Source organism: Grammomys surdaster, unplaced genomic scaffold, assembly GCF_004785775.1.
Source record: "Grammomys surdaster isolate TR1022 unplaced genomic scaffold, NIH_TR_1.0 125919, whole genome shotgun sequence".
Lineage (NCBI taxonomy): Eukaryota > Metazoa > Chordata > Mammalia > Rodentia > Muridae > Grammomys > Grammomys surdaster.
The window spans coordinates 251,203-323,291 of record NW_021620743.1 but is presented as its reverse complement, the minus strand read 5'-3'; the positions used below and the strand labels follow the sequence as shown (position 1 = coordinate 323,291).

General features: G+C 34.6%; 6 protein-coding genes across 6 annotated transcripts; all 6 read left to right on the top strand.

Moving 5' to 3' along the window:
* The first annotated feature begins 3,114 nt into the window (after positions 1–3,114).
* On the top strand, positions 3,115–4,810 carry LOC114608508 (olfactory receptor 4A5-like). Its single transcript, XM_028752470.1, has 2 exons — positions 3,115–3,997; positions 4,797–4,810. The coding sequence occupies exons 1-2, from the start codon at positions 3,115–3,117 to the stop codon at positions 4,808–4,810; spliced, it is 897 nt and encodes a 298-aa protein (XP_028608303.1).
* Positions 4,811–20,378: 15,568 nt separating this feature from the next.
* LOC114608510 (olfactory receptor 4A5-like) lies at positions 20,379–21,335 on the top strand. Its single transcript, XM_028752472.1, has one exon. It carries the CDS (start codon positions 20,379–20,381, stop codon positions 21,333–21,335), a length of 957 nt encoding a protein of 318 aa, XP_028608305.1.
* Positions 21,336–32,312: 10,977 nt separating this feature from the next.
* Positions 32,313–33,378, top strand: LOC114608488 (olfactory receptor 4A5-like). Its single transcript, XM_028752451.1, has one exon. The coding sequence runs from the start codon at positions 32,362–32,364 to the stop codon at positions 33,304–33,306; it is 945 nt and encodes a 314-aa protein (XP_028608284.1). The 5' UTR covers positions 32,313–32,361; the 3' UTR covers positions 33,307–33,378.
* Positions 33,379–40,824: 7,446 nt separating this feature from the next.
* Positions 40,825–41,865, top strand: LOC114608489 (olfactory receptor 4A5-like). Its single transcript, XM_028752452.1, has one exon. It carries the CDS (start codon positions 40,869–40,871, stop codon positions 41,811–41,813), a length of 945 nt encoding a protein of 314 aa, XP_028608285.1. The 5' UTR covers positions 40,825–40,868; the 3' UTR covers positions 41,814–41,865.
* A 12,714-nt stretch (positions 41,866–54,579) lies between these two features.
* LOC114608500 (putative olfactory receptor 4A4) lies at positions 54,580–55,646 on the top strand. The gene has a single exon (XM_028752462.1). It carries the CDS (start codon positions 54,605–54,607, stop codon positions 55,547–55,549), a length of 945 nt encoding a protein of 314 aa, XP_028608295.1. The 5' UTR covers positions 54,580–54,604; the 3' UTR covers positions 55,550–55,646.
* An 11,123-nt stretch (positions 55,647–66,769) lies between these two features.
* On the top strand, positions 66,770–67,817 carry LOC114608503 (olfactory receptor 4A16-like). Its single transcript, XM_028752464.1, has one exon. It carries the CDS (start codon positions 66,813–66,815, stop codon positions 67,734–67,736), a length of 924 nt encoding a protein of 307 aa, XP_028608297.1. The 5' UTR covers positions 66,770–66,812; the 3' UTR covers positions 67,737–67,817.
* The last annotated feature ends 4,272 nt before the right edge of the window (positions 67,818–72,089 follow it).

The window sequence follows — 72,089 nt, the reverse complement described above, 5'->3', positions numbered from 1 at the left end:
TCTTTGTAATAGAAATAATTATTTAATATTACACAGAAATTAAAGTATTGGATGAAGAGAATGAAGATCATTTGATTTCATGTCAACAGAGACAATCATTAATCAAACCCTTTATTTCTCAAAAAGTTATAACACTGATTATCAGATGCTCTCAGCCTTTGCATCTCAAGGCTTTTTGGAGTGACTGACACTGCACTTTGCTGTGTTATTCTTAGATACAGGAATCAAAGCTGCTGCCTGCTTCAGGGTGGTTCAAACCTTAGCTGCCTCATGTAAATGCATTAATGATGTGCAACTCACAGTTCCTATACATTACACTTTGCAAGTGTTTTTTTTCTCATTATAGGTTTAATTTTGGGAATCAGCTACACATGGTTGGCAAGGTCTGAGTCTTATCTCTAGGGACTACAAAGGTGAAGAAGCTGTTCAAGACACATTCCTTGATTTGAATTTGTTCCAAATATTCTAATTAGCTTATCTACTAAAATATATGTGCCCATGCAGCTGATTTAAATGGAAGAGGAATTTTCATAATTAAGTGACCTAGAAATCTTTAAAACTCAGACTGCCAAGCCGGAATATGGTTTCATTTGATAATTATTTCTTGATATATATTTCTTAGAGTGTTTATCATTGATTATGAAAGTTCATAGAAGGTTTTTATTTTCCTAGACTTTCTTTATACAAGGAGATGTATACAGAAAGGAGTAGGCTTTGTTGAGACTCTACTTCAATATCTTTAAAGATGGAAATTTCTTTTAGTCATGAGAATTCTTTATCCTCAAGATGTCAATACATTCAAGAATATATTGTTATGTACTATTATATTTGTGAGGCATGAAAGGGTATCATATCTTCTTAAAAGCAAGGCCTCCTATGAGTGCTTCATTTCAACTTTCTGAAATGAAAAAATTCACATAATAATTTAGATGACCACATTTTTAAACCAAAAGTAATGTAGTTGAACAAGTTATTTACTTGCATAAACACAGATTCTTTGTTTCTGTCAGAAGATATTTCTCAGAAGATAAGAATATTCAACTGTCTTATATAGTAAGTGTTGATGCTGTATTCAAATGTTTCTTGATATTTAGATATTCACTTGGATATACTTAAACCTCCCAAAAAGAGCAAGACAAAGGGAAACCTTATGAAAATGTGCTAAGGACAGTCACTTGGTAGTCTTTCAGTCTTTACTGAACAGTCATTATGTGTTATTGCATGCAAGCAAATGAAGACTTTGTAATAAATACAGTAATAGAACCTTAATTTTCTTGAGCAAATATTAGATCTAATATATATGTTTTTGACTCCAGCAATAAAGCACATTAATTAAACATTCCTTTGTAAATATTTTAAGGGTCATGCATTCCCATAGGAAATATATAAATTGATTATGTTAAACAAAATCACACAAAGTCACACACACAAGATCAGAAAAGACATAGAATTTTGTTAATGATAAACTGATTTGATCTAATTCCTATTTTACCAAATAAAAAGTGAAATGAAATATATCATCAATTGTTTTATTTTACTTTATTTGGCATATAATATGGGATATACTAACAAAGATGTATGATTATTTTTAGATACATTTACATTAGTAAATTTAGAATCATATATTATTTCAATTGCTTGGAATGTAAGAAAACAAACATCCATTAAGTTTTGTCAATTGTATGTGTTCTTTTATGGCTAGCTTTAAAACTATGATAGTATGCCTGCAAGTAGAAATTGATAGGGAAGTACCTCATTTACAGTCACATAGATTTACTATGTTGGTATCGTAAAGTATTTTAATTAAATATTTTTAAATTGGTATTTCAAATTTTACTGTGCTACTTATAAGATACTTTTCTAGTAAGTGTCTAATGCCTTTGAGCCTATTCCCTCCAATCATGTAACTGCCTCCCTTTCATGCCTCTGCTTCTCATTTGTTTCTTTTATTCAGAAGTTTTAACTATACATTCATGTCATCTATTTGCACATGATTTGATATTTCTATGAAAATTGGTCAACAAATAAAAGCCTATGCAGCATTAGTGTTTTAGATAAGTACTTAATTTGTTTAATATTATCACTTCCAATTGCACTTTTATTCTTGTGAGGGACATAGCGTCTTGTATCCTTATTCTCCATTAAGACCATGTGGATGATTTGTCCCTTGTTTGTTTTTGAAGTTGAAATATACTCCTCTAAGATAACTTTAGTGAGCACTTACATGTAATGCAATAGAAAATTCCTAACATACTTTTTACCTAAATCCTAAAGTGGATCACCAGGCACTCTGAGACTATTTTTTTTCTACACAGGAGTATGTTTGTAATTCTTGTTAACAGATTCTCATGATTTCTTGTAACTGTTACATTGACAGAAAGAACAGCATTACTAATAGCTAACATTCATTCAGATGTATTGAGAAGAGATTGAAGAAATCTCATGACTACACAATCTACAGAAATGCAGATATTGTAGATCCCTGTAGTAAGATCATAAATGCACATCAAGTCTCTGCAGTGTTAGGCACATTCTTTCTCACTGAGCCCAGACAAGGAAGCATTGTTGGCAAACATATCCCACAGACTGGCAAGAGCTTTTAGGAACAGACACTCCTCTAGTCGTTGGGGGACCAACATGGAGACTTGAACTGGAGATATGGATCAGAGTTTAAGAGCATTTACCGCTCTTCCAAAGGTCCAGAGTTCATTTCTTAGCAAACATATAGTGGCTCACAACAATATATACCGTCTATAATGTTATGTGATGTCCTCTCTGGCAAGTAGGTACATACGCAGATAGAGCATTATATGCAGTGTGCTTTTAATATTCAGTTTTAAATGTATGAATGAGAACAATATTTTTGCACTTCTGTATATAAGTAAGCGGGAGTTTTGAAAGAAATCCTAATATCTACAAAATTATTAGACAGAACTATGGAAATACTTCAAGATAAAATAAACAGATGGTTTCTGAAAATTGCTGGGGCTGAATCGAAGACATTGATGAAGATGTATTTTCTGGCAGAATGGAAGTTTAGGTTTTGGTCACAATTAAGGGCAAGTCACGTTTTCTTGAGCTGTTATCGCTGATAAAAGCCTTATTGAAGAGTAAATGGGACAGAAAAACAATGTTACAGAGTTTATCCTCCTTGGTCTCACTCAAGATCCTGCTGGGCAAAAAGTATTATTTGTCATGTTTTTGTTCATTTACATTGTGACAATGGTGGGCAACCTGCTCATTGTGGGAACAGTGATTGCCAGCCCCTCCTTGGGCTCCCCAATGTACTTCTTCCTTGCCTTTCTCTCACTCATGGATGCTGTTTATTCTACTGCCATCTTGCCCAAGTTGCTTACGGATTTACTTTGTGATAAGAAGACCATCTCCTTCACAGCTTGTCTGGTTCAGCTTTTTGTGGAGCACTTATTTGGTGGTTCCGAGGTCTTCATTTTGGTGGTGATGGCCTATGATCGTTATGTGGCTATCTGTAAGCCACTGCACTATTTGACCATAATGAATCGGCAGGCTTGCATTCTCTTGTTGGTGGTGTCCTGGGCTGGAGGATTTGCACATGCTCTACTTCAAGTTATCTCTGTGTATTTACTTCCTTTTTGTGGACCTAATGTCATTGACCACTTTGGCTGTGACATGTACCCATTGTTAGGACTTGCATGCACTGACACCTATTTCATTGGACTCACTGTAGTTGGCAATAATGGAGCAATGTCTATAGTAGTCTTTATCCTTCTCCTTGTTTCCTATGGAATCATTCTAACCTCTCTTAAGACTCACAGTCAGGAAGGGAGGCACAAGGCTCTGTCCACGTGCAGCTCCCACATCATGGTGGTTGTCCTGTTTTTTGTTCCTTGCATTTTCATGTATGTTAGACCTGTCTCTAACTTTCCAATTGATAAATATATTACTGTCTTTTATACAATTTTTACTCCCATGTTGAACCCATTAATATATACCTTGAGAAACATGGAGATTAAAAATTGTATGGCAAAGCTGTGGAGTAAAATGTTCACTAACGACATAAAAAGAGTTTCTCCTCCCTGAATGTGCTAGTATTGATAACATGACATTCAATACTAAATTTTGGCAGTTTGACTTCAATGTTTTACGTGTGTACCAACAGTTGACTTTGTGAGAGGTTTGTTATTTTGTGAATGCCATGGATACAAGCTGATATTTATGACATTTCTGGTTTTGTCTCTTGCTACTGAAGTTGATCATATCTTCATCATTTTTGATCATGCCACTTTTCATCCTGTGAGATCTTTTTGCTTTTTGTCCAATTTCTGATAAATTGTCCTTCTAGAATATTTTAATTGATGGGTTAGTTTTTATATTTCTTTGAACTAATTATTTTTTATATATCACAAGATATCTTGTTTGTGAGTTTTGTTTCACTATGGACATTTATTTTGATGAGCACATACCTTTAAATTTTATGGATATTAGTTTATAAAAGTTCAAATAATGTTTAGTATTTATCAAGAAATTTATTGATATTTATAATTTACATACTTTGTTTAGAAGTATATATGCATCTGGGTGCCCAGCCTAGTATGAAAAATACCATTCCTGGGAGGTAGTATTTAAGAAATCAAAATTATTAAGTAATAGAGAGAAAGCCACTAAGTAAAGTTCCTGAATGGTGTTTACTTATGTCACTGCCTCTAGACTCTTGCTTCAGGTTTGAACTATGACTTCCCTTCATGATAGACTACAACTATAAGGTGAAATAAATATGTACCTCATCAAGTTGCTTTAGTTTTGGTGTTTTATCACAGCAATAGAAATTTAATTAAGGCAAAATAATTTAAGAAATGTGATATTAGTGTAATAGACCCAGAAATATATCTGGGGGATATTGGGTGTTGGCATTTGAATTTGTGTTTGGAAAAGCTCTGGAGTGCTCAGAGTTCAGTAGGATGATCTATAAGATCTTGAAAAACAAGAATGTTGAGAGCAATGTTGATGATGGAGGCTTGGGTTTTCAAGTTTCAGAAAGAAGCAAAGACTCTATCCAACATTATGTCATAGCTGAATTAAGAATCTGTGGTTCTGGCTAGTTAGAGTTGAAGAATTGGCTCTGATTAATGAAGACACCAGAACCACTCACATGAAATTTTTACCTTGTTGGGACAATTTACACTGGTCAGATATGGTAAAAGAATAAGATGTGATTAAAAAGAGACCAGCATAATAGGCAAAATCTCAGAAATATTTCCTCATGATCAGCATATAGAAACTCTGACCTAGAAGGAACCCTGGCTGTTCTTCATGTTGGCAGCTCTGCTTGAGGATATGTAATGTTTCCCAGGTGGTATAGGTTTTCAAGTCATTGAGATGCTGGGATTTGGTGCTACGAGAGATGAGAAAAGGCCGTGAAAGGACAGCCCCAGTTCCAGTAGAAATCCTAAGAGAGAGTGTATCTTATAGTGGTAAAGTTGTCTTTATATATGTGTAATCTTGCATAGTATTTTTTGATGAACTTGCATAATCCATTTTTAAAGTCATTTTAAATCAGAATGTTTATTTTCTTACTCTTGTATTAACAAAACTATTTTAAACACCATTGAGTTTTATCTGATATTTTGATGTTGGTTCTGAGAACTTTAACCTTCCTTCTTCAGATTGCTTTTAGTGTAATATACAAGTGTTTGTGTATTGTACTTTCATTCAATACTTAGACTCACTGACTTTTCCTCTTGATTGCTATGGTGGCCTATTTATTACTCTGTGGTGTGTTATATACTCTCTTTGAGTTTGTGAATTTAATTTTATCATGGTTATATAAAATACAATAAAATATTTCAATTTTTAAACTATTTGTTTTGTGAACTAATATATGCACTATTTTAAAGAATGTTTCATGAGTTGCTGACAAACATGTTTTTACAGCTTTTTGTTCTAATGGAAACTGATTTCTACTTGTATATTAATATATTAGTTATCATGAATATGAAAGGAGAAAACAGAAAAAAAACAAAGTAAGGGTAGTTATTAATATTATGATAATAAAGAGAAAGAAGACAGTGGGAAACAGAATAGGTAACTGTGGATCGCTAAAATGTTCAAAGGAAGAGAATTATGTCTAAACAGTCGGAAGTGGGAGAGGTACAGATAAGATATTAGGTAACATAGAATACCCATCTTTCAGAAGAGTACAAACCAGGCCCAAATATATATTTGGAGAAATGGGAAAGTAAAAATGAAATATTATGGGGAGATTGGGGCAAAGAAAATGAATAGTACAAACCACAACAAACCAAACTGTATGTAGAGAAATAACGGAAGAGTCCATTTGATTTCTAATCTCAGTTTTCTAATATTACATTTTGGAAACTTTCTTTTCAATTTTAAGATTTTCAAATCAATTTGGCAGTCAGCTGTTCATTCTTGATCAGATCCAACATTTTTGTCTCTAGGGGTGATTTAAGGGAAGAAATCTGTATAAAAAGTTGCATTTTTATTTGTTCCAATTATTCTAACAAAAGTATCTATTAAAAATAACGATGATGTGAAACAAGATAATAGGCTGTGCTGCAAATAGAACCAGAAGAAATACTTTCCTAATTCCTGGACTGAAGAGGTTTGTGAAAGCTTGGGTCTGCCCAAGCTGCAGTTTACTTCAGTTTGTATTTAGTTTTTGAAGTGTCATGCTGTTGTGGAGTTCATTGTTTCAGGAAGTCTGTGGAGAGTCTCCAATGTCCTGTCATCTTCCACACAGAGACTTATGTTTTAAAAGAGGAAGAAACTAACCTTAGGGAGAATCTGCTCAAACGACTCAAAGACTGAAAACCAGGTCCTTCACTCACAGAAAACGTCTATCACAGTGTTTCTGAGAACTGAAATTTCAGTTTTGATGAATTGGGGACCTGGCTTCTTTGTGAGGCACACGGATGCTAATTTACCAACTTGATGAAAGCCTTTTGAGGGCTTCAATGTAATTGGCTAAAAAGATAAACTATCCCATAATTACAATGTTGCTTATTTTGTATTTATTTGTCTTTAAGAAGAAGTGCTGTGCAAGTTTTCTTTTTATTAGATTGTTTTTGCATATTTGTACAAGAATAGTATTTTGATTTTGTATGAACATTTTTTTTTTACAAATTATGAAAATTTCCAACCACCTTTTCAGTAAGTTGTGACATTATGGTTCAATTATCCTTATATCTTAGTTATTTGTATACTTAGACACTTTGAAAGACTCAGGATAGTAGTAATGTTGAAATGTGTTTGTTATAGTAGCTTGCTACTCTTCCTACTTCTGAGCAACAGACATATTTTATCATGTCTTCTGGGAACACGCATGGATATATGATGTACTTTTAGACAACCCAATAAAAAAGGCCTTTAGATAGTTACAAGAAACAAGACCCATGATGCCAATTTGTGACAGACAACAATAAGAATTGTAGCTAAAACTCCTATGAAGACATCACATAATTATACTAATACTCTGAGGATCTAATCTATATGTGACTTGCAGTCTTCCTTACTGAAGACTAGTGTTCATAATATTGGAAAATGCTACAAGCTGCAAATTGAGAGAAACAGCTGATATTCTTTCCTAGATATGATGTCTATGAACCACAACAATGACAACAATGGCAATATATTCCTATATGTGCAGTAGTTGTGCTACTAACTTGGCAGTAACCAAAAGCTATCAATAGGAGGGAATCATTTCTGGTTCTGGAAACCTAGATAATTACCTGAAGATAGTGAAGTCAAGGACCTTAACAAAGAACTCCTTTCCACTTCTTTACTAAACCAGAATAATTCCTAATTGTATTATAAATAATTTTATTTATATTCAAAGATAAGTGTAGCTTTCACCCTTTATCTACTTCTTTGTGTAACAGACAGTGCCCATTACAGAATACTACATATGATCACAGAACCATAACTGATCAAAATAGAACAACTGGCTACAAGACACCTGACCCAGTGAGTAAAGCACTGCTGTACATAAGGCTTGGGGATCATAGCTGAAGAAGGGATGGTATATTATAAAAGCCAGAGGATTAAAATCTCTGCTATGACATTTTGTCCCTTAGAATTGACACAAGTCTTCACTCACATTACCTCAACAATATGGCTACTTAAGCATGACCTGAATTAATGCTCATAGACAGTCTAACATGGATCCTCCCTTAAAGAAAAACTATATACAATTAAGATATGCTGAAAGTGGGAAAATTAGTCTTTCCTAGGGATGAACGCCTACTTTATTATCCAATCCACATTGTTTAGCCCTAAAAATATACATAAATGCAACACCATATATATAATGTAACACTAACAATTTAGGGAAAGTGGCTGAATATTTGTGAGGAAATAGTGTAAAGGGTTTAGGGGAAGGGTTGGAGAGATAGAAGAAAGGCAAAATGAAACTAAAATTTAAAAAACAACCCAAATGATCGTCTAATACGATTAAGTTGAATTAATTCTGCAACAGGGAAGGGACTGTATTTGCAAATCAATATGCAATTCATCACATAAATGGCCTCAAGGCAGAAAGCACATGACTATTTCAGGAGATGCAGAAAAAATGATAAAATCTAACACTGATTTTTCACTAAAAATTCTTGAGATGCTAGGCATATAGAGAATGCATTTCAACATTACAAAGCTGCGTATTTTAAACATACAACTAATCATGCTCAATGCAAAAAAAAAAAAACATTCGTAGTAAGATCGGGAATGAAGCAGGTGTGTAGATTTCTTTTTAATAAAGTATTTTAAACTCCAGCTCAAATAATAAGAGAAAAATAAAAAACAATATCTAACAATTATATCTATATCTATATCTATCTATATCATCTATATCTATATCTGTATCTATCTATATCTCTAGATATCTGTGTAATGGAATAGTATTCAGTTTGAATACAGAAGTCTTTACTAAGTGTATACACACACACAAACACACACATACACACACAACTTTTATATTTTTGAGATTTTCATATAAAGTTCTTTGATCCTATTTACCTTCCTTCCCAAACTCCTCTCATATCCACCCTCAATTCCTTACCCACCTATCTTCAAGGTTTCTCCTTTTCTCCTTAACAGTATGTAGTCCAGTTTTGGTTTCCCAGCTAGTCTTCGGAATGAGGCTAGTTCTCCCGCTTATCCATCCATCACATCATTAGTGAAAACTGATTCTTTTTCTCCTAGAAGTTATTAAATACCAGTAATTTCTCAGCTAATGGTGATATTTTGTTCCTACCCCTTCTCCTTCACATTGAGATTTTATATGGCTCGAACTTGCAGTTCCTGTGCATGTTCCTGTACATACCTGCATGTTCATATGTATGACTACAAATCTGGGTCCAGAAAATACTGGTATCTTGAAGTTATCTACAACCTCTGGCTCTTACAATATTTCTGCCCCATTATCCATGAAGTCTTTGAAACTTGTATGGAGGGGTGTGATATATATATATATATATATATATATATATATATATATATATATATATTAAGCATGACCACTCCCAAGTCTAATTTTTTGCAAGTTGACAGTTTCAGTTATCTGTGTTAACTGTCTTTTCCTGCAAGGAGAATCTTTTCTGTAGAATGTTGAAAGATGCACTTATCTATATTTAACAAAACGTTATTAGGAATTATTGCAATATTAGGCTTACTATCAGAATAATACTATTTAGGTTTTACACTAGGGCTTGTCTTGCCTTTGGCCGTGTTGACATTGCCAAATATGGACCCCATCTTATTGAATATGACTTTGATCCAATCCAAAAGTTGTTAGTTGTAGGCTTAGATTTTTCTAGACCTACTTTATTTAGGGTTTGTGAATGTTTCAACCTCTCTTCTAGCCCACCGACCAGAGGCAGATGAACAAGAAAGTTAATTAGAAAAGGTGATTGATTGTCTACCAATACAGAAATAGTTTCTTGGGGGCAATTCCACTCTTCCTTGTCAGGATACCAGCATTCCAGTTTAATAGCAAATATGAAACATGAATCAGTAGTGGTGGAAATGGACAGAATTAGCTAGAATACCATGAGAAGTTCTGTGATGCATTTCTCTCTACAAAGTGAAGACCAATGAAGACTAACAAAGAATAGTGAACTGTTGCATAGCCAGAGAGACCAGTGAAGCATTGCATGGTGTCACAGGTTTTCTAATACAAGGGTGAACTTTCACTGTCTATAGGGTTATAGTTCTGTTTTGTAAATATCATGCATCCTTTCAGTAAAACATCACATACCCTCTTACTAGACAGCTTCCAGAAAAATATCAAGTGACAGAACTGAAAAGAAATCAGAAACTTCTACTTCAGTTGGTCACTTTCCTAATATTTTGGCCACCATTGCATCAGTGGGTATATCTTGTCAGCCTAGTCATCATTTTAGCTTTTACGGTTCACAGCTGAGTGATATTACTGCTTAATTTTCTTCTTAAGTAGCATGAATGGGACCTTCTATCACTGTAAGAGCCAACTAGGTCAATAACAACTTGGTTTCTAGATGTTGAACGACCCAAATGGATGTTATCTTCAGCAATAAGGTCTTATTGATGAGTTATAGGGTTATGGTAACAAAAATGTCAACTACCTTATAGTCTAATTTTGGAGTGTGTGGGACACCATAGGCAACCACTCTAAAGGAACAAGTCCTTTCCTATTAATGTGGGTGGTACACACTAGCATGTGGTGTCCAGTTGGAGGATTGCCTCTCATTATGAGATAATTCTATTAAACGTCTTTTATATATGTATCTTTTTGGAAGGTTAGTTTATAATACAATAGTTGTTTTACATATGGACTTTTCAAAGAACCTTAAGAAATAACTGTTATTATATCATAATATATTTTTTAAAGATAATGACTAAATGTATATATGGGAAATGATGCAATTATTTAATAAATTTGGAAAAGTATGCATGTAATTGGAGAATAGTATGATAAAAGTAACAATTTCTTGAATATTTTTATTGCATTAGTTTTTTGGTGCATATTGTATAAAATTTTTGATGGCTCAGAAGATTATTTGATAGCTCATAAATATGAGGAAAGAATATGCAACTTCTGCTGATGTAAATTTTGATATTGTATGTAAGTTTTTCAATAGATATTTTGGTATTCATTTTATTACTCTTAGACTTCTCTGAGAGAGATAAAGTAAATACATATGGAAATATGTTTGCTTCATACTGTCGATACTCTTTTATTATTTGCTGAACACATGTAAGTTATCCTGTCTTCTTGACGTCACATGTATGTACAAAGAATTTGCTGTCAACCCAGTAAAAGAATCTTAGATTTTCTGTAACAAGACTAAGATCCAAGTTGTGAATTTGTGAGGCCTATTTGTGAGGAAAAGGATATTAGCTAAATATGATGTACTTCCATGATGCATGGGCCATATATTACAACAAAGACATATTAATGGGGAAAATAAATGTATCAACACATTGAAATCATTTTAAAATTACATATATATATGTATATATATATATATACACACACACACATGTGTGTGTGTGTGTCTTAGTATTACTGATCTAGTTAATCAATTTGAAATTATAAAATATCATTTCAATCATTACAAATGCTCTTGGTATAAAGAAAGAAATATCTATTATGTTTTCTGATGTCAACATATGAGCTCCATATCTGTTAAAATTACAATAGACATGCTAGTATGTACGCACAGAGAAATTTTTAGTGAAGTATTATCCCCTAGATTACTTAGTTTGTTATTGTTTATGTATAAATATATGCAGGATAATATCTGATTTTTTTATGTATTTTTCAATATATGATATCAGATATTTTGAGTGTATGCCCTAGTTCTCAGTTATATGTTTCACTTTTTCACACCTCTTCTTCATTATGTCTCATTTATTTATATGGACAATTTACCTCTACTTTTATGTGTTCTGCACAGATGGTTTCATGTGTCTAATAAAAGTTCACAAGCAAAAACTAAGAGAAAAACTATATCACTTGATGTTCTCAGACTGATTTAATTCATTTTACATTGTATTTACAGTTGTATCATTTTTTCTGCAAATGATTCATTTCCTTCTTTATTATAGCTGAAAATCATTCCATTGATGTACAGTATATTATAAGACTTATATCTTTTTACCCAAGATGTGAGTATTATATTATCAATTTCTAGAGAACTGTTGGCAGTAATTTAATTTGAAACAGTCATATTGTTCTTCAATTCTTATAGGACCAAATCTTTGATAAATTACAGTCTGGCTTATACAAATTATGTATGTTGTAGGTTGATTGTTGGGTATCTCCACTATGCTGGTACTTCAAGCCCCTGAGAGGCCAAGAACTTCCTCTCCCACTGAAGCCAGACAAAGCATCCCAGCTAGTAGAACATATCCCAGGTACAGGCAACAGTTTTTTGGATAGCCTTCTTTCCAGTTGTTCAGATCTACATGAAGACCAAGCTGCACCTCTGCTACATATGAGTGGGGAGGCCTTGGTCCAGTCTGAATATGTTCTTTGGTTGGTGGTTAAGATTCTCAGAGCCCCAAGGGATCAGGTTAGTTGGCTCTGTTGGTCTTCCTATGGAGTCCTATCACTTTCAGGAGCTTCAATCCTTCCTTCTATTCTTCCAGATGAGTCCACTAGCTCCATCCACTGTTTGGCTGTGGGTGTCTATATCAGTCTGAGTTAGATGCTGGGTGGAGCCTCTCATAGGGCAATATTTTCTTGTCTGCTAGCATAACAGAGCATCATTAATGATGCCTAAGGGACACAACCAGAACTCAGCATCCCCCAGGGAGCAAGAGAGGAATCAGGATGTCTCTTGACCTCCTCCTGTTCCTAGAAGAGCTCTGGAACAGCTTATGTTCACTTTCTTTCTCTTTCACCAAGCATCCCAGACAGGGAGACGACTGCTTTTCTCAAATCATTCTCTCTCCCATGTCGAGGGTCTAAACTATCTCTAGTCAAGGTCCAAAGACTAAAAGCATCTATGAGAATTATCTTTGTTCCTCTAGATCTTAGCATAACATACACAGAAAAAGCATTCTACCATTATCTTGTCCCCTTTTACAGAATTTATTCACAGCTGGCCCATATTTTCCTTTGCTCATGCTTTCTTTCCCATTGTGTCATTCACTGTACCCTTTGCACTTGAGCTCCAACATTGAGGCATCATCTGACCAAGCCAGCTCAATCAGTCAACACATTCTCAAGAGAGGGAGCAAGAATTGAGAAGAAAAAGACATGAGACAACACTATAAAATGACTCCAGCCAATACTGAGGCTGAAGTGGCTTTTTTCCAGTCTGCTTTTATACCATTATGAGTATACATGCAAAGAATAAGGTCAGTTTTATATCAAGGAACAAACAATGCAGTAAACAAACAGTAAAGGAACAAACAAGGCAATAAACAAAGTCTCATGGTATTTAGGGACTTATGATCAAGATCTTAAGCCTACTTCTTGTTCTAGCCCAATGTCAAATTCCTGTCAAATTTCTACAAGTCAGTCCAAAAAGCTCTCCACATATGATATGGGCATTTTCTTTTCTGATCTTGGCTCTTTCATCTTCTCTCTGCTTCTTTACTCTGTATCTTTCATTAACTTGGGGAATATTTTTCTATGAGCTTTTTAAAGAACTGGTCTCTGTTATTGACTTGGGATTCTTCTCCCTCATGTCAGTGACCAGAGTAGGCTGTGAAACCTAGGTTTAACTTAGCTGGTTGCAGAGAAATGAAGATAATGTTGTAGGTTTTACTTAAGAAGCTAGACTCTGGATAGTTAATTGGAAAGTCTAGGTATAGAGTGTGGTAGTCAAGATAAGACAAGCAACCTCTGGGTAGATAACTGAAAGGTAAGTCATGTAGGAAACCTATATATTGGTGGCAGAGCAGGGGGAGACGGTGAGACTAGGCCCTGCTCTGCCTATGGGAACTTTGCTGGATATTGTAGGTTGAAGATAATTGGGAATTGGATTATAGGGTATGTTTGCCAGGCTAGACCCTAGAGTAGAATGACTTGTGTTTCATTTGAAGAAACATTAAGTTATTAAATGTAAGAGATAAAAGGACATACATGCTTATAGAGTTATATGTATACATGTATATACCTACAAAGATATTATTTCATAGTCACAATATCCAAAATTTACTCATTTCTAATCACTGAGAAATATTTTATCAATTACCCATTATTTACTTGTTTCCCATCAATACATATGCATGTGCATGCATCAGAGTATGGGAATGTGTGTGTGTGTCTGTTTATATGTCTGTATGAGTATATAAACCTGAATAGTATTAGATCTCTGAAAAGAGAGACTAATTAGAACAAAAAGAGAGATAATTAGAAAAAAAGGACATTAAAACTAGTGATCTTTTAATTGACAAAGTTGTATGTATTTAGGGCATTGAATATAATATTTTGACATTATTTGGGTGAATATGGATGATCCTGGAGGACATTGTGCTAAAATAAATATTTATTAAAGATACTTATCACAGTTTTTGTTTATAACTTAATCCTTTAAATTTGTGTGCATAAAAGTTTTGCTTGCTCATAGGGTATCAAATATTTTCATCATTGTTCAAAATGCTTAAAGATTTTATGGCAATTTAATTTTTGTATGAATTGTTCAGAAATGTATCATTTAATTTTAAAATATGTGTGAATGTTGGTAAATGTTTTAGTTGTTAATGCTTATTCTTTTCTTATATTCAGGGAATAACTTCAGATTTTGTTCTATTGGATTCATCATAGGATTTGAAAGCCACTTTAAATTTTATTCAAAATATTGGAAAGCTTTAAGAGGTCTTTGAATTCCAATAAGGAGGACACAAAGAATGATGCCTTAGTATATTTCAACTCTCCATGTTTGAGTGCTAATTATACCCTCAGATATTTGTGCCCATTGCCTATTTAGTCCATTTACTAACAAGAAAAACATCTAGATTAGATGTGTTCTATACTTAAAAATAATGAATTTGAGATTGCTGGACTTAACTAATTTGTTACAAACTATAAATTTCAAATTTTAGTGGAACCTATAAACTGCTATTGTTGTGACCTTGTATCTAGGCCTCTGAGGCACAGAAGATCCAATTTGTCATTAAGAACAGAAGATCATTATTTACTTGATTGATGACTAAATAACAAGCTCAAAAACAGAGAATGGTATTAATAACTCATGTTTTCTTTTAAATAACTATTTTTGGTAGAGTTTTTCAATTAATATTTTGTAATTTAGAGTTCAAATGAATACAGTGATGATCCTTATAGTTCAATATCACAAAAATTAAGGCCTCCATCAAAAGCTTCCATATATACAGAATAGCAGAACCGCTGTCTCTCCTACAGTTGTATATCCTAACTTTACAGACTGTAGTTCCAAATCTGCTGCTCAAAGCATCTGAGCAGATCCTCTCTAACTAACTGTACAGGATTATGCTTTTCTGGTGTGAAGCTGAAAACTGGAATTCAAGTTGCTTCCTCCTCTTGAGTGTTTTAAATATTGCCTGCATTACTTAAGTATTTCATAGTTTAACATAATCTCATAGTTTCTTGATCAATGTATTTTATTATAGATTTTTCAAATCAACTTGGCTGTCAGCTACTCATTCTTGGCAAGACTTAAGGCTTTTACCTCCAGGGATTCTTGAAAAAAAGTCTGTTCAAAAGAGATGATCTCATTTGAATTTGTTCCAAATAGTTTAACAAGCTTATCTATTTAAATAGTGATGGTACAAGAAGTTCATAGACAGACTTGTGAATGTAAATGAAAGAAACAATTCCTGATCAAATGGCCCAAGAAGTCTCTGGTACTTAACACTTTATGTATCCAGTCCTAATATTTTAACATTATTTATGACAGCCTGTGCAAAGTTTTAGATCCTTGAGTGTTCTACATGCAGAGACATGATTTTAACAAGAAAAGGAAGGATTTTGTGGAGGGAGAGTCTATCTGAGTGACAGAGCCTAAAGGCTTCTGGTTGTAGTCATGACAAACCTTCACCACTAATGGTTCAGTAATTTAAGTCACTGATTTGTCTTGTTGAGAACCTGGCTTATTTATGAGCCACATGGATGTTGCTATAATTTATTAAAGTCAAATCATTTTGACGCCTTTAATACAAGTGTCTTGAAAAACAAAGTTCATATAATTAATTTTAGTGTTGTGAATTTTTATTTAAATTTGACCATATAAAGAGGGTTGTCAATTTCTAATTACTAGGTAGATTTTTATAATACATCTTTGTATTTTTATGAGGAATATTTTTAGAAGGTTACATTATCTACTTACTTTGTACAGTAAGTTTTGAACATAAATTCAAAAAACTTTATATTTAAGTTTTAACTTGGATATTATTACATCACAGTGAAAAAAGGAGGCAATGTGAAATTTCATGGAAATGTGTTTCTGCAATCTTTTGGTGCTATTTCCTCAACTACTATATGGTCATATACTGTCATCTGTGCTGTGAAGGCAAATAGACACAGGAGATAATTTAAGGTATACATCAAAAGAACCTTGAATTTTTCTCAAATATAAATAAGAAGCGTGTTGTGAGTTTATGGAACCACAAACAACAATATTAGGTAAAGATTCTTGTGATAGGCTGAAAACAACTGAAATTTTTAGTCATATACCCTCACAGCAACTATCTCACTTGGAATAGATAAGATGCTGCACAAATAAATTCATCACGAACTACAAGTATATTTGATATTAGTATCACATACTTATTTCTTTGGGGGAAGGATATGTTCCACTTGTCTAGAAAGCAAGTTAAACATTTTATGTGTTATAAATTACAGTAATTTATGATTTTCATCTTATGAGACATTTTGTTTTGTGTGCTTTGTTTATAGAAATGCATAAACATTTTAGATATATTAAAATTGGAGAAATAAAAATTTTGTATCATCACAATGCTTTAGGTGTACAAGGACAAATGGCTATTATATTTCAATTGTTTGATGTATTTTATGTGTATATTTTGAAATTGTTCAAAGAATAGGTTAGTATATCTAAATAGAGAAAACAATAAAGGAATGCATCACCTGCCACAGAGATTTGCTAGCTTGTTACCATGTAGAATTGTACATGATATCTAAAAAAACCCTTTATTTTATTGGATTATATAAGATATTTTCGTGAAAGTATATATTGTAATTGGAGCAAACATCTTCCTGTACATTTGTACTCTTCTTTTCTTCACCCTTTTTGTTCCCTGAAGCCCTCTTTGTTACCATCAATAGGTTTTTCCCACTCTCATGTCTTCTGTGAATTCATGTTTTTATGTGTCTAATGAAAGTATAAAACTCACAAATAGGAGACAGTGTACTGTTTTTCTTTCTGATGTGAGTTAAATTGACTATTTTTATTTTTTACAGTTGTATCTGTGTTTTGGCAAGTGATACAGTGTCACTCCTCTTTATGGTTGATAAAAGTTCATTGCTAAACAAAGTACTTTTTTAAAATATGAGACTACATTTCAAAAATGACATGATCTTATTAACTGGATTAAACTATTATTTTTCTAGAAATGTGATAACAGTATTTCAAAATGAAAGTAGACATATTATTCTTCTGTATTTGTAGAATCAATTCTTTGATAATTTACATTATATATAAGTCTAGTATAAATACCTTTTGTACTCTAGTTTTTTTTTATATTATATAAATAATTACACAAGGCACTACAAGATTTGAGCATTGGAGAAAACCAATGCTGATCAATTCTGAGACCAACTAAACTATGTAGAAAATAAAATGTTGAAAATAGAATTGGACATGTTATGTGATGTCTCTATGTTCTGTAATAGGCATGCCTACAATAGTTGAGAACTTTAAAAATGACAGCAATGATGTTCTGACTCCGTTGGAAGCAGAGATGTGACTGAGACATCTGTAAGACTCATTCTAACTCCTTCCAAAGCAGTTCTGACTCCAAACGTCTTTCTCTGATATCAAATCCATGCAAATGGAATTTTCTTGCCTGATGTTGTCCAAATATATTTCTTCAAAGTGAGTATTGATAACATCTTGTATATAATCAATAAATTATTACATATAATAAAACAAATAATTGAGATTTAATGATTAAGATTTTAAATTTTAAGAGTTAATGTGATTTTATTTGAAAGGCAGGAAGCAATTCATGAGGCTCACATTTACTTTGTTAAAATCCAGATGACGTCTACATTCCTACTAAGTAGAGCGAAATTCTCATGGCTTTTTCTCAGTGAATGTTCACAGTGAAATATCTGACAATACTCATCATAGCCAACACTGAGATGTCTGAAATGCTGAGCTGTGCTTTAGGCACTCTGCCCGGACCCGTGGAGCAGTGAACTAAACTAGGATCCGGGGGACCTGGAAGAGAGAACTGGAAGACAGGGGAACGCAAAGAAACACAGCCTGTCTATAGGTTGATCAAACTATAATTTTTACTTTTTGCACACACAGGTTATATACACAAAAAGACAGGATGTGGGGAAGGTGATGACACAGGCATAGGTGTTCAGGGGGAGTACAGATATCTTCTAGAACAAAGTGTCACCTGGGTGAAGGTTCAGGGGACAGATCACTATGACTCCACCTATGATTCACTTGTCTTTATCTAAGTTGGTACTATCCACCGAAGTTACCTATCTGCAAGGTCTATGACTAGCCTGGCTTGGCAGCCTTCCACCAAAGCTGCTTGTTTACAATAAATTCTAGCCATCTGTTTCAGTGTTTTTCCACAGAGACCCAAGACTTGGTGCTAGCAGGCATGTATGTCAGGCTTACTGCTGATTTTAGATCTTCAGTGTATAAGCCAGGCTGCCCCTGACAGCACTCCTCAGGAATGTAAGAACACTCACAGACCTCTCTAGGAGAGGGATAACATCAAAGTCACTGTGGTACATATGGTGAGTCAGAGGCAGAGGGAGACTCACTAAGATGGTCAAGATCAGGATGATATTAACTGAATGCACCTTATGCTGTAACCAGGTGTGTGGGGTCAGGGTCCACAGCTACCATCCTGGCCATTGTTCTGTCCAAGTATTTCCCAGACTTTTTCTTGATACATCATGTACAATAAAATTAGGGTTATTATTTGATCATAGTAGTCATTAAAATCATTTTACATTATTAGTATTGTCCAAGAAGCAGTTATAAATTTGGAAATATTGTTCAAAAATATGGATAAAAAGAAATTACAGCAGAAGTGAAATGGAAGAGATCAGAAGTCACAATGCTGTAGATTGTTAGAGACTGTTAGACAGGGAAAGAGTCTGAAATATTGTCTAATCCCCTTGTGGTTTAGGATGCATAATTAGTTCTAATTATGTTTAGAAAATGAACACAGCACATGCCTTCACATGCTGGTTTTGCATTTTCTTTGAGTGTTCTGCTTTTGTTGTTCTGGACAGTGAATTCATATGTGATGACTCTGAGCATTCCTATCCTAAATGTTTAAATTAATAAAGACAAAATTACATGTTATTTTAATCTTAAGATTAAAAAGCATGCAGTCTTACCATTAATTCTCACTTTTCTGTTTATTTTCCTCTGTCTCTATGCCTAGCTATGTCAGAAAATTCTGGAAAAATAATATGTTGTCTGATGATGCAGTGCTTGTTAAGAGCCATGTGTTAGTTCAGGTATAGTAAAAATACTTTTGAAAATCCTGCTGTGGAAATAATTATGTTACTAATCAGTATAATCAAGCAAGAAATCAAACTGTAAGTACTAAAATATTAAATCAATGCTGTAATCAATGATGTCTGAATAATATTGGAGCTATTTGATGCAATTCAGAATTTCCTTAATCTTTTTTGATCAAGTGAGACATATATATGATGACTGAAATTACCTTATATGGTAAAGTATCTATGTCAAATAGTCCAATAGAATAGCACTGGCATGGATCCTCCAGATTAGTGCTATTGTGGACACCACCCAAGCTTAAATTTTAAAGTGTTTTTCACAGATGTCACCGTCTAGAAAGGTTGCTCTTTTTTAGTTGATAAACTCAGGGTTTAATGGCACAACTATTTTTCAAGTCTCTTTAGGAGAAACATTTCTATGTTCATTTGGTATATCAAGGCCAAAGATTAATGAGTTTTAAATAACTTTCTGTGAGTGACAGATATATTTCTATATGCATTTCTGTCTAGAGATCTACTGTTATTTTTGATAACCTTAGCACTCAGAGATTTATTATCAGAAAACAAAGGGAGCTTATTACAAGGTAAATCTCAATATATATCCTATTATTGGTTAACTACTGTAAAGATACTGTATGCCCCATGACAGAACAGACTAATGGTCTTGTTAAGAGATACTGGGAGGTCTTATTCTCTTGAGCTCATTGTAATAAGCTTGATAGAAGAATAAATGGGCCAGAGCAACAATGTCACAGAATTTGTCCTGCTGGGCTTCACTCAGGATCCTGCTGGGCAAAAAGCTTTATTTGTTATATTTTTACTAATGTACATTGCAACAATGGTGGGCAATCTGCTCATTGTAGGGACAGTGATTGCCAGCCCCTCCTTGGGCTCCCCAATGTACTTCTTCCTTGCCTCTCTGTCATTCATGGATGCTATTTATTCCACTGCCATCTCACCCAAGTTGATTGTCGACTTACTCCATGAGAAAAAGACTATTTCCTTCAAAGCTTGCATAAGCCAGCTCTTTATAGAGCATTTATTTGGTGGTGTTGACATTGTCATTCTGGTGGCAATGGCCTATGATCGCTATGTGGCCATCTGTAAGCCACTGCATTATTTGATCATCATGAATCGACGGGTATGTATTCTCTTCTTGGTGATGGCCTGGGTGGGAGGATTTGCACATGCTTTGTTTCAAGTTCTTGCTGTATATAATCTTCCTTTCTGTGGTCCCAATATCATTGACCACTATGGCTGTGACATATATCCACTATTGTTACTTGCATGTACTGACACCTACTTTATTGGCCTTTCTATCATTGGCAATAATGGGGCCATGTGTATAGTCATCTTCATTCTCCTACTACTCTCTTATGGAATAATCCTTAGATCTCTCAAGAATCACAGTCAGGAAGGTAGGCGCAAAGCTCTGTCCACCTGCAGCTCCCATATCACTGTGGTTTTTCTCTTTTTTGTTCCCTGTATTTTCATGTATGTTAGACCTGTTTCTAGTCTTCCTATTGATAAGTCCATCACTGTAATTTATACTGTTGTTACTCCCATGTTGAATCCTTTAATATATACTTTGAGGAATTCAGAGATGAAAAATTCTATGGAAAAGCTCCTGCAGAAAATATTAAGTCCAAATAGAATAAGATTTTCTTCTTGCTGCTTATATTATTAATAAAACAAATAAACCTTTGTGGTATGAGTTTCTGCTTGAACATTCATACTACCACCAGATACTGTGAAACTACTGACATTGTGGATGTAATTATTAAATATTGTTATTTTGAAATTTATAATTAGTATAGCTGTGTATAATATCATTCATTCATTAACTACTTGTTTTCACCATTCTTTTTTTTTTTTTTTTTTTTTTTTGGTTTTTCGAGACAGGGTTTCTCTGTATAGCCCGGGATGTCCTGGAACTCACTCTGTAGACCAGGCTGGCCTAGAACTCAGAAATCCGCCTGCCTCTGCCTCCCGAGTGCTGGGATTAAAGGCGTGCGCCACCACTGCCCGGCCGTTTTCACCATTCTTAATGAATTGGATATCATATTTTTAAATTTTCAATAAATAATTTCTTTAAAATTTTCATATATTTTGTTCAATAAATATTTGTAATTTATTAAACTTTAGCTTGAAATAGTTGTCTTTAAATATTTTTTGTTTTTATTAAGATATTCATAATCTATGTTGTACTTATGTTGTTTTAAAATCTGCAAGCAGTATAGAGTGGTAATGACATAATTTTTCTTTTGTTGTCTCTTATATCAGTTATTTCTGTGTTGAGAAACACAATCTATTTGCTATACCTAGTAGACTGGGGTATATTTTTTTCTTATTTTAACATCTATCCGTTTTGGTTGCCCTAAAAATATTTTACTGTTTGATGTCATAGCATGTTCTTTATATTTTATGCTCATGTTATAAATCTCTTTCTAAGCCATTTAATCTGATGAATTAACCTTTTTCCTTATTAATCCTTCATTATTATTTGCCAATAAAGCAGGCTTTGAAAAGTAACAAAATATTATATAATTTTATTTATCCAGCATTTCCAAAATAGGAGTAGTTTTGGCTGATAGATTGCTGAATGTGTAGGCAGTTTAGAGAAGAGCTGGTATCTTGATCCCATTAAATCTTTCTTTTGGGAAGAAGAAAACTGTCTTTCTGCATGTGGTAGAATTCTTCACTACATTTGTTCTCCGTTTGTTTTCATAATTTTGAAGTTTCACATTTTTTCCTGTTAGATTTTTTAAAAAATTTGTGTCATTTTATTTAAATGTGTGCTTTCTATCTTACATTTTTCTAATAACTTTGACAGATATTAATAAAGTTAAACCAAGAATTCTGATACTTTACCAACAATGTTTATGTAACATGATAGAATTTTGGTTAATTCCTTGGATTCCTAGATAAAAAATGATGCTATTTGAAATAATTATGTTTCTTTCCACCAATATTTATCTTATAATGTACCTACTTATTCTTCTGATATATTACTTAAAATAGAAAAGTAAATATTATCATTTGGAAGTTACTAAGTGCCTTCATGAAGAAACTGGAGAAATCTTATACTAGCGACTTTAGAGCACGCCTTAATGCTCTGGAACAAAAGAAGCACACACACCAAAGAGGAGGAGATTGCAGAAAAATAACCAAATTCAGGACTGAAATCAACCAATTGGCCAATTGGGAACAAAGAGAACAATACAAAGAATAAAAAAATCCAAGAGCTGGTTCATTGGTAAAATCAATGAGATAGATAAATCCTTAGCCAATCTAACTAAAGGAAAAACAGATGATATCAAAATTAACAAAACCAGAAATTAAAAGGGAAACATACCAACAGAAACTGAGGACATAAAAAAAAATCACCAGATCAAACTACAAAAGCCTATTATACTCAATAAAACTAGAAACTATAGATGAAATGGATGATTTTCTAGACAGATACAAGGTACAAAAGTTAAATCAGGACCAGAAAAATTGTCTAAATAGTTCCATAACCACTAAGGAAATAGAAGTAGTGATTAAACCTATCCCAACCAAAAAAGTTGAGGGCTAGATGGTTTTAGTGCAGAATTCTGGCAGACCTTCAAAGAAGACCTAATAACAATATTTCTTAAACTATTCCTAAAAATAGAAACAGAAGGAATATTACCTAATTAGTTCTATGGAGCCACAGTTACTGATACCTAAACCATACAAATACCCAACAAAGACAAAGAACATCAGACAAAATTGGCTTATGAATATGTATGCAGATATGCTCAATAAAATTCTCACAAAATGAATCCAAAAACACATCAAAACCATCATTCATTATGATCAACTAGTCTTCATCCCAGGGATGCAGGCTTGGTTCAATATATGGAAATCTTTCAATGTAATCTACTATATAAACAAGTTCAGAGAAAAAAAAATACATGATCATCTCATTAGATACTGAAAAATCTTTTGACAAAATACAACACCCCATCATGTTAATAGTCTTGGAAATATCAGGAATTCAAGGTCCATACCTAAACATAATAAAAAGAAATATACATCAGAGCAACAGCTAACAGCACATTAAATGGAGAGAAACTTAAAGCAATCCCATTAAAATCAGGGACAAGACAAGGCTGCCCACTCTCTCCCTATCTATTCAATATAGCAGTTGAAGTTCTAACTAGAGCAATTAGAAAATAAAAGGAGATCAAAGGGATACAAATTGGAAAGGAAGAAGTCAAGGTATCACTATTTGCAGATGATATGATAGTATACATAAGTGACCTCAAAAATTCTACCAGAGAACTCCTAAACCTGATAAACAACTTCAGCAAAGTGGCTGGATATAAAAATCACTCAAACAGATCAGTAGCCTTCATTTACACAAAGGATAAACAGGCTGAGTAAGAAATTATGGAAACAACACCCTTCACAATAGTCATAAATCATATAAAATATCTTGATGTAACTCTAACCAAGCAAATGAATGACCTGTATAACAAGAACTGAAAGTCTCTGGAGAAAGAGACTGAAAACCTCAGAAAATGTAGAGATTTCCCATGCTCATGGATTGGTAGAATTAATATAGTAAAGATGGCCATCTTACCAAAAGCAATCTACAGATTCAACACAATCCCCTCAAAATTCCAACTCAATTCTTCACAGAGACAGAAAGAGTAATTCCCAACTTTATCTGTAACAATAACAACAACAACAACAACAGCAACAACAACAAAAAAACCAGGATAACAAAAACAATTATCAACAATAAAAGAATTTCTGGGTGAATCTCCATCCCAGACCTCAAGCTGTACTACAGAGTGATAAAAACTGCATGGGATTGGTATAAAGACAGGTCGATCACTGGGTAGAATTCAAGACCCTGACAAAAGTCCAGACCTCTATGGTCATTTGATCTTTGTCAAGGAAGTCAAAACCATACAGTGAGAAAAAGTTATATTTTCAACAAATGGTGCTGGTCTAACTGGTGGTCTGCATGTAGAAGAATTCAAAATGATCCATTCTTATTTCCTTGTACAAAGCTAAAGTCCAAGTGGATCATGGATCTCTACATATAACCAGATATGCTGAATTTAATAAAAGAGAAAGTGGAAAATAGCCTCCAGCACATGGGTATAGGGGAAATTTTCTTAAATAGGATAACAATGGCTCAGGCTCTAAGATCAAGAATTGATAAATGAAACCTCATGAATCTGAAAATCTTATGTAAGGCAAAGAACACTGTCAATGGAAAAAACTACAACCTACAGATTGGGAAAAGATTTTCACCAACCCTATAACTGATAGAGTAATAATATCCAAAATATACAAAGAATATACAAAGTCAAGAAGGTAGACTCCAGAAAAACAAATAACCCAATTAAAAAATGGAGTACAGAGCTAAACAAAGAATTCTCTACTGAGGAATCTCAAATGGCCAAAAAACACCTAAAGATATGTTCTATAACCTTAGTCATCAGGAAAAAGTAAATCAAACAACCCTGAGATTCTACCTTACAACAATCAGGATGGCTAAGATAAAAAATGCATGTGACAACAGATACTGGCAAAGATGTGGGGAGAGAGTAATACTTGTCCATTGCTGGTGTGATTGTAACATGGTACAATCACTTTGGAAATCAATTTTGAGGTTCCTCAAAAAACTAGAAATAGTTCTACCTAAAGACCCAGCATATACTCAAAAAATGCTTCAACACATAACAAGGAAACAGTCTCCATTGTGTTCAAAGCAGCCTCATTTATAATAGTCAGAAGCCGGCAACAACCTAGATGTCCCTCAACAGAAGAACAGATACAGAAAATGTACATTTGCATAATGAAATACTACTCAGCTATTAAAAACAATGACTTTGTGAAATTTGTAGGTAAGTAGATGGAACAAGAAGATATGATCCTGAGTGAGGTAACTCAGACCCCAAAGGACATACATGGTATGTACACATTGCTAAGTGTATATTAGCCTAAACCTCAGAATACCCAAGATACAACTAAGAGACCATAAGAAGGAACAAGAAGGAAAGCCAAATGTGGATGCTACAATCTCACTTATAAGAGGAAACAATATAATCACTGGAGGAAGAAGAGTGGAGGGTCCTGGATGGGAGAATGGAGGGAGAGGAAACGGGGGCAGATTCAGGGGGACAAGATTTGAAATGCAAATATATAAAGTAATCAATAAAAAAAAATTTGAAACCATTATTCAAAGCAAATGGAATGGAGAATGGGAGACAGAGTAGTGGACAGAGTATGGAGATAGATGACAACTTCAATATATATATTACTAATAAATTGCAAGGTGGTAAGTTAAGAAATCTATATCATTACTTTCAAGACCCAGGGGCCATCATTGAAGGCATAAGAGAGCTGGAAAGATAGTAGAAAACAGAGGTAACACGGGAATGAAAGGAAACTGTCTTCTGGTCATAAAAGAAAGCAACCCAGGGAACTGCAAAGTGCCCTGGATTTAGAACTAATAGCTATCATATATGGGGAAGACCTACTAATAGAATGCTTCAAAACTCACTAATTAATTTAACTCTTCTTTTCATACCTTCCATTTACAGTTTAGCTATTTTAATTATGTTACAGCTGTGGGACTGTGTAAAGGTATCCTGGTTCATGGTTGGGCATGGGCCTGGAAACCCGAGACTCTAAGTGAGAAACATCAGGTGTTCGGCCATGTCCCCAGAACCCAGAGTCCTGACTCGCAGTCTCATCTCCATAGACCTACATTGTTCAGTCATGTAGGCCATTACAGCCCCTCCCAAAGTGCACAGGTAGAGGGCATGACCATAGGCCTCAGGCCCTAGGGATTTACATACTAATGAAGGCCAGAGGGCGGAGCAAATTAAGCATTCCTCCCCAGACCCTCCCCCTTTCTTCCTCTCTATTTAACTCAGTACTGCCCTGAGTTTCAGGGGAATACATCCAGATCCATCCACAATCTGCCATGACAATAAACCCTTTTGGAACCAAGGACTTCCTCGTGTCATTGGGATCTGCCGCCACCAAAGCCTCCAGCCTTTAGAACCCTAGACCTTCTCATGTATGTGGGACCTGCAGTGTGGAAAGCCGCCGGGTCTCCACCTCCGCTGCGGCCTATTTTTCCCACAACAGCAGTGTTACATCATACATTTGTAGAAATCATGTAACTATTAGGACAAGTAGCAAATATGCTCCTGTGAAGTTCTCTCAAGTACGTGAGAAAGTGATATAATTAATTTGTGTGGATTTCACTGATTCCTGCCATACATAAGAGAAAAAAGTTAAGATTTCAATTCCTTTGAGGCAGAAAGAGTGTAAAACTTAAGAGATTTGAGAAGATGGTTGTAAGACACTATCTTCTCAACATGACAAAGTCACTGCATTCATGGGTGCAGAGCAGCTGTGTTTGCCTGCACAAGATGAAGTCATCCTTCCACCGTGTATGGGGGAGGACCTCATTGGATTCTATCCCCAGCTGTGGATCTAATGACTGTTGTTAGTTTCTGGGTGAGAGAAAATTTTCTTTAGTGTTTGGCCCCTGGTAGCTGAGTAATGCTTGTGAATGGCTTTTGTAGATAGTCTAGTTGAACTTGGTATATTGCAGAAATGAATGAATGAATGAATGAATGAATGAATGAATAAGTAAATAAGTAAAAATTAAATGAAACATGAACTTCAGAAGGACATGTGGTGGTAAGGTCTTAAGACTAGCTGGAGCCATGGAATAGTGTGACCATGATGAAATTATATCTTGTACATGTATGAATTTGTAAAGAAAATACTAACATAATTTTTAAAAAGCACAGACTAGAAATTCTCTTTATCCTGTAAATATCATATTTGATCACAAGATTAGTCCGTTTGTTGCATTAAATTTAAAATGATAATGTTTAATAAGTCAATCAACTAACACTTGAGAACCATATCTAGGACTTTGTGACACAGAAGAATCAATATGTAGCTAAATGTCTGGAGGATATGTGCTCACTGGACTGATGTCAAGCTTTAATAAGAGAATACTGGAAGAAGCTCTTTAACACTGTGCATTTTAGGACAACAGAAGTTTCTTTGTAATAGCAACCACTGTTTAATATTGGACATAAATTTAGGGGTTGGATGAAGAGAATGAAGATCACTTGGTTTCATGTCAACAGACACAAGCCTTAATCAAAACCTTTGTTTCTCAAAAATTTAAAACACTGATTATCAGCTGCAACAGATCCTGATGCCCCAGCTCTCAGCCTCTGCAGCTCAAGGCTTTTTGGAGTGACTGACACTGCACTTTGCTGTGGTGTTCTAAGCTATCGGGACTGAAGCTGCTGCCTGCTTCAGGATGGTTCAAACTTTATCTGCCTCATGCATCATGATGTGTGGCTCACAGCTCCTATGTATTATACTTTGCAAATGTTCTTTTCCCATTATAGGTTTCCAAATCATCTTGGGAGTCAGCTACTCATTGTTGGCAAGGTCTTGAGCTCTTACCTCTAGGGACTACGGAGGTAAAGAAGCCTGTTCAAGAGACATTGCTTCATTTAAATTTGTTCCAATCATTCTAACTAGTTTATCTATTAAAATAGATGTGCCCACCCAGCTAATATAAATGGAGGAAGTATTTTCTTAATTAAATGACCTAGAGGCCTTTGAAAACTCAGACTAACAAGCTGGAGTATGTTTTCCCTTGATAATTAGTCCTTGATGCATTTTTTTATTGCTGAGTATAACATTGATTATGAAAGTTTGTAGAAAGATCATTTTTCCTAGACCTTCTATATACAAGAAGATGTTTCTATACAGAAAGGAGCAGGACTTGCTGAGACCCTACCTCAGTATCTTTAAAGACAGAAACTTCTTTTACTCATGAAAATTCTTCATCCTCAGTGTTTCAAGATTGTATTATTATGTACTTTATATTTGTGAAGGATGACAAGGCTATAATATCTCTTTTTAAGCAAGGCCTCCTTTGAGTGCCTCACTTCAGTTTACTGAAAACAAAACAAAAAAATAATTATTTACACTTCAAAATTTTTGTGTAAGGAAATAATGTAGCTGAACAAATTAATTTCCATTTATTCTAGTAACTTGTTGCATACTTGTATAAACACAGATTCTTTGTTTTTGTCTGAAGATATTTTTCCAGAAGATGAGACTATTCAACTGTCTATAGAGTAAGTGTGGATACAATATTTACATATTTCTTGATTGTAGATAGTCATTTGAGTTCACTCATATCTCTCAAAAGAGTGTCATAAAGTTGTTCTATGAAAATTTGTTGGGTAAAGTCATTTGATAATCTTTCTGTGTTTATCAAAGAGCTGTAAGTAATCATGTATTCTCAAAGGTACAGAAGTAAATGGAGAATTTGCAAACAATATAGTAAAAGATCCTTCATTTTCCAGAATAACTGTTAGAATATGTATGTATATTCTAGTCACATATATATATGCACATATATATATACATTCTATACATATGCATATACATACATATACATATATACATTCTAGTTACATATATATTCTATTCTATTCTGTTCTGTTCTGTTCTGTTCTATTCATATAATATGAAATTATCCATATATACGATACAAGCAATAAAGCCATTAACTAAATCTTTCCTAATGTGTTAAAGATCTTGCATTCCCATAGAAAATATGTAAATTAGGAATATAAAAACACACAGAACCACACACACATCAGAATATACATGTTATTTTTATTATAGATTTATTTGATTTATTTTATACTTTGTCTAGTAAAAAGTGAAATGCATTTTGTATATTAAAAAACCAAATTGTTTTATTATATTATTTTATTGGGAATTTTACATAGAATGTGTTAAGAAAATATATAATTTTAGATGCATTTAAATTAAAAAATCTTGAATTGAATATTATCCAAGTGCTTAGCATATAGGAAAACAAATATCCATCAAGTTCTATCAATTGGATGTAATCTTTTAATGTGTAATTTAAAACAAATCAATATGATAGTATGTATGCAAGGAGAAATCCATACGGAAGTACCTCATCTGTAGTCTGTCACTTAAAGTTGATACTTTGTAACTGTAAATTATTTTAATTAATATTTTATATTACTGACTTTTTAAGATAATTTTAATAAGTTTATGATGCCCCTTGAGCCTATCTCCCCCATAACCATTTACTTGTATTTCTTTCACTCCTCTTTCACACTTGCTTTTTTTATTTATAGAGTTTCAATTTTACATTCATAGCATCTATACACATATGATCTGACATTTTTCTGGAAATTCTTTAACAAGTTGTAAAAGCATGCAACATTAGTGCTTCAGATAGGAACTTTATTTACCTAATGTAATCATTTCTAGTTGCTTCATATTCCTCTATGTAAAACAGTGTCATTCATCTTTATGGTTGAAAAATATTCCAAATGTATAAACTATATTTTTGAAAAAAGAAAGTCTTATAATGTCATTAATTATAATTTTATAATGGCTTAATAATTAATTTTTCTGAGCATAATTAACAGCAATTTAAATTGAAAGCATTGTAGTCTTCAATTTTTATGAAATATGATTTTTATATCTATAGTATAGTTTAGATGAATTTAAATGTGATACAGCTGAAGAACTCTGTCCTCTCTATGCTGTGTTTTAATTATATTGGCTTCTAGAAAATTTGTTCTGGTGCAACCCAATGCTGACCAAAGAATGAAAGGTGATAAAGAACATAGAAAATAAGGTCTGAAAGTGACAGCACTGGATGCTCTTCTGTGCTTATGCTCTCCTACATGTGTGCTTTCATCAGTCTAAAGATTCAAGATAGGCAAGATCTTCTGTATCAGGTAAAGCGGAAATGTACTTGCGCCATGTAGAATCATAACAGCTACAGTCCGAAAGAAGTGCAGACTCTGCATTTGCCTTTATCCACTATTAAGGTCATGTGGACGAATTGTCCCTTTCTGGTTTCAAGTTGAAATCTATTTCTTCACAGGTAGCGTTTGTGAGCACTTAAATGTAATGGGATAAAAAATTCCTAACATATGTTTCACCTGTGTCTTAATGTGTATCACAAAAACACTCAGAAAGTATTCTTCCTATCCAGGAGAATGTTTCTAAATCTTGTTAACAGATTTTTCATGATGTCTTGTAACTGTAAGTCCAGTATTACTAAGAGCTAATGCTCATTTAAATGTCTCAAGTATCAAGCAGAGCTTGAAAAACAAAAAAAAATACTTCAAAACTAAACCTACCACCATGGATAAAGAATTTATAGATTCCTGTAATATTATCCCTGTAGTAAGTAAGTGAATAATCCTCACACTGTAACACAAAATTTACCACGGTCCCTTCATCCCTCCATCCCTCCGTTCCTCTGTCCTCCCTACCGTCCCTCCGTCCGTCCGTCCATCCATCCGTCCGTCCGTCCTTCCGTGTGTGTGTGTGTGTGTGTGTTTGTGTGTGGTCATTTCATGGTACATTATGAATAATAAAAGGCAGAGTCATTATTCAGAGCAGTTGTAGTATCCCATTTATTTATGGTTAAAGCTGTGAATGTAAGCTTAGAGACTGGTTATTTAAATTTGAAAAAAAAAGCTGTGACAACATCATGAAAAAAGGTAATTTTCAACTAAAAGTACTGTAGACTATGAGGCTCGAAAAACTCTTAAATCATGTTATCTAACTTCTTTAACTTACAGTGTACTAGCTAAATCACATTCACAACAGGTTTAGTAAATAATCCATAAACACGCTTTCCCACACTAGTTATGTAGTTTTCTTTGAGTGTCCTGTGTTTAGAGATCTGTGCTCTGAATTTCTATTTGAACCCCTCAGGACCTAGAAAGCATCACTATTGCTCTCTCAGTTTCCATTTCTCCTGCCCTATCACTTATTTATCACACGAGTTCTGAGAAACGAAGCTTCACTACTGGTGCATAGGTCAAGGACAGTTGTGGGTCATTTCGGTCTAGGTAAAAGGACTTGGGCAATTATGGTTCATTTACACGTGTTTAATAAATGTTGGAGCCAACGATGAAACAGACAGAATTGCATCTCCTGAGAACCCTGACAATCAGATTCAGATAAAATAATTGCTACAAGCAGCACTGTGCTGAATATGCTATAGCTATGTAATACAGTTCAAAACGAGTTTTTTTGTGACCAAATGAAAGCTATTTAAAGAATAGAAGTCTTTTAAAATGTATAGCATCTATGTATAAGAATTACAAAATAATAACATTGCAAGGATGTTCCAGAACAAGTGTTGTTTTGGGTAATACTCAGATCATATTGTGACATTTTTTCTTAAGATATTAACACTAAACAATATGTGTGTATACTAGCTTATGGTTTATTGACATCACTACTTTGCAGGATTATAGAGTAATACTTCTGTGTTTTGTTGACATGTATTCTAAGATGAAATTTACTTAAGCAGTTTAAAATATATGAATAAAAGAATATGCTTGTCTGATCTGTATATAAAATAAGTTGAAGCTTTGAAAGAAATTCTAACACATACAAAATCATTAGAGCAGAACTATGAAGATTCCTCAAGAGGAACTAAACAGAAACTTACTGAACAATCTCTGAGTGTCATCAGTATAGAAGATGCTGATGAAGTTGTGCTTTTTGGAAGAATGGAAATCTAGGTTTTGTTCAGAACTCATGTCAAGTACTGTTCTCCTGAGTTCTTAATATCTAAAACAAGCCTTATTGAAGAGTAAATGGGAGAGACTAACAATGTTACAGAGTTTATCCTTCTAGGTCTCACTCAAGATCCTGCTGGGCAAAAAGTATTATTTGTCATGTTTTTACTCATCTACATTGTGACAATGGTGGGCAACCTGCTCATTGTGGGAACAGTGATTTCCAGCCCCTCCTTGGGCTCCCCAATGTACTTCTTCCTTGCCTTTCTCTCACTAATGGATGCTGTTTATTCTACTGCCATCTTGCCCAAGTTGCTTATAGATTTACTTCGTGATAAGAAGACCATCTCTTTCACAGCTTGTCTGGTTCAGCTTTTTGTGGAGCACTTATTTGGTGGTTCCGAGGTCTTCATTTTGGTGGTGATGGCCTATGATCGCTATGTGGCTATCTGTAAGCCACTGCACTATTTGACCATAATGAATAGGCAGGCTTGCATTCTCTTGTTGGTGGTGTCCTGGGCTGGAGGATTTGCACATGCTCTACTTCAAGTTATCTCTGTGTATTTACTTCCTTTTTGTGGACCTAATGTCATTGACCACTTTGCTTGTGACATGTACCCATTGTTAGGACTTGCATGCACTGACACCTATTTCATTGGACTCACTGTAGTTGGCAATAATGGAGCAATGTCTATAGTAGTCTTTATCCTTCTCCTTGTTTCCTATGGAATCATTCTAACCTCTCTTAAGACTCACAGTCAGGAAGGGAGGCGCAAGGCCCTGTCCACGTGCAGTTCCCACATCATGGTGGTTGTCCTGTTTTTTGTTCCTTGCATTTTCATGTATGTTAGACCTGTCTCTAACTTTCCAATTGATAAATATATTACTGTCTTTTATACAATTTTTACTCCCATGTTGAACCCTTTAATATATACCTTGAGAAACATGGAGATTAAAAATTGTATGGCAAAGCTGTGGAGCAAAATGTTCACTAAAGACATAGAGAGAGTTTCTCCTCACTGAACATGGTAATAATGGTAAAGCCACATTTAATAATAAATTTTGGCAGTTTGACTTCAGTGTTCTACATTTTTTTCCAACACTTGACATTGTGGCTTTTTCTTTTGAATTCAGTAGATGCAAGCTTGGTTCACGGATGCTCTAGTTTTCTCTGTTGCTACTGAAAGTGATCATATTTTCATGTTTATTGGACATTTCTCTTTTTCATCCTCTATGATATTTCTGTTTTTGTCCAATTTCTACGAAATTCTACTTATAATATAATTTCATTGATGGGGTATTTTTTACTATACTGTGAATTAATTATATATTTTATATATCACAACATTTCTTGTTTGTGAGTTCTGTGCCATCTTTGCCTTTTATTTTTATCAACACATACTTGTAATTTAACTTTATTACATAAGAATTTAAATATTTTTAGCATTTATCAAAAAATGTCTTACATTTACAATGTATATGTTTTGTTTAAACATATGTATGTGTTGGATGGCCCAGGCTACTGTTGGCATTATCATATCTGGGCAGGTGTTTTATAAAAAAACAAAATGATTTAGGAATAGGTAGCAAAACACTAAATAAGGGTTCTCCCTTATTTATAAGCATGGTATCTGCTTCAGTCACTGACTCCAGTCTCCTGCCTCAGGTTCATGCCTGGACTTTCTCTTATGAGAGACTACAACTGTAAGAAGAAATAAACAATTTCCTCCCCAAGATTCATTGGTTGTGGCATTTCATCACAACAATAGAAATTTAATTAAGACAAAAAGTTTCAGGAATGTGATATCACTGCGACAGACCTGAACACTCATTTTGTTGAGGATTATGGTGGCATTTGAATTTAAGACTGGAAAGACCATGGAGTTCTCAGAGCTCAGTGAGATGTTCTGTTAGATCTTGTAAAATAAGAATGTTGAGAGCAGTGCTGATGATGGAGGCCCGGCTTGTGAAGTTCCAGAAGGAAGAAGAGACTCTATCAGGAATATTATGTCATAGTTTGAATTAAGAATATGTGGTTCTGGTCAGTTTGAGCTAAAGAATTGGCCCTGATTAAGAAGAAACCCGAACCACTAAAGTGAAACTTTTGATTTCATGGGGCAATTTATACTGGTCAGCTATGGTAGAAGAATAAGATGTGATTAAGAAGAGACCAGCAAAAATTGAGGCAAAATTTTCTGAGAAATATTTCTTCATGATCAACACATGGAAGCTGTGGTCCAGAGAGGGCCAAGGATGTTCTTCATGTTAGCAGAGTCATTTGATGACATGTAAGAGTTCTGATGTCATGAAGAGGTCATGGAGATGCTGGGATTTGGTGCTATGAGAGATGAGGAAAAGTCGTTGTTGATAGGGTAGCCTCAGATGCAGTAGAAACCCTAAGACAGAATGTATCTTAAAGTGGTAAAGTTGTCCTCATATATGTGTTATCTTGCTTAGCATTTTTTGGTGGACTTGCATTATTCACTTTTAAAGTCAATTTAAATTTGAAAACTTATTTTCTTACAATTGTGATAATAAAATATTCCCAACACACTGATAAAAAATAACCTCTTCTCTTAGTTGATTTTAATCAATATTCATTATACTTTATGTGCAAATGTAAATGTAGCTTTCACAACTGTTTATTTTGTTGAATATTTATAATTCATTATGTAATCATGTCAGTTAAGTAGATTTTAACACAGTCAAGTCTTCTTGTGTAATATTTTTTATTAAAAAATATACTCCAGCGTTGAAGTAATTTCCAAGTCTGCATGAATATATTTGTAGACTAAGATTAAACTAAATACACATAATTAGGAAAGTAATGATTCCTTTAGGATCCTAAAGCATTCTTTTGTGGGAAATTCTTCGTTTCATTGATTCTTGGTCATCTGAGGGGGCAGGCTCATTTAATTAATTAGTGCCATAATGTTAATGCCCACTGTGTTCAGGTTTGTCCTGCTATTGTTTTGCTGGGGGATCAGGTCAGTGGATGGGAAGGGGAGTGAGAGGTGATGGAGTCAAGTGAGGAATCCCAGGAAATCTGACTCAGGGGACCATAAACTGGGTGTGGTTCTGAGTCTATTGCCCAGCCCATATACTTATACACTGTTTGAGCCAATCCCAAGCCTCTAAAACCTTGCCCTATTGTATCTTGCCATACTGTCACCATGCTCCACAAAAGCCCTGCCTGATGAGGTAACTCAGAAGGAATGGGGCAGGGCGGGGGGAGAGCACCATCACTTGTGAGTATGTCTGTAAAGATGGGGTAAGTGGCCACTGAGCGGGCCTCAGTTCCTTTTCACTGTCTCACCAGTGTGCCAGGTGCCATCTTGTATCTAATGCCAAGTATTGCGGATCAGAATCTTCCAGGAGTTTGCAGGAGCCTGTTGCATCTCAATCTCCTTTCGATTTTTTCCTTCAGAAGGTTGACCTCCACATCCCCTACATTTTGCTAATACAATAACACACATAATTAAGTTACTTGAGTGTTCTCTGATATTTTCATGTTGCCACTTAGAACTATAAGCTTCCTTCTTCAGATTGTTTTCAGTGTAATATACAGGTTTTTGTGTGTCATATTTTCATTCAATTCTAAAACTCATTAGATTTCCCTCTTGATTGCTATAGTGATCCGTTTATTAATCTATGATCTGTTATATACTTGCCACGAGGCTGTGAGCTTCATTTTATTGTGGTTATAGAGAATATAATGAAATATTTAATTTTTTCAAATTTTTATATTTGCACTGTGACCTAATATATACTATATTTTAGATAATGTTCCATGAGCTGCTGAAACATGTGTCTCCTACAAAGTTTTCACTGAATGAAAGTCGATTTTCTTTGTATATTATTATATAGTTTATTATGGATATGAATGGAGAAAAATGATAGAAAAAATGAGGTAAAGCTAGTTATTAGTATTAAGATGATAGAGAGAAATTAGGCAGTCTCAAACAGAAGATGTGACTCTAAAGATCCAAAAAGTTCAGAGGAAGACAATTTTGCCTAAACAAAGGGAGAGGTAAAAATATGCTATTGAGTAACAGAGAATACTCCAACTTTCAGGATTCTTGAAAAAGGATGCTGCACATAAGGCCCAAGAATATTTTAGGGAAAGAAGAAAACAAAATGGAGGGTTAAGGAGAGATTGGTGAAAAGTAGAAAACAAAACCAACAAATAATGCAGAGAAAGAACAGAGCAGAGTCAAGAAGATCTGCAATTTTTAGCTTTTACATATTACATTTTGAAAATCTTCTTTTCACATTTCAAGATTTTCAAATCTACTTGGCAGTTAGTTATTTTCTCTTGGCAAGATCCAATCTTTCATCTCTAGAGATTATTTAGGAAATAAATTGTTTATGAGAGATTATGTTTTTGAATTTGTTCCAAATATTGGAATAAGCAGTATATCAGTTAAAAGTAGTGATGATGTAAAATAAGGTAATAGGCTGTGTTGCAAATACAAACAGAAAAAAATATTTTACTGATTTAATGACCCAAGAGGTTTCTGAAAGCTCTTATCTCCCCGAGCTGGAGTTTTCTTCATTTTGTATTTAGTCCTTGAGGCACCACACTTTTGCTGAATTCATTGTTTCAGAAAGTGTGTGGAGGGTCTCAATGTCCTGGCATCTTCCATAAAGAGACCACATATTTTAAATGAGGAAGAAACTAGCCTCAGGGAGAATCTTCTCAAAGGACTCAAAGACTGAAAACCAGGTCCTTCACTCACAGAAAACGTCTATCACAGTGTTTCTGAGAACTGAAATCCCAGTTTTGATGAGTTGGGGACCTGGCTTCTTTGTGAGATAGATGAATGCTAATTTACCCCCCTAACCAAAGCCTTTTGTTGGTTTCAGTATAATTGACTGAAAAGAGAAAATTTCCCATAATTTCAGTGTTGCTCATTTTGTATTTATTTATATCACTAAATAAAAATGCTGGGCAAGTTAATTTTTATTTTTAGATTAACTTTTTGCATATTTGTATAAGCATAGCATAGCATTGACTTTGTACAAAATGGTTTTCCAGACTTTGAAGATTTCCAAACACCTTTTCAGTAAGCTGTGACATTATGGTTCAGTGTTTCTTAAATTTCAGGTATTTATTTATATACTTAGACACTTCATTGAAAGACTGAGTATAGTAATGATATTAAAATGTGTTTGTTAAAGTAGTTTGATACTCTTCCTACATCTAAGCAACAGTCATAAGTTATTACGTCTTTTGAGAAAGCACATGGATATATGATGCTTAGTAGGCAATCCAGAAAAAAAGCCTTTGGTTTATGGCAATAATACAACCCATAACATCAATTTGTGACAGATGAGATTTGTAGCTAAAAATTAGTCTGAGGTATTGGAAACATAGCTAATCAATTAAAGGTTGTGAAATTCTCATTAAAAGCTTCTAGATAGAAAATACTAAAGTAACAATGCATAAAATTAATCAAAATTAAGAATATATATTTGTTATAAACTGCTTGGTTTTAGTTTCCATTTTGCCAAATGACAGTGAAAACATTTTTTTCTTGTAGTAAAAACCCAGTACTTTGTTATTTTTATTGTAGTTTATGAGATATTAATTTTCATATATTGGTAATGAAGATATATGCTTATGTTTAGATATATTTCAATTTTTAAACTCAAAATTGCTTAGCATCTCAAATATTAGTGTACATGACGACAAAGTTCAATTATGTGCCAGTAGCTATATATAAGCCTTTGTCTGTTTCCTAAAATCTTTCCTGAAAAAAAGTTAGTATGTATACATTTCTTAAAATCTTTCCTGAAAATAATGTTAGTATATACACATATAAAAACTCAGTGGATTACCTTATTTATATAGATTCTAAATTTGTTATTGTATATTCCTTTATATAATATTTTATAATGCATTTTAATTTTCATTTTAGTAGATTATATAAGAAAACATTCATGCAAGTATTTATGCATTTTGAGCATTGACACCTGCTCAGTTGTTTCCTATTTTCCCTGTTTTCTGCCCCTTCTCCTTTCATAGGCCTTTAGTTTAACTAGAAAGTTTCACTTCTACTTTTACATCTTACTTATTTATATGATTTTTGTATCTATCTTAAATATAAAACATGAAATGAAATAAAAATGTAGTTTGTCTTTATTAGGCTGATTTAAATCACTTAATATGATTATTTCTGGCAATATCAATATTACTGAATAATTTAATATCATTTGTCTTTATAGCTTTAAATAACTTCATGGTTACACAGGATCTTTTTGAAATTATATGACTATTTTTAAATCTATGTTTTTTCATCAGTAAATTTATTTATTCACTTTATATACTAATCACTGCCCCCTTCCCAGTCTTAAAAACTATATTAAATCATTAGTTTGTACAATAGTACTAAGGACAGCTTAACCTGAAAGCAGCCATATTATTTCTCAGATTTTTTGGAATTAAACTTTTGGTAATTTATAATACAGTTTACACAAGTGAAAAATAATATAAAATAGTATAATAACTCTATTTTCATTCTATTATACAAATAATTACAATGGCATTTAGTTTTATCATAGTGAAACTCAAAACTATTGAAAACATGAATCAATATTATTAATAAATTTTGAAAGGTAAATAGAAAGCAAATGAGGCAAAATTGACAAAAGTCATGTTATACCCATGTGTTTACAACAGGCCAGCCCTTTTCAGGCTGTGAGCTGAAGAATTTGTATAAATCTGACAAAGAAGAAGCAGTACTGTGACAGAGGTAAGCAGAAGAAGCTGCATTACAACTACTTTTAAGAAAGTTTTAACTCTGCACATGTCCTCCACTACCAATCCACATGCATGGAATTTACTTGGTTTTTGTTTTGTTTTTTAGATGTTTCGAGACAGGGTTTCTCTGTGTAGTCCTGGCTGTCCTGGAACTCACTCTGTAGACCATGCTGGCCTCGAACTCAGAAATCCGCCTGCCTCTGCCTCCCAAGTGCTGGGATTAAAGGCCTGCACCACCACTGCTCGGCTGGAATTTACTTGTTAAATCAAGCCAAAATACATCTCTTCATAGGTAAATGTTGGTAGTACTTATACACAATGAAAAGACAATCTCTAGAGATATAATTTTAGCCAAGTCCAAGAACTCACAGGTTAGTCAAGTCAAGTGAAAAACAAACAAGCAAACAAAACAATAATCAAAACAAAAACAAACAAACAAAAACCCCCAAAGTAGTATGAAAATCCTAATAGTATCTATAATTGTGAAAACAACTGATATTGACAATGCTGAAATGACAGAACTATAATTCTAGGAAAACATGATAGACTGTGATAGTTGCTGTAAGCAATATGATAAATGACATTGGGGTTATCTGTTACAGTTTAAACCTTCCTTGAGATAAATGGGATATATTTGAAGAATAAAAGTATGTTTGAGATTTTGGGGGCTGATTCTAATAGTGTAATATCGCAGATTACTAGTTACAGAGGAATGTTAGGAACTACACAGAATATACTGAAAACATCTTCTCATAGAGCCAACTCAAAATTGGATCTATGTAAGTTGTCACAATTAGCTGAATATATGTTCTGAGAAGGATACTATGCCTTCTTTGGAGATTAAAAATAAAATACAACATTTTATTAATTCTTTGAAAATTTCATACAATATGATTTGATAACATCCACTCTAACCCCTTCTCACCTTTCTACTCACTCAACTTTGTTTCATTTTTTTTTACATTAATGCTTTGTTAACCCATTCCAACTTGTGTTACTCAGCAACTTTTGGAGTGGGGCCTGTGTTACTGTGTAGTAGACCTACTAGGGGGTCATATCCTAAAAGAGCACTCAATCCTCTTTTCCTGATAGGTATCAAATGCCCATAGCTCCTCAACAAGTGATATGATTTCTTGGTTACCTCCTCTTCTTCATGCTGGATTTTGCCTGACTTGATCTTGTGAATATTGTCACAGTGATGGACACTGTAGATGGGAGTTCCTACATGCAATTCATGTTTAGTCTGGAAAATACTATTCCCTTGAAGTTACCCATTATTACTGATTCTTACAACCTTTCTATTCATTCTTCTGAGAATATCCAATAACATTGGCAGGAAGGGTATAATACGCATATCTTATGAGGACTGAGCACTTCATAGTTTCTCATTCTCTTGGGGCAGTTTATGGAATTCAATTCACTAACAACTCCAACAGTGGCAACCCATTCCTGATATTAAGATTTTTAATTGTTAGAATATGGTATCTATTTAAAAAAGGAACTATTGCCCCTTGTTTATTGATGTTTGTTTGAGTATAAAGTGTGTTTTTAATTTTAATTATTGAGACACCTCTGTTTGCTCTTCTGTATAGAAATGTACAGAAATGCTGAGATAGAGACGTGTACTTAGAGACTTATTAACAGAACATGATGGAGCTCTTTGCAAGAAGAATTGAATAGATATTTGTTACATGCCTTTCAAGTGTGCACCATTGTTTAAGGTAATAATGAAAATGTGCTTCTGCATGGAATGGATTCATAGCCTTCTTTAGAATTTATAGCAGGTCCTGCTCTGAAGCATTGAAACAAGACAGATAGGTAAATGGAAGAGACTAACAATGTCACAGAGTTTGTCCTCCTGGGCCTCACTCAGGATCCTACTGGGCAAAAAGCATTGTTTGTCATGTTTTTGCTCATGTACATTGTGACTATTGTGGGCAACCTGCTGATTGTGGGGACAGTGATTGCCAGCCCCTCCTTAGGCTTGCCCATGTACTTCTTTCTTGCCTTTCTGTCACTCATGGATGCTGTTTATTCCACTGCCATCTTGCCCAAGTTGCTTAAAGACTTAGTTTGTGATAAAAAGACCATCTCTTTCACAGCTTGTCTTGTTCAGCTCTTTGTAGAGCACTTATTTGGTGGTGCTGAGGTCTTCCTTCTGGTGGTAATGGCTTATGATCGCTATGTAGCCATCTGTAAGCCACTGCATTATTTAACCATCATGAATCAACAGGTTTGTATCTCACTTTTGGTGGGAGCCTGGGTTGGAGGATTTGCACATGCTCTGGTTCAAGTTCTCTCTGTATATAAACTTCCTTTCTGTGGACCTAATATCATTGACCACTTTGGCTGTGACATGTATCCGTTATTGGCACTTGTGTGCACAGACACCTACTTTATTGGCCTCACTGTAGTTGCCAATAATGGAGCCATGTGTATGGTAGTCTTTGTCCTTCTTCTATTCTCCTATGGAATTATTTTAAGCTCTCTTAAGACTCACAGTCAGGAAGGGAGACGCAAAGCCTTCTCCACCTGCAGCTCTCACATCATGGTGGTTGTCCTTTTCTTTGTTCCCTGCATATTCATGTATGTTAGACCTGTCTCCAACTTCCCTATTGATAAATCTATTTCTGTTTTCTATACAGCTATCACTCCCATGTTGAATCCTTTAATATATACATTGAGAAACTCAGAGATTAAAAATTCTATGGGAAAGCTCTGGTGTAAAATGATAAGTATAGATAAAGTAAGAATTTTTGCATGCTGAATGTGTTACCAATTGTAAAGCAAAAATTGTAGGTTTAGCGATATGTGTTTCAAGTTCTAAATTGGTAACAGTGGTGCAAATTGTTCGGGTTTTTATACTTTTGTAAAAATAATGTGTAAAATACTGATGTTAACTGTTTTTCTTATTTTTGTTATGGCTACTGAAGTTGAGCATATTGTCATATGATTTTGTGCATCCCACTTTACGAGTTTCTGTGAAATGCATATTTATATTTTTTTCAAATTTCCAATAAATTATTTTCCTATATAGCTGGATTACTGAAGTTTTTATGAGTTTAGTCATTAGGTATTGATATTTATGTGCACCACAGAGTTTTTCTAGTTTTGTTTTATTGTGCTATTTTCATTAATCTTAACAAATATTAAACTTCTAACTTATTTATTGTAAAATAATTTTCATTAAATATTTTTACAAATTTATCAAGAAAATAATATGTTTTAAAAATAATTATATGTTATTTTGAAGTTTAAAAGTATTACAGAGTGGTAAAATTGACTTAGTTTGCCTATGTTCCATCACATATCATTTTGTTGTGGTTGGAACACATATTCTACTTTTTAAGTTATTTATTATTATGATACATATTTCTCATTATCATGATAAATTTGTCCTTTTTAGGTGATTTATAAACTTTAAAAATTTAAAAATTTATGTCTCTAATCTGATGATATCATATTTTTATTATGTTTATTATATGTTTAGTATCATATTATTTATTATTATAAGTTCAACAACTTATATATTGCTATCTATCCAATTTCAATTAGGTTAACTGATCATTTTTGATATGTCATCAAAGAAGTCTTTGAACTGTAATAACAAAACATTTTTCAATCTAGATTTTTATTTAAACAATATTTTCAAACATTGAGGGCCCAAGCAAGGATGTTTAAATCTCACTCCAAAGGAAAACTAAAATAGACATTGGAGGGAGGAAACTGGGGTGAGATGGTGGTAAGGAAGGGAACAGGGAAGGATATCAGAAAGGGGGCAGAGAGGGCAAGAAGACAAAATGGAAATTGTTTGGGGCATCTCTGGGACTAGCTAGAGACCTGGGATGGAGAGCTCCAGCAAATGTAAGGGAGTGATCCTAATTAAAATTTGTAGCAGATGGGGATATGGAGACTGAAGTAGCCACCTCCTATAGCCAGGCAGATCTTCAGGAAGGAAATATCAACCCACCCAGAAAACTTTGAACTCAAAATTTGTCTTGCCTACAAGAAAGAAGTGCAGAGATAAAGATGGAGCAGCGATTAAGGGAATGGCCAAGTTGAGACCCATTCCATGGAAGAGTACCAACCCCTGACAGTACTAGTGATATTCTACTATGCTTGCAGACGGGAGCCTAGCATAACTGTCTTCTGAGAGTCTTTATCCAGCAACAGATAGAAAAAAGATGCAGAGATCCACAGTCAAACATTAAACAGAGCTCAGGGAGTCTGGGGGAAGAATTGGGGGCATAGGACTGAGTGAGCAAATCAGGGGATTCAAAGACACCAAAAGAAGCCCTACTTGGTCAACGAACCTGGACCCATGAGGGCTCACAGAGACTGAGCCTCAACCAAAGAGCATGCAGGGGCAAGACCTAGGCCCCCTACATATTTATAAATGTGTTGCTTGATCTTCATGTTGGTCCTCAAGCAGTTGGGATGGGAGCTGTCTCTGACTCTGTTGCCTGCCATTGGATCCCTTCCCCTAGCTGGTTAGGCCTCAGTGGGAGAGGATGCACTTAGTCCTGCTACTACTTGATGTCCCAGAGAGAGGTGGTACTCAAGAGGGTGTGAATTTTCTTCTTTTGAGGAGAAGGGGAGAGAGTAATGAGGGGAATGCTTATGAGCATGGGACTGGGAGGAGAGGGACCTGGGTCAGGGATGTAAGTGAATAAAAAAGTAAAAGAAAAACTTCCATTAAATCCAATGGTAATATGCCCTCCTAAAACAGTATAATTATAACCAAAGCATGATCTGCTATTAACCACAGGTTCCTGTTAGTAATATAAGTTTTATGTTATATTGTTCATCAGTGTACCTAGGACTGTTTAGTAAGTTGATAATGTAGAGTGGAAAATAGCATTTGAATAAAATATAATATGACAATTTTATACTTTTTGTGTTTTTTAAGTGAAGAAGTCAAATTGTCCTTATTACTAGATGGAATTATTCTGTATATGAATAATTCTCAGTATTCCATCATAATAAAACTGTTAGATTTGAAGAAGGTTTTTTATTAAAGTAGAAGGTTACAAAATGAAGACAAAATTACAAAATCACTAATCAATAAATGCAACACATCAGTCAATTGAGAAAAACTAGGAACATTGTTTTGCTTTCACTAGACAAAGCAAAAGTATTTAACAAAATTCAAAATCCTTACATGATAGTAAAAATCTCAGAAATTTGGGTGAAAATGCAAATCACTTCAACATCACTAAGAGAACATGACAGATCACAGCTTACCTGCTTAATGGGAAAAACCTGAAAGAACTAAACAAAACAAGCTTGCCCACGCTCATTAGTCTTACTCACTATAGCAATGTGAGACCCAACACAAAACAATCAGTCAAGAGGAGGAAATAAAGAACATGCAAATTATAAAGAAAGGAGTGAAACAATTCTTGTTAGCACATGGCATGATAATATATGTAGTAAAAGCCAAGGATTATAAAGAGAAATCCTTCAGAAATTATAAGTGAATTCAGTAAAGATGCAGAATATAATATTATATGCAAAATATATATCATTGCTATGTAACAGTGCCAAATTAGCTGACAAGTAAACTATTTCAAAAGAACTACAAACAACAACAGCAACAATAACAAAGTACTAAATGATGAACATTATAAAAGTGGGGAATTATTTCTGCAACGGTAAACAGTAAGATGCTGATAAAAGTTTTTGAAGAGAATGGACAAGTAAAAAGATTCCTTTGCTTACTATTAGTCAGATTTATTATAGTGCTATTAAAGTAATCATAAATCCTAAGCAGCAGAGACTGAGTATAGTCCCTAATAAAATAATAACTACATATTGCAGAAAATAAAAACGAACATGAAGAGTCATAGAAATCAAAAAAAAAAAACCAGTTAAAGCAATTTTGAGAAAATAGAACAGAGGAAAAGACTTCATAACCCCTAACTTTAGAAGATAGAAAAAATATAGAAATCAAAGCAGAATGGTACTAGAATCAAAACATATATTCAGGTTCTTGAAACAGAACAGGAAATCCAGAAATCAGATCTTATTAATAACAAAGCAACACATGTCTGCATTAGTAAAAAGACAATACCTTCAATAAATTTTTCGAGGGTAAATTGATATCTATATATAAAATAATGAAACCAGGAAACCAGATTCCCTTTAGCAAACTTAGACAAACACTCTGGAAGTTAGTCTGAAGTTTTTTCCAAAAATCAAGAAATTGATCATCCATATGACTCAGTTATTCTATTTTTGAACATGGATGCGAATGCCTTTATTACTACAGAGATACTTGCACATCCACATTCATTGTTGCTTTGTTCACAGTAGCTTGCAATCATAATTAACCCAGACATATACTAGACGGATAAGTAATGAAAATGTAGCACACACAGACACACTATGTCTATTATCCAACTATAAAGAAAAGTGAAATCACAAAATTTTCAGATAAGTGGATGGAACTGGAAAAGATATACTTAGGTGGCTTGGGTCACTGAATATAAACTCCTTTGTCTCTCATTAGAGATTTCTGACTTCAGCCTTTTTTTCATGTACTTATTTATGGAAACTACGAAACTAGAATGGCCATTGACAGAAGGGATGCATTGAGGGTCACCTGGGCTACTAGAACTGTGCTGTGCTATGCCCTATGCCTCAAATTTTAATTGTTAAAGAATCATCCTGATAAACCCTTAGAAATAGTGATCATGAGAGTGTTCACGGAGCTTTGCTTTTCGCCTTGCTTGTTCTTTGACTGTTTGTGTTTATTGTCTTGCTTGTTCCTTGACGATTTGCATCTATTGTATTGCTAATTCCTCAACATAGAACTGACCTTAATACTTGCATGTAATTAAAATGGTATAAAAGCGAAAAGGAGGAGGGGGGATGGGGTAGGGGGTTTCTAGGGAGGGGAGATGTGGAAAGGGGATGACATTTGAAATGAATACAATATCAATTTTTTTTAAAAAAGAATCATTACATCGAGGAACATCTAGTTCCACAGAATTCACCAGAGCAGAAGGAGAATTAGGACAGCCATATATAATAGAATAACTATGCACACCAGGACCAACTGAAAAGCAGTCATGCACAAATGAAGTCTATACAGCCATTGTCCAGGGATAAGGTTGGAAGAAATGGAAACAACTGTTTTTTACAAAGAGCTACTGTGGGGTTCTGAGATGTCTCCATCCCGGCCTACTGCAGGCAGTCCCTGTCATTGTATGCTGTTCCCAGTACATCATGACTTCTAAATAATTCCCGAACTCTCTCATAGGTTTCCTTCCCAACCCAGTTAATATAGCCATGGGCACAAGATCTTCTTGATTGATTCTATATAAAATGCATTTCTTAACAGGCAAATATTGTCAGCATTTACATATAATAAAATATATAATTCCTAAGATACAATTTTATTTATCTCTCAAATAGTGTTCTTGAATTACAAGTTATATTACTATTGACATTATGGACCATGGAAATCATTCTGTTTTATGGACAGCGATTGTTATGGTTTATTATCTTTGGTCAGAGTAAATTTTTAAAGCATTGATAACTTTAATTAATGTGTATTTTTTATTAGATGCTAAGAGATTCTTTAGACATTACATATATAAAGAAAAACGAAGTGTTGTGGAAAGTACTTGCTAAGCATATCCACCTGGTGGAAATGAAGAAGTAGAAGACTAGGTAGTTTTAATATGGCCCTGAACTTACCTTCACATCAAGTTTATAAACCTGAGATTGAAAAATAAGCACTTTAGAATTCACGTTAGAATTCATAATTCACCACTGCTCTGTACACTCTCTTCCAGTATTTCCTGGTTCATCTTTAGATAAAATTCAATTACACCAACAGAGTCAGTGTTTGGTCACAGTAGTTATCAAATCCTAATTCCTACATATTATATTTTTCAGGATAGGGAAATAAGCTTGAAATCTCTTATATGACTGTGCAAATATAAAAAAGGAATCTTTTTTTCATTTAGACATATAGATGGCTTAACTGAAAGCATTCTGAAATAATTTTCCTTAATGACTGACTTTTAGTATGAAGACAAACATTTAGAAAACCACCTTGTCACTTGCTTTCTCATACTGAGTATGTAGTTTCTGCCTTTATTCTGATGCTCTGGAGTTTTTCTGGATTTCTAATTGAGTACTTCTTATGCAGAGAAATTTACACATAACATGAAGCTTTCTCCATAATGCTCTACCATTTTCTGTATTTTTCCTATTTCATTGCTTCCTACATTTTAAGGGTTTTAAACATATTAGCAGCTGATGAAATAGTTACCAAGAGTCCTTGGATAAAAGAGTTCAGTTAAATTGTAATTGATCTTCTTGTTAGGTATCTAATGCTGTAGAGTTATGAAATTAGTAAAGGCAAGGATACAATGGGGAGACATGATTACTGGAATTCTTCAAAGGGAAAATCAGATGGAATAATTGCTCTGGACAGAAATGTGCTGAATACTTTCGTAACTGCTTGATATTGCTTTACATTTAATCTTTTAAAATTTAATAAAACATTCAAGAAAACAGAAATCCCTTTTTAGATGTGAAGTATAATAGTATAATATCATAGCAATAAACTAGATGCTCCTGAAGTTAAAAATCATATTTTAAAGATATTTGTGGTAGTTTGCATAGGAATGGCCCCCATAGACTCACATGTTTGAAAGCTTATCCCATAGGGAGTGATGCTATTTGGATGTGTGGCCTATTGAAGTAGATGTGGCCTTGCTGGAGGAGGTGTATTATGGAGCTTGTGGAGAAGGTGCAGACCAGGGACTGTAGGAATAGGAGAAGCAGGCTTAGAGCAAATGTTGAGTTGACACATATCCAAACCCTGAAAATACCTTTCTGAGACTGACAGGAGTAGGATTAGTTTCCCCACTTCTGCCGTGGGCCTGCATGTCCTGCCATACATAGCCCTGTGTCCCCCCACCCCCGCAACTTTTGCCTTATTAGAGGTCACAGAGCTGGTAGCCAGGTAAAGCTTCCTTTCCTCATAAGGTCATGTCCAGCAACACCTGGAATTCCTCCTCATGTAAATGAGGCATCCCCAGCACCCTGGTCTTGGAAAATGATGTACATTCACTTCCCAAAGGTTGAAATAGCCTTTGCTTCCCCTCCATGAACCGAATCAGTTCTCTGAGGGTGTGTATTCTTTGCCTAAGCACTCACCACCAAAATCCTGCCTGTACCTACCCACCTCACTAAGTTTACCTCCCTCCAGTCCAGTCTAGTTTACAATTGGCCTGATCATTCCAAGAAAGAAGTGGAAACAGGGCAGGGATGTATCACTGTGGGCATAAGCTTTGAGGTCTCAGAAGCTCAAATCAATCTCCTTCTGCTCCCTGTGGGTTGAGATGTAGAACTCTTAGGCCCTTCTCCAGCACCGTGTCTGCCTACACACTGCTATGACTAAAATGGACTAAACCTCTGAAGCTGTAAGGCAGCTTCAACTAAAGGCTTTTGTTTTTAAGATTGGCTGTAGTTATAATAATGTCTCTTTATAGCTATAGAAGCCATAACTAAGACAGAGGTTGGTATGAGAGATTGGGGTATGGCTATGGTAGGCCTCACCATGTTTTTGTTTGGAGGAAAGTGGATTTTGAAACTTTGGGTTAGGAAAGCAGTGGTTTGCTTTAAGAACTGATTAATGAATGGGACATACAAGTAGATGCATAGAAGACAGTGATGCTGGGGTGATTTGAATGGACTTAGATCAAGAGATTTCAGAGAAGAAGAATTTTAGTATATTGCCTAGAGAACATTCTTGTCATATTATGGTGAAGAATTTGGCTATTCTTTGTCTTTGTCTGAAGAATCTGTCTGAAGCTAAAGTGAAGAGATTCAGGTTAATTGTACTGGCAAAGGAAATCTCAAAACACTCGAGTATTGACTTTGTCCTGTGGTTATTAGTGTTCATTCTTATAAAGATATATAATCAAAAGGAGGAAGATAAACAAGGAAAACACTAAACATACAGTTGAAGAAGTAAAGGCAGTAGGAAGTAGAATGGAGCCTAATCCTTCATTCAGGGAGATAAACAGATTAAAGGAAAGCCTGATAGTAAATGATGTGAAAAGAGTGGTGACCTCAGGGCCCTATCAGCCAAGCTTCAATTTGTGAAAAGGATTTAAAGAAAACTTTAGAACCAAATGTGATGGAACACCTTTAATCCCAGCATTCAAAGGCAGCAGCAGCCAGATCTCTAAGTTCAAGGCTAGCCTGGTCTACAGAGCTTTGAGAACAGCCAAACTAAGACTATGAAAGAAACCATCAAAATCAGAAAGCTGGTGAAGATGTAATTGAGCAAGGGGCTATGTTCCAGTCCCAGCCAGCAGCAGAACTTGGCAGATTTGGCCACATGGATCTAGCTTTAGAGTCAAGGATAGAAGAAAATTGTTATGGACTCTCTGTCCATAACTAAAGAAATCCACTAAGGCCAGACATATAGTCAGGAATATCTGAATGGAGGGCTAGAGGGGCTATTACATGAAATTGTGAGGGTGAAGCCTGGATTGCCTTGGAGACTCAAAGATGTTGGTGATGCCAGAGCTGTGTGATACTTTTAAATATACATGTGATATATTTTGATCAGTTCTACACTTTATTCCCTCCCCCTCTAAATCCTCTATGTCTCCCACCACTTTTCTCTTCCAATATCATATGAACTTTAAAAAACCAATTGTGTCAATCTAGGCCTATCAGTATATGTAGGAACATCGAGTATGCTCCCAGAGGCAGAATCTGGGAAACCAAATCTCTTCCCATCAGTCATCAATTGCCAAAAGATTTCCAGCTAGATACAAGACTTCATAACTCCCTCTCTCATCCATTTTGGAATTTTTGCTGGGTTTGATGTGTTTAAGTCTTATGCATGTCATGACAGCCTCTGTGAATTCATGTACACAAATGTTTTTAGTGTCTGAAAAACACTGTTTACCTCCATTTGGTTGTTATAATCTTTCTACCCCATCTTCCATGATGATTCCTGAGCCTGCTAAGGGTAGGGTGTGATGTATGTGTTCCATTACTGACTATTGCCATTGTTCTTGGCTAGTTTATAGAACTTAATGTTAAGACACTACTGCTGAAGAAAACACATAGTTGAATCATGGAACATGGATAAATCAAAATAGTGGTAACTTGGAATGTTCATCCCTATTGGCTAGCATTCATAATACTAGAAGGTGCTATGCTTACCACCAGTGGAGAAAAGTCTTCTGTGATGCAAAGTAATTTAAGAACAAAATGGATAATAAAAAGGGGACTGACTGAATTAAATAGAAACATCAGGGTTCCATTTAATGAAGATTTGGTCTCAGATATCATCATTCCTGCCAAGCATTCAGACCTATAGTTGACTATCTTTTCAATAATAATGTTAACTAAAAGATTCTGCAGATCTAAGTTCTCTTTTCATGGCCATCTTGATCAGTCTCTTTCTTTTTCAAAGATATCTACTTATCTTTCTTTCTTTCTTCCTTTCTTTATTTCTATCTATCTATCTATCTATCTATCTATCTATCTATCATCTATCTATTTCTTTATTTACATTTTGCTCTATTTTATTATTAATTAATAATTTTATTTATTTATATGCCAAATGTTGGCCCCTCCTGGTCCCCCATCACAGAGTTTTTCCCCCATCCCCATTCCCTCATCATTGAGATGATAACCCTGCCAAGGAATCTCCCCTCCCTGGGGCATCAAGTCTCAAGAGGATTAGATATATCCTCTACCACTGAGGCCAGACAAGGCAGTCCTCTGCTACATAAGTGCTAGGGGCCTTGAACCAGCCTTTGTATGATCTTTGGTTGGTGGCTTAGTATTTGAGAGCTCCAAGGGGTCCACGTTAATTGACACTGTTGGTCTTCCTAGGGAGTTATCATCCTCTTCAGTTCTTTCAAATATTCCCCTAATTTTTCCACAGGGGTTCCTGACTTCAGTTCAATGCTTAGCTTTGAATATCTGCATCTGTCTCAGTTGTCTGCTGGTAGAACTTCTCAGAGGACAGCCATACTAGGCTCTTTTTTGCAAGCACATCATGACATCAATAATAGTGTCACGGTTTGGTGACTGCCAATGGGATGGATTGCAAGTGGGATCCGTCACTTGTCAATTATTGGTTCAGACTGTGTAGAGTCTCTTTAAAGTATCAGAGTAAGGTATGCTCTGCCAGGGTATGGCTGAGAAATGAGACAAGGTCAGCTTCCCTTAGACTGATATGTACACTTATTCATCCCTAAAGTATTTCATAATGTGTAATAGTTTTTTAAAATTATTTTAGCTATGATTTTTTTCATTTTACATTACAGTATTTTAATCTAATACATGAGAATTTCATATGCACATAAAATGTATTGTATCATATCCTTTCTCTATATCCTTTCTTCTACACCCCCTGAACGCTAATCTGAACATTTCCCCTCCCAACTGCATGTCCTCTTTGAGATCAATTAGTATCGTCCATGTGTACAGGGCCAACCTCATTAACTTTCAATCACCAATAGCTCCTCAGATAAGTGTGAGACCAAGAATGTTGCCTGATTGAATGATATTGTGAAGGTCTTATTCAGGTAACTATTGCCTCTGTGAGGTCCTGGTGTGTGGCTCTATCATGTTAGGATAATAGTGATTTAACATATTCCTCAACAATCACTGTACTTACAGACTTTGGATCTTGCTTTTGGTTGTGGAAGCTCCTTTGAGCCTCGGAGAAGATATGATAGAGATGTCCCATGTAGGGGTAAAGATGCCATAGTCACTTCTCCTTTCTCTGACTAGCTGTGGTTCTCTTTATTAATATTTGTGTACAGCAAGGAGAATTTGCTTTGTTATATGGTCAAAGGTTGTGGAGAATTTGCTTTGATATATGGTCAAAGGTTGCGCTAGTCTATGGGTATAAGGATAAGCCCTTAAAGGACAAATTAAATACTGTTATCAATTTAACAAAATTGTAGTGGTAGGATTTTCTGTAGTGTCTATAAACTCCCAAGCCCATGCTCTTGGCTAGGTTAACAGTACTAGGTATGGGCTACTTTCCTCTATTGCATCATTTGGCATATCTTGAAACAACAGCCATTATTTTAGGATTACAGCTGTGTAGAGCTGTTGATAACTATTTTCCCCTCACCAGAATGCAGAGTACTTTCTGATAACACAAAAGGTAGCTATCAGAGAAATAGGGAACCTTTGGGTTTGTGTGTATAACATTACAAGTTTCTCGTGTCCCTTGGTGTTTAACTCCTCTCCTTGTAATAACTTTGTCCCCTAGAGATTGTTCATGAAAATAAATCTCTCTAGAAGAGATTTCATTTAAACGTCTTCCATGCCTTCTAGCAAGATCATCTATTGGAAATATTGATAGCTTAAAGCCACACACACATGTAAAATTTCTGCATACAGAAACATGAAAATTATTTTAACTTCAGAATGACCCAATAGATATTTGGAAACTCAATTATACTCAAGGTGGAAGATGTCTTAGTATTGAGTCCTCAATTTCTTTTGTTCCCTTGCACTTATCACTAGTTGTTAAAGCTTGTGAAAAGTGTCAGTTGTCTTGGAGTTAGTGAAAGACTGAAGAGTTCTCTCCATTTATGAAGAAATGTTCATCAGCTTTGCCATGTGCTTAATCTCAGTCTTTTCCTGTTATTTAAATGTTAAAAATATTTAATAGCTAAGTACAGGGTAGCTGCTATAAATCCTCAAAGAAATACTCTTCTTGCTGCTTCAACAAAACACACTGAATGGAGAAAAATTCATGCAGCCCCTTTTAATGCTTATCATTTTTTTATGTGTGACTCTAAATGGTATTGAATAATTAGTTTCCACTAATATAGCCAATTTTATACGTATTTGTACAAACTAATTATTTTTACTTTTGTTTGTTATTTTCACAGGAGCCAAGGATTTTGAACTGCATTTACAATAAAGTAGAAAAAATATTTTAGTATATCTGTGTTTGTATTCAAAAATGTGATTGTGTAGTTCACCACAGCATTTATTAATAAAAGAGGTCATGATTTCTTCCACTGAGGACAAAAGCAAGATATGTGTTCTTGAAATCACAGACTTGAACTTCAAGGTAATTATTCTTATGATCTATTATGTTTTCTTTAAGGTTAGAGAGTCTCAAAAGGGGCATGTGAATAGTGAAAAATAATGTATGCTCTACTGGTAAAATGATGGAGTGGAACATTGGTAAGTTTATAATATGGGTCAAGGTCACTGACACAGTAAGGGATTACTTTAAATTGAAGTGTAGCCAGAACAGCACAAAGTCCATATAGTTCAACACTGACCTATGGTCCTCCAAATATGTTATGTGTTCTTTCTACAGTATCATCGAGGTAACTGGAATCATTATTTGATCATTAAAGTTATTATATCCCATTTATCAGTGATTATAACTTTTCTAAAATCAGTAATGAACTTGGGAGTTTTGGTATGACTGTACAAAAATGAAAAATAAAAGAAAAATCATAACCAAGTGAAAAAGATGGGTTGAATAGTTAGGTAGTTTGTAAAGATTATGAGATAATTCCATTTAATCTTTTTATTTCTTTGTATGTAAATTGTGGCCCATCTGTAACTAATTTAGAAAATTACCTAGATGCATGCTGTCCTATCACAAGGATTGACTTTTCCCTATGAGATATTGCTTTCATGAATGTTCACACTAAATTTCTATATGAATGTTTTATACCCAGGAAGATGATACTTAAAACTAATAATGAATGTTCTCTACTGCAGTTCTCAATTTCTGTTTTCATATGTTTTGTTACCTACATCATTTAATAGAAAAACTAATTGTTGATTAAGAAGTTGATATCATGGGGTAGAAGATTTCTGAGTTTTTTGAATTAAATAAAATTAAGGATGTGCAGTCAGACTTCTGGTTTCTGAGAAGTCTCATAAGCAATAGATGAAATAATTGCTATAGACGGAAATATGCCAAATACATTTGTAGTTACTTGATGCAAATCTCTTAAGATTTCCTGACATTTCCATGCAGACTGAAAGTCTTTTGAGAAGTACAGGTCATCTGCCTAATGTTACAATATTATGGCAATAAGATTTATGATCATATAAATCAAAATTTTATTTTGAAGATATTCTTATCAGATAAAATGAATTATAAAAGTGTTTCTGCAGCATTTGAAATAATGAAATCTTATTAGTAGCATGGAAACTTGACTTTTGAAAAGTAAGAGTTATTTTTCAGTCATTATTGATGGCTATGATTATTCAATATGTTTTAAATAAAGTTCAGGGATGACAGTAATACATAGAACCAATGAGGTCATGAGAAACAGTGCTAGTTATATGAATAATAAAACCAGAATAGAAGAAATAGAATTATCAACAGGAACTCTGGATTCTTAGAAGCAAAATTCCAGAATTGTTTGCTAAATATCTACTGCAGGTCCATCAGTATAGAAGAAAATGATGATGATACTTCCCATGTCATGATGGAATCATGCTCATGACTTCACACAAATCTTCTTCTTATGGGATGCCATCTTTGATAAGAGCCCACTGAAAGGGTCAATGGGAGAAAGAAACAATGTCACAGAATTTGTCCTTCTAGGGCTCACTCAGGATCCTGCAGGTCAAAAAGTGTTATTTGTCATGTTTTTGCTTATCTACATTGTGACAATGGTTGGCAACCTTCTCATTGTGCTGACAGTGCTTGCCAGTCCCTCTTTGGGCTCCCCAATGTACTTCTTCCTTGCCTGTCTTTCATTCCTGGACATTGTTTATTCTACTTCCATCTCACCAAAGTTGATTATGGACTTGGTATGTGATGAAAAGTCCATCTCCTACACAGCTTGCATAAGTCAACTCTTTATAGAGCATTTATTTGGTGGTACTGAGATTGTCATTTTGGTGGCGATGGCCTATGATCGCTATGTGGCAATCTGTAAGCCACTGCACTATTTGACCATCATGAATCGAAAGGTTTGTATCATTTTGTTGGGATTTTCCTGGATTGGAGGTTTTACACACTCCATGATTCAAATTGTCTTTGTTTTCAACCTTCCTTTCTGTGGTCCAAATATTATTGACCACTTTATGTGCGACATGTCCCCGTTATTGGGACTTGCGTGCACTGACACCTACTTAATTGGTCTCACCCTCATTGCCAATGGTGGAGCTATGTGCATTGTAGTCTTTATACTTCTCATAGTGTCCTATGGAATCATCCTTAGATCACTAAAGAATTACAGTCAGGAAGGGAGGCGCAAAGCCCTGTCTACCTGCAGCTCCCACATCATGGTAGTTACCCTCTTTTTTGTTCCCTGCATTTTCATGTATGCCAGACCTGTTTATAACTTTTCTAGTGACAAATACATTACTGTATTTTATACAGTTTTCACTCCCATGCTAAATCCTTTAATCTACACCTTAAGAAATTCAGAGATGAAAAATTCTATGCAAAAACTCTGGTGTACAATGTTAACAATGGGTAGAATAAGATTGTCTTGTCACTAAACATGTAACTAAACATAGATGAACAATCAGTGAAAAATTCTAACAGAAGACAGTATCAAAGATTTATAAGCAACTAATTACTGGTGGGACAATGAGAATTAGCCTCTCTTAGGGTTTAGATGTCTTATTGGGTAATCCAATGCAGAGTGGTCGTTTCTGAAACCATATATATACAAACATATACATAGCAGTGAATTAAGCATATTGTATTTATATATTTTTGTATATACATATACATTCATAAATATATATTATAATAATCAACAAAACTCAGGAGAGTATTAACATGAATGAGTGGGCAGAAGACAGATTTAAAGGAGAGTAGCTGGGAAGCACTGGAGGCAAAAATGCAGGGACATATTATAATTCTATTTAATTACATAACTAATAACATATAAGCTAATAACTTCTATTCATCAGATCTCTCTGTGATACTCTTAAAGTCTACATTCCTTAAAAAGAAGAATAAAGTTACCTTTGGTTTTACAATCAATTAAAAGTAAGTTTCAAGAAACTTATTACAGTTAATATTGAAACAAGAAATAGCAGAAAATTGTTAATTATTATCAGTTGAGAACTAAAGCAATTTTGAGAACTTCCAACCATTCACATTTATAAGAAAGGATTATGGTTAATAGATATACTAGGTAGACTTTGAATCTGTCATATACCTTTTAGTTTTATGTGATAGATTTACTATGTTCGCTTATATGGAATATCAATTTATTGATTAGTGATAGTCTATTTTATGTGTTAAGTTTGTTTTTCTACAATTGGAGCTATTCATGTTGCTTCCTGATACCTAAAATTACAAGTAAAGTATAAATTGTACATTCATATTCATGGATGGGTTTGCTTTAATGTGGATAAATATGTATGAACAACAGAACTAAATTTAGTGGTCAACTTACCTTTGCCTTCATAAGAAACTGGCAGACCCCTTTCCATAATGCAATTTTGTCTTTTGAGTTGATGACAATTTAATGTTCGTAAGAGCTTATAATTACTGAAGAATTGTTAGTTATTTTATCTTGTCTTTCCTCATTTTGGTCTCCCTTCCACCAACTTGTTCCAGTTCTGATATACATGTTTCAGCTAAATTTAGATTATACATGTTGATCCCATCCATGAGCCCTCTTTCTTTTACTTAGAAGTCATTTAGAAGCCTGTTTCACTGAAATGAATGTCTTTTTAATGGAGGCAAGATTTTGTGTATCTGAGAGAACATATTTGTTTTAAGATCTGGTTTACTTTGATTAAACAGATGATGTTCGATTCTACTCATTTTCCCTATCATGAAATAATTTAAATTTCTAAAAAAAATTGACATTTTTAACTGGTGTATAGTGGTATGTTGCATTTTAAATATTTCTGATTCTTGTGAATGACAAGCAATAAATCTAGTTTTCAATTACCTCTCATACATGTTGGTTTAGAATCTTTAGAGTGGTGGAACTGTGTTTCTTGGAAGTTTATTTTTAGTTTTGTAATGCAGAAGGACCTGTGGCAGGTGGGGAAGGGAGCAAGATGGGTGGAGTTAGGCATGGAGAAAGAAAATGTAAGGAGATACCTGGAGTTGGGAGCATTGAGGGCATTTGGAAGGCAGTGTGGAGACATAGAGTAGTGAAAATTTCTAGGAATCTACAAGAGTGACTCTAGTGAGAATTCCTATTAATGGTGGATAGAGAGTCTGAACTAGCTATCTTTTATAGTCAGACAAAGTTTCCGGTTGTGGAACTGGGATGAATTTGATTTAGATATTAACTGAGCAGGTTCCCAAACAATCGAGAATGATGCTAAAAACAAATGGTTGTTCCTGAAAACTGAAATAAGGGTCCTATTGCCAAGGACAGCATCCACACAGCTCATTAAATGTGGAGAGGTTGAATTGGTGCCTTCATAGAACTTTCACTCCTATGATCTAGTCTTTGGTCTAGGAAGTATTCTGCAGGCAGAATATATATATATATATATATATATATATATATATATATATATATATATATATATATATACTAGAAATTAATACAGCAGCAATTATTTCTTAACCATCTCTTTCCCAAATAACCACACAGAGACCTTTTAATGTTTCAAAGCCATAGACCTTAGCTGGTAGACTCTCAACTATCTCATCTAAGTTAACCCAATTACCTAGCCCCACTCATCTATGTGGCTAGCTATACCTTCCAAACTGTAGTCACATCCATCTCCCCATATATCTCTTGGCAAAATGGTCTTTCTTCCTTCTCCTTCCTAGAGTTCCTTTCCCCCTCCCAGGAAGTACCACCTTCTACTTCATGTCCAGCTAATTAGGCATCAGATTTTTATTAAAGCCAATCATAGAATGACTTAGGTAGGTAAGGAAGAACAGAAACACAATTTCACACAGTGTACCTCAACACCACAAGGCTGATGCATAAATGAATGTATAAAGATTATTGTAGCATACATAGGTCTGGGACAGATGGGATCCCAGTGGTGAGAGGGGAAATGGACATCAAACCTGATTCTTAACTCAGAAGATATACCCTATTCATAACCACTTGAAAACTTAGTTTTCTCCATGGAGGGTCATAGCAAGTATACAAACATCTCCTAAGGGCAGTAGGCGGTCATCACAAAATTAGCTGATTGGCATTTTTGGTGTTTCTTTGTCTCATAATACTAAATCAGATTTTCTTTTTTTTTTTCTTTTAAAATAAATCTCACAGATCCTTTGCATATCTTTTGGTTTTATGTCTCTGAGATTTCTCTGTGTGTGAATATGTGTGTCTCTTCATCTAATGAAAGAGAGAAAGAAAGAGAGAGGATTTGGTGAGTGAAGAAGTGAGGAGGATCTGCGAGGAGTTAGGAGAGGTGAAATCATAAGCATAATATATTGTATTAAAATATATTTTAATTTAAAAGGAAAGTGAAAGAAAAACAAAACAGCATGTTATGAACATAAAAACAGACACATAGACAAATAGAAGATAACAGATTCCAAAAATGAATCCTCAGATGTAGCCACAGGATTTACAACAAAAGCTAAAACATGTACACTGTTAAATAATGAACTGTATCTTCAGCAATAGCGTTAAGAAAAATATGTATCTATACATCAAAGAATGAAGCTATATTTCCATTATCTCATCTTCACCAAAATACACTCAGTGTATATCCAACATTTGTTGTACTACTAAGGTTGTAGTCTACTATGTCTGGACAGCTTTCCAGCCTTTTCTTAGCACAAAATGGAAAACTCCTTTTTCTTAGTTGGGACTTTCTTTTCTCCTCCTAATCCAGAAAGCCCAGCCTTCACTCTACCTGTGAAATGCCAGTTGATTCCTAGCTAAATTAAAAGTTCAACTACCTAGAATGCCTCTCCATGCAAATCATGTATCCCTAGTACTTTAATTCTCAGCCAATGAAATATCATCCTAAGAAAAACCCCTTGTCAGCTCCAGCATTCATACAGAGAGAGTTGGTTCACCCCGATATAGGTCTAAGTACAAGCAAACCCTGAATAAATCCTGGTGTGCAGTGGCATCTATACACTCTGACAGGGATGAAATGGAAAATATGGACCCCACTTATGGACCCCAACACACATACACAGCTGGTATCCAAGTGGAACCAACAGGACATCCAGTTAAGAAAAAAAGGGGGTAGGGGTGCGTGCTCCTGTCCCTGAGAAGCTCCTCTGGCACAAGCCTCTAAACTCTGAGGCAGGGCAGTCTTATCTTTTCCTACTATGTTCTTCTCTGGATCTAGAGTTCCCTTTAATTTTTCATGATTGGGGAACACCTAATCCCATAATAAACACCTTTTCAGATTGAGAATTTATAGGCTCTATTAGGGTCCTTCTTAAAAAAACAAACACCTAGCCAAAATGTGATGTGGGTTCTCAGAACATCTGCTTCCTTCCTCAAACCCTGCTCCTGACCACTTTCCTCAAAGCAGCAATCCTGCACTCTGTAGGACACCATTACAAAAGCAGGTGGGTTGCCATACCAAGTAATAGCTTTTCCCAATCATCCCCACTCCTCCAAAGTAGGGAGAATATTCCCTGCTTCTTTTTCCTTTGACCCACATAGCTACAGTCTCCAAGAATTTCTGTTCAATAAGCACTACAAAATAAGTGACTATTAAATAAAATGCTGAGTCATTTGGGCATGTCAAAGAGTGATAAAAATGAGTTGTGTGGTACATTTATGTTTATTTTTAAAGGAGTCTCCACCGATTTCCAGAGTGGTTGCATCAGATTGCATTCTTATCAGTTGTGTACATGAGGGTCCCCTTTCATCATAATCTCACTATTTTTTGTTGCTGGTTGTTCTATTGATCTTAGCCATACCAAATGAAGTGAGGTGACATCTCAGAGGTGTTTTAATTTAAGGATGATGGATACTTTTGAGATATTTCTATAATCATGGACCTTTTCACCTGTGCTCCAGTTCCAGAATAACAACTCAGAGGAGTGTTATTTACTAATAAATATAGACCTTAAGCTAGGCTTGTTCTTCAACTAGCTTGTAACTCAATTATTCCATTTTTACTATTCTATGTCTGCCACATAGCTGGTTACCTCTCCTTAGTTTCATATGTCCAACTTCCTCCCAGCCCAGACGGAGAATTCTCCCATATCTGGCTATTTCCCAAAGTTCCTCTGTTTTTGCTGGGTATCTCACCTTCTAACCCTGTCTCAGCTATTTGGCCATTAGATTTTTATTAACAGTTAATGCTTTCATACAATGCAGAAGGAATTATTTCTACATCCCTCCCTTTTAGACTAAGGCTCATTTTCTAATATTAATAAACTATATATAGTAAGACTGCTTATGAAAACTATCAGGTAAGAGTTTCCTTATTCAAGTTCAGTCCATATGCATTTGGCAATTTTGGAGAAAAATTCCATTATTTATCCTATCTAAGTGAGTCCCAAGTTCTGTACCTAAATCATTTTCTATCATAATTTTCATTACCAACCAAAAATTATCTTAGAATTTAAAACATTTTCTTAAATATGAAACAACTTAAGCTTAACTGCAAGACTATAAAACTATAACTATGACAAACATCTAACACCCACCAAATAACCAAACACCATTCACTCCAATTTGGGGGGGGGGAATAGGGCATTGTTCTCTTAAAATTGATGTTGATATTGAATATCTCTCAGAAGTTGAAGGTAAACTTCTGTTAGTGGAGACTCCATAAACATAGAAAATAGGACTCAGATAATTCAAACTTGATCTAACCTAAAAGCCTTCTTCCTGTTTCAGCTTTCATAGTAACAGACAGTAGTGTTCAAATGGACAATAGAAGAAATCTATTAATAATCCTGTCCAGCAGTGACATCTGTGATCTGCAATGACTAATGTAGCAAGATGCTTTAGTTAGAATTTATATTGCAGTGATTAATACCATGACCAAAAACAACTTGAGGAAAAAATAGTTTATTTCATCTAATGTTTCCAGGCAAAAGGCCATGATTGAGAGAAGTCAAAGCAAGAACACAATCAGGGTAGGAACCTGGAAGCAGGAAATGATATAGAGGCCATGGAGGAATACTTCTTACTGGCTTGCTAAAAGAGAAAGTGAGGAAAATGGATGGAATCTAACTAGAGAGAGAAATAAATGCAGAAGGACAGAGGAGGAGAAAATAGCAGTAAGGGGATATGGAGAACCTAAATTATCTATAATACTCAAGGTCAGTGTATATATTTATATACATATATATAGTTTAAAATTTTTATCATCAGTGTTGACAATGTTTCCTCCAAGAGCTAAAGACTATATAACAATAACATCAATACCAGATATGAGAAGCTTTTTTTTGTGTTGGCCTGAGTTGTACTAGAGACTCCCAACACTTTACAGGCTATTGCTATTGCCCTTGGTTGCTCTCTTGAGGCAGAAGGTAGGTCCCTATACTGGAGACACCATTCACTTTTGGTACAATACCCAAAGATTCATGAATGGGATCTGACTTGAATGCCTATTGTCTGAGGACTATATTTCATGGTATCAGAAAGCTCAGGGAAGATGGCTGAAGAGAAAGTGGAATTACTGATAAGAGTCAGAGGATCATGGAGTTTCTTGTAGTACTATGTCTTCAATAATGTCAGAAGCCACACCCATAACATCTCACTAACATGATGGCCTAAACATGAGCTGAACAAGGACAACAACAATAAATATTCCAAGGTGGTTGGTGGAATATCAGAGTGCTTTAACACTATACAAAAGCAATAGGCAATTAACAAGTGCTTATCATGCCAGAAAGTTTTCTCTAGGGCAGAGCTATCTAATCACTTGCTCAGTATGAAACGGCCAGCCCCCAAACACACATACATGAGTAACATTATATAGACTGACCAGGCTATATTTAGAAATATAATTGTATGTATTTATACATATATACTTGTAACAACAACTAATGAGGAAAAAGCCCATGAATTTGAATGAGAGAAAGAAAGAGTATATGGGACAGTTTAAGGGGAAAAAAAGAGAAAATGGTGCAATATATTAAATATAGCAAATAAATAATTTTGAAAAGTCAGAAATATAGTTATAATATAAATGTCATTCTGGAGTATATATCTAAAGTACATGAAATCCAAATACAAAAGAAATACCTGTAACCCATTTATATTAACTACAGGTGGAATAGCTAAAATTTGAAATCAGCATAGGTAGGTCTCACAAGATTATAAACAAAATTGGAATGGTAGCTTGAAATATGAGATGAAGGTCAAATTATATAAAGTAGCATATATATAGAATATTTGAAAAGATCTAGTGTAAAGGTTGTCAACTTTTGTCATCAATAATGTAATTTTGAGATGTTTTTCTGAATGGAAGGCGGGAAGAAGGGGGAAAAAAAGGCATTGAAAACTGAAGAACAAAAGGTCAGGTCAGATATAAAGACAGTCCCATTCCAAGTACACTTGTTTATTTGAAAAAAGCCCATAAAACACAAGAGTCTTAAAGGATGTATTTGAAGTTATAAAAGACCACAACTCTAAGCCCAGACTATTATACCCAACAAAACTACCCATGATTAATAAAAGACTTCAGGATTTTGTGACCATTAAGCCAGGTTTACACGGAATACTAAAAGCAATACTTCATTTTTTTTAAAAAAAGAAAGAAAGAAAGAAAGAAAGAAAGAAAGAAAGAAAGAAAGAAAGAAAGAAAGAGAAAGAAGAACTTACTGAAGTAATCACTGGAAATTAATAAAATGCTATGATAAAAAATCAAAGAGATCTGAGAATAAATCCCAATGTATTTTTCTTATAGGAGCATACAGAGATCTTGAATTCCTACAGACATTGTCTGATATATTGATATCTTTAACTTTATATTCTCATAGGCTGAGACAAAAAATTCCCTAAATAAGGTGGAGAGGTAGAGAAGTTGATTTTAAAATAATGAACCATTTTCCATCTTTTGGTGATAATTGGACTCTCAGAAATATGATCATATCAGATGGTTATTCCAAAATAAATACACATATCTGTGCATCTTTTTGTAGTTACTGAAGAAAGGAGCAAATATATATATATATATATATATATATATATATATATATATATGATAATAATGATATTTGCTCACTGGATCTGATGGCAAACATGATTAGAAGGATAACACTGTAAACCTAGAAAGTGTTCCTGTTTGAAAAGTAAAAACTTCTTTCACATAGAAATGCTTAATTAATATCTTGAGATTAAAGAATTTAATAAATGGAATAAAATCATGATGACTTCATCTCATAGAGATTCAGAATTCAAACAACTCCACTTCTTCCAAATTAAAGAACTGTGATTCGCTATTTTTTTCAAAAATTATGGTGTTAGATGAAACAGTGGTTGAACTTCTAAGTTGTCTTCCTCCGAGCCTCAGTGCTTCTTGGTTAGAGTCTCTCTCACTGTCAGAGTAAGGTTGTCCTCTGCAATGTGCAGCTTGGAAAGAAGACTGGATTACTTTTCCTCTTTAGAATGAGTTACACTTTACTTGCCTTACCTAAGTATTTCATAATGTGTAACTAATAGTTACTGATCATCTTATTTTGGATTTTTTTTTTTGCATTATGAGCTTCTCATGTCTCTTGACATTTTTTTACTTTCTTTCTTTGCAATAACTGAGCCTTTATCCTCTGGAGATTATTCAGAGAAGGAAACTTATCCAGGAGAGATTTCTTCATTTGAATTTGCTCCAAGTATTATAATAAACTAATTTGTAGTGATTTTGTAGTCTTTTATGTTGTGTATAGTGATAATGCAACGCATTGTCTGCCCATGAAAAGTTATCTACACACATAAGTGGATGCCCCAGGAGAAGTCTGAAACCTCGGCTGTCTTTACTGGTATTCAGTCCATGAGATGTCAAATTTTCTATAAATGTGTATCACTGTTCAAAGAATGATGTATAAAGTATGATCTGCCTTGGGTGATCATTTTGAGATATAGAGTAATTTTTGTAAGTAGAAGAGAAGAGAATTGAGAAGAACTGTGAGTAAATCAAAGACTAAAGAGCTCTCTTACTCAACTTGTAAGAAAACTATATTACCAGTTTTGCTGTGAGATTAATCTAGGTTTCCCTTGTTAGATAAAATGTTTAATAGTTAACCTTATAGAATTTATTCTCATTCATAAAATCAAGGTCCTTTATGCTCTTTCACCAAAAGGAGAAAAGTTCACATAGCTATCATTACTTAATTTCATCTTTTTACATGTTGTTGTTCACTTGTAATACCAAAACTGGATTTGGAGAACTTTATGTGATCAATTTTATACATAGTTGTCCAACTATAACAACTTTACTTTTTGATGTTTTCATAGCAACTAAATTTATTCAGCTACCTTTATACAAGCATTGATATTATATTTATGTGTCTTTATATCTGTTCACAAGTTCATTTATACTTAACAGCCATCTTTATTATCAGAGGTCATGTGTTTTCTTTCAAGGTCAAATCTAAGACCTGAGTTCTTAGAATCACATTTTAGTTGGTACCAGATGAATACTCTTTTTATGTTTTGAAGGGTATGTATGTTTTAAAGTTGCAATGTCTTATGGGAAACACATAAAATAGGGAAAATAAAAGTGACAAATACAGAACTTAATTGGAACATACCTGTGAACATTTTGTTTTGAGCTTAATAATCTCATTAGTATTTATTTTTCCATATTAGCATATAAAAAGTTTTATATGTCATATGTATAACAATAAAGAGAAACTAAAGTTTTACTTGGTTTTATAGATTATACTTTATGTAATGTTTAACAGATATATAATATATTTTTATACAAAAGTACAAATTTTATGTGTTAGAGTATAAGGGAAATTATCATTTGTTCTTGAGGCCCAATATACACTTTGTATATACATCTTAAAATGATGCCAGCCAATATGTTAGTATATACACACATCAAACTTATGGTCAGATTATCCATCATAAACAGTTACCTATATCCATGTCATTACTATGTTAAGTTTCTACCATGTTCTTAAACAATGTATTAAATTATTTTTAGAAAAGTCTTAATGGCTAATATTTAAAATACAGTTTTAATATTCTACAGTTTTATAGTACTAATCTTTGAAAATTTTGTTAATAAATTTAAGGAATCTGCTTTGATTGTAATATGGTAATTGTTAAACTGGACATGGGAGATTTGGCCCAGTGAAATTCAGCACTGGTAGTTAATGAAAGTGAAATTATAACATATGATAGGAATAATATGCGAGAGTCAGTACTGGGCATAGAGCTTTAGTCTTAAGTCACTGAGCAGCTGAATTCTTTTTTTCTTGTAGTTTCTACAAATCCAGATCTGAATGAGACATTGGCCACAATGAGAATGATACATACAGAGCCAGCATCAGGTCTGGCTTCTCAAGAAAACTTCACATACTCCTTCGCTATGAAATGCATTCAAACATTATTGCATTTGCTTGTTTCCAGAAAAATTTACCCCTTCACAGGTAAATAGTCTTTGTACCTATCGGTGATAAAGTAGACAATTCCTGGGGCACACATAATATTAAAAGCATAGTATTATTTATACCTCAGACTGAAGGCAATAGTTCTTTTGTTGAAATGAATTGTGATGACTTATTGTTGTTGATCATAGTGAAATACTCAGAAATCTTTCTAAGAGCTATCACTTTCATGTTAACTAGGCTGACTTTTATGCTTTAAGAGAAAGGAGATTCTGAGTATACTTCCCTGGTAGAAATGAGGAATTAGGGCATTGATAAGATTAATATGTGGTAGAAGTTTATCTTCACAACAATGGAAAGAAGCTCAGATTAAAAAATAAACCCATTTGGCTTCATAGCCCATGATGTTTACCACTGGCCCAGGATTGACTTTTCCTGTGAAGATACTGCTTTTATGGATGCTGGCACTGAATTTCTAACTGAGCACTTTCTACCTCGGAGGATGATACTTAAAACCAATAATGTGTGTTCCCTACCCAGTTCTCACTTTCTGTTTTCTCCTGTTTTACTAATTATGTTATTTAAGAGTGAAAAAAGCTAATTTCTGATAAAGTAGTTAATGTTATTGTATGTTAGAAGATTTCTGAATTATTTGAATTCAGTAAAATCAAGGATGTTTGACCAGAATTGTAGTTCCTAAGAAGTCTCATAAAAAATTGTTGAAATAATTGCTGTAGACAGAAATGTGACAAATGCACTTGTCATTATTTGATGCAGTTTCAAATTAAATCTCTTAGGATTTCATGGCAGTCCCATGCTGACTGAAAAGTCTTATGAGAAGTATGGGTCATTTGTCTAATGCAACAATATCATGGCAATCAGCTTTATGATCCTAGAAATCAAGGAAGATATTTTTACCAGATAAGATAATTTACAAAATTAATTTAGATATTGAAGTTTGTAGTAACTTAGAAACCAGATTTCTGAAAAGTAGGAGCCACCTTTGTCATTGCTGACAACTGTACTGTACAATGTGTGTTAAATACTTCTTAGTGTACGAATGACTATAATACACAGAGTGAATGAAGTCATGAGAAACATAACACTACTTGATAAAAACCATCATAGGGAAATAACACATTCAAGGGAAAGTTTTATTTAGTTTCTTGGTGGAACCAAAGACTTGTTTCACTAATTTCACACTAGAGCTTATCACTGTAGAAGACAATAATGAAGATGTTCTCCATGTCATAATAAAATCATGTTCTTAACTCTTCCCCAGATTCTGTTTTTAGGATCTGCCATTTCTGATATAATCCACTGACAGGACTGATGGGAGAGATCAGTAATATCACAGAATTTATTCTCCTGGGCCTCACTCAGGATCCTGCGGGGAGAAAAGCATTGTTTGTCATTTTTTTACTCATCTACATTGTGACAATGGTGGGCAACCTGCTCATTGTGGTGACAGTCATTACCAGTCCCTCCTTGGGCTCCCCAATGTACTTCTTGCTTGCTTCTCTATCACTCTTAGATGCTCTTTTCTCCACTGCCATCTCACCCAAGTTGATTGCAGACTTACTCTGTGATCAAAAGACTATCTCCTTCAGGGCCTGTATGAGTCAGCTCTTTATAGAGCATTTGTTTGGTGGTGTTGACATTGTTATTCTTGTGGCAATGGCTTATGATCGCTATGTGGCAATCTGTAAACCACTGCACTATTTGGCTATCATGAATCGAAGGGTTTGCATCACTTTTTTGATAATTGCCTGGGCTGGAGGTTTTACACACTCTCTGATTCAAATTGTCTTTGTATACAACCTTCCTTTTTGTGGCCCTAATGTCATTGATCATTTCATTTGTGACATGTCTCCATTATTGGTACTTGCATGCACAGACACCTCCTTCATTGGCCTCACTGTTATTGCTAATGGTGGAGCCATGTGTATTGTGATCTTCACCCTCCTTCTAGGCTCCTATGGAATCATCCTAAGATCTCTTAAGACCCACAGTCAGGAAGGGCGGCGCAAAGCCCTGTCTACCTGCAGCTCCCACATCCTTGTTGTTATCCTCTTTTTTGTTCCATGTATTTTTATGTATGCCAGACCAGTTTACAACTTTCCTATTGATAAATGTATTACTGTTTTTTATACGATTATCACTCCCATGTTAAATCCTTTAATATACACCTTAAGAAATTCAGAGATAAAAAGTTGTATGAAAAAGCTCTGGTATAAAATGCTACCTGCTGATTAAACTGGAAAGTCTCTCTGGTGAAATTGCTTTTCTTTTTATTTGAACAAAATCAGTTAGGAATAATTATTATAAAGGATGACACCATCTACTTGTTGTATTTATCTAGAATACAATTCTTGATGCAAATTCTTTGAAAATGAATTTTTCCATAGGGATTTCAATCAGTGTGGCATTATTTCAGTATTATAAACAAAGGTGTGTGGTCTTGTCCACTGCGAAACAAAACTATGTTGCTCGTGAACATACTTGTTTTGTCTTGAAATTTAAATAGTAGTCATTGCAAAAGGATTCATTCTCATAAATTGAGAAATGATAAAACAATATTGGTTGTGTTAGAAAGGTGACTTGTACAGGGACAGATCACATCAGGCCAGCACAACTCCACGAGTGAGGAAAGTTTATTGAGGGAGAAGGGGGAAAGAGAAAGGATGAAAGAGGGCAATGAAGAAGAAAAGGAAGGAGGGGCAAAGTGGAAGGGGGGGCTCTGCCTTTTATTTGGACCTTGATGGAATCACACAGGTGAATTGGCCAGCAGGCAGGTAACGTGAATGCTGAGAATGTATGTTGGTTGCCACTGCAACAGAAATGTGGGTCCTTGTTGCCTATGGGTGATGTTGTCATCATTGGATTTGGAAGCTTGCTTCTGATGCCAACAATATTAGAAGTTCATGGTCACTCGATCATCCTGAACTTTCAAGGATTACAACAGACACATTTCTGGGACTAAAAGAAAGGCTTGGGATAATTGTTATCATTCACTAGTTCATCTGAACAGCACAATTGTGTAGCTACCGTATGCACATTGCTGTAAGATGACTCCCATTCCTCACAGCACAGTTGTGCAGCTACAATATGTACATTGACTCCTATTCCTCGTGTCAGTGTCTTTACTCTTCCAGTTCATGTCTTTGGATTTAAAATTATGCTGTGCCTAGAGTAGGGCACTAATAGTTTAGGAAACAATTAGTGAATAGTTTGTTAGATCACATGCATCTGGTGATGAAACCAGATTCTAGTTCTTAAAGGTACACTAAACTTAACTTGTAAGTAACTATTTGTGATCTTCTTGACTATTTAAAATATCCTTGACCTCATGAAGGCTGGACGCCCCAGAGGGTGGGAATTTTGAGGGTGGGGAAGAGGGAGTGTGGGGGGGTAGGTGGGGGTTACATCCACAGAGAAGAAGGAGGAGGGGTAAGGGGATGGGGGGTTCCCTGGTGGGTGGGGGATGGGGTAAGGGGATAACATATGAAATGTAAATAAAATATCCAATAAAAAAATAAAAAAAATGTTCTGTTTTCCCAATTTTTTTAAAAAGTCATTTCTCATGTTATCTTAATGATTGTGAATTGACAAGGCATTGTAGAAGCGTTCTTCCCAAATGTGTATTCACCATCAACATTTTACTTGTAAACTTACAAAAATGTACTTTGTATACTCAATTCTTTTCATATATGCAAAACATCCCTGAATTTTATTGGTACATAATTATTCTAGAACAAAAGAGGAGTGGAGATTATTTTGATTAGAATATGGAACCATCATTTGTGGTTTGCAGGAGTTTATATTCTTGCTTTGTATTTTTATAATAAATTTCATTGTGTATTTAATGTATCTTTCGTGGTGCTATGGGACTCTAATTTCTAATTTATGTGTTTAAACTTTGTCTGGTTTGAACCTCTGTAGGTCTTGGGTGTTCTGTCTCAGATGCTCTGTGTTGTTATATGTATCAAACCTGTTGTGTCGGGAAGATATTATTTTCTTGAAATATTTCGCCACTTTTGGCTCTTACAATCTTTCTGACACTTTTTCCACTCAGATCCCTGAGCCTTGAGGAGAGGGGTTTGAGGAAGACATGTTATTTAAAGTTGAGTTTCTTACTCATGCTTATTTAGAATCTAAATGTCTTACTCTCTATACACTGACCAGTTGCAGGTCTGTGTGTGATATTTCCCATCTACTGAAAGAAGTTTCTCTGATGAGGGCTGATCAATAATATCATTAGGACACATTTTGTTGCTGTGTTTCTTTAGCAGAAGAGTTATATCTGTCATATCCCTAATATCTTCTGGAATTTTGTCAAGATAAGAAGGGGTGTTAGATTGTGTCATTGGTTCTTTCTAGAACGAATGAGATGATCATGTGACTTTTTTAGTTTGTTTATTGATAAATTAAATTTATTTTTTAATCTGTGTTAAACCAACCATACACCTCTGAGAACTAGGCAAGTTAATAATGGTAGATAAACGTTTGTTTTAACGTAAAATTTTGGAGAATTATAATATAATTAGAAAATTTCTACCTTTTCTTCAGTCCCATAAAACCTTCTCATATACCCTTCTTTGCTATCTTTAAAACTTATGCCCTCTTTTTGTGATTTTTATTGGATATGTATGTATGTGTGTGTTTATATAAATATATATCACTATGAATAAACTCTGTCTGTATAATTTTATTTACATTTGTGTTTTCAAGGTTGACCTTTTGGTATCAGGTAATCAATTGGTAGGCTCTTTCCAGGGAAGATTGTTTTTCCCTTTCTCAACATTCCTTAATTGCCTGTTGTTTCTTGTGTAAGGTTGAGGCCTCTTGGACTTTTACTGTCGATTTTGGTATGTCTAAGGTATAGTTTTTTTCAGCTTGTGTTTGGGCAGTCATGTTCATGAGATTTACATTGCTGGGTGACACAGTCTCACAGCAAAGTCTATGATTGTATAGATCTCAGAATCTTTTGACCAAAACTTTTGCAAAGTCCTTGAGCCTTAGGTGCAGGAGTTTTTGTAGATGTATCCATTAAGAATGGACTTTACAACTTAGCATTTTGAAGGTTTTTTTAATTGGTCTTCATTTACTGAGGGATAAAGACTACACTTATCTGTTGGTATGATGATCAATGTTTATTGTTAGGGGATAATGAAGTTTCTTAAATTAATGGTTGCAGTTACTCTTCCAATAGTGAGTAGTTACCCAGGTTTCTAGTACCAACATTCCTTTTCTTTTGGTGATCTAATCATAAGTCCAATTAGAGAGCTATTGGTTATTACCAAGGCATGTGTGATATTGGTGTACTCTGCTATGTTGCTTGCTGTGATGGTAGTATATCCTGTTGTGCTGGACGTTCATGTGGTTCATAGGTATTATAGCTGAGTAGGATTGTTGATTAATTCTTTATTTTGGAATTCTGTATGGTGCCTTTTTTTAACATAAAAGTTAGTTCTCAGGAAGAAGACATTCAAATTTGTTCCAGCTCAGAGGTCTCTGGGCCCTGTTTTTGTGGTGTCTTCACTATATTTGGTAACCAAAGGCAGCAGAAATAAATTGTATATTTGGAAGTCTCTTAGATAGTTCCAGCAATGACCCAGAGAGCTTCTCATGTCTGGTTTTGGGGTCTTGGAATCTTGTAGGGAACACAGTACAGATAAGAAAAATTCATTTAAACTATATTTGTATGTTTATAGACTGAATTATATGCATTTTAGGATTTTAGGTAAATGCATAATAGTATGATTCCATTTTACTTTTTCAGCCATCGACATTTTTATTTTATCTACTTCCTTCCTCCAGTATTTACCTCTTACCACTTTCCCTAAAAATTTCTGTTTCCCATTTCCCTATCAGATAAGGTGTATACTGCTGTTCCTTTTACCCCCTTGCCACTTCCCTCTGTATTTAACCTCCTCTTGCTTCCTAAGTAGCACCACCATTTGCCCATTTCCCTCATCAAATTATTTGTATTCTGTTATTCCTCTCTCTATTGCTCTCCAACATTCATAGCCTGGCCATGGTCTATATTTACTGTCTTAGTTTCTGTAGTTACTATAGTCTACTTACTCATGATTAAAAAACTGGAGGTTGGAACCTCCAATGAGAAAGAAGATGCAACTTTTGTCTTTCTAGATCTAGATTATATCACTCAATACGATCTTTTCTAGTTCCATGTGTCGGTGGCGTGTACTCGCCAGCGAGATAACACAGACACCAAGGTTCTTCAGCAGATCTTTATTACGATGTTATAGAGGAAAGACCCGCTGGGAAAAGGCTGGCTGGTGGAAACCGGCTGGGAGAAAAGGCCCCGAGCCCCGAGAAGGTCCTGGTTAAATACCCCCTGGAGTGATGTGTGCATATCTGGTTGGTTAATTGCCCATAAAATCCTATATGCCCCGGGAAGGGCTTGTGACTTCACGCGCTTTCCCCTTACACAAAGGCAGTAAATTACAGAACTTGTGAGAGCATCGGATTGCCAGAGATGTCTCTGCTTTCCACGGCTCTCTACATCCATGTATTCACATGCAAAGTTCATGATTTTGTTTTTCTTTACTGCTGAGTAGTATTCTATAGTGTATATGTGTCACA

Coding starts and splice junctions, on each gene's coding strand:
- LOC114608500 (XM_028752462.1), top strand. CDS start 54,605: ATGGGAGAAAGAAACAATGTCACAGAATTTGTCCTTCTAGGGCTCACT.
- LOC114608510 (XM_028752472.1), top strand. CDS start 20,379: ATGGGCCAGAGCAACAATGTCACAGAATTTGTCCTGCTGGGCTTCACT.
- LOC114608503 (XM_028752464.1), top strand. CDS start 66,813: ATGGGAGAGATCAGTAATATCACAGAATTTATTCTCCTGGGCCTCACT.
- LOC114608508 (XM_028752470.1), top strand. CDS start 3,115: ATGGGACAGAAAAACAATGTTACAGAGTTTATCCTCCTTGGTCTCACT.
- LOC114608489 (XM_028752452.1), top strand. CDS start 40,869: ATGGAAGAGACTAACAATGTCACAGAGTTTGTCCTCCTGGGCCTCACT.
- LOC114608488 (XM_028752451.1), top strand. CDS start 32,362: ATGGGAGAGACTAACAATGTTACAGAGTTTATCCTTCTAGGTCTCACT.